Source organism: Labeo rohita, chromosome 7, assembly GCF_022985175.1.
Source record: "Labeo rohita strain BAU-BD-2019 chromosome 7, IGBB_LRoh.1.0, whole genome shotgun sequence".
In the NCBI taxonomy this organism is placed as follows: domain Eukaryota; kingdom Metazoa; phylum Chordata; class Actinopteri; order Cypriniformes; family Cyprinidae; genus Labeo; species Labeo rohita.
The window spans coordinates 28,018,049-28,072,842 of NC_066875.1; the positions used below are offsets into that span (position 1 = coordinate 28,018,049).

Sequence of the window (54,794 nt, forward strand, 5' to 3'; positions counted from 1 at the left end):
CACTCACCGTTTACTCAGAAAAAAAGGTGGATAGTTATCATTCTTGGTGCGAATGATCTCCAGCAGATTAAATTTTATCAGCTGTCATAATTTTAGAGCATTTTACAAGCTTTCAAAACCACAAATAATCCATACTAAGAACATGAACTAGACAGATTAGTATAACACATGTTGTTAACACTAACGTGCATATTAATATGTCATGAGAATTATAAGAGTGATTAATGGAAAGGTTCTCAAACAGACTCAAAGCTCTACAGCAGGCTGTGTCGTGATATTTTACCTACTGATGAGGCCCTGCATGTTGCCTGCTTGAGTCTTTCTATCTGTCTACCTGTCTAGTGAAGCCTTTAATGCATAATATTCAGCCTCTCACTGAGGTGTGCAGGCTTGTCTCTCTCTGTCACATGAAACGGGCACGCAGCTTAACCAGGTCAACTTAAACCAGCTTTACTCCTCCTTAGATTTCGTATGCAGCCACTCATCATGCCAGTGCTTTTAGTTTCCTCCTTGTCTTTCTTTCCTCTACCTCCACACTTTCATATGCTCTGTTTATGAGAAATAGGCATCAGAGGCCTCGCGTGAGCACGGCTGTTCCTTAAAGCTCCATCGCGACCTCCTTCTCGGCCGGATTTTAGAGCGAGACGGGATGTCTACCTCTGCATGAATCCTGTGTAGTACTCTTAATTCCCCGCAGAACACGGCAAGCAGGGGTGCTTCGTCAGGGGAACAGAAAGGCATTTGAGAGCAGATTAAGAATATGAACAGCAATATTCCCGTCGCGGCATCTGCATGCGCCCAGGATTACAGGGTTCTGAGGAGATTACTGGCAGGGGAAGAGAGGTTACAGGTTCTGAAAACTTTTCATTCTCACCTTCGGTATGGAGCACTCACACACACAGACATCCACAAGTTTCATTTTCATATTCATTCGGGTTTCATATCACTTCTTGAGTTTATGTACACACATTTGCCAGTATGATTTAGGCCACGTTCACAAGAATATGATGTTTCTCTGCATTGTGGCTTTTCATTCAGATATAAACAGTGTTTTAGGCCACAAACAAGCCAAGACTTTTCAAAACACTGTTTGCCATGATGCATATGGACAACTGAAACAGAAATTTTGGAATATATGAATATATATGAATACAATTTGCACATGGCAACAGCTGTTAATAAATAATGTTCTGGAATTTGACAGGCAGGAATACGAAAGCGACAGTAAACAATGATTTGTTGTGGTCACTGGTCGCAGGATCAATGATGTTTGCATGACAGTTCAATGAAAAATAAAATAAAATAAAATAAAATAAAATAAAATAAAATAAATGTATTTATTTAAAGTTTTCAAAAATATCTGTGAAAAGAATGGAGCGCTGCATATACACACACACACACGTTTGTTTTCGTGAATTGTGGGGACTTTCCATAGACTTGTATAGTTTTTATACTGTCAAAACGATATTGTCTATCCCCTAACCCAACCCTAACTCTAAACCTACCCCTTACAGAAAACATGTTTGCATCGTTACACTTTCAGATAAACACCATTTACTATTTTTAATCATTTTTTAACATTGTAGGGACCGCAGGCCGGTCCCCACAATGTCAAAAATTTCAGGTTTTACTATCCTTGTGGGGACATTTGGTCCCCAAAATGTAGCAAAAACAAGTACACACACACACACACACACACATATGTCCAGTCTTAAGTAGCACAGGTATATATTTCTAGTAATTGCCAAAAATATTTATTTTTTGCAAAATTAGCATTTTCAAATTTTAAAAATCAGTCAAATATTGTTCTAAAAAATTGAAGTTCCATGAACTTGTTTTTGGTCCAGGGTCACCATAAATCTTAATTCAAAACTTAATTTTTTTATTTTTAATATTCATAATGCTTTTTTGCTATTTTCGAAGTTTCTTGGTTTATTATTAATTTATTTATTTATTTATTTTTTGCACCCTCAGATTTTCAAATTTATATCTAATCAAATTTGTTCAAAAACATCTGTAAAAGTTATGATATGTTTAGATTGTCCAGGGTCACATATATATCTTAATTTGTAGCACAATTTTTTTCTTTTAATACTTCATAAAAGAACTCGAAGTTTCTTGGTTTAGATCAAATTTTCTCAGATGTGAGCCATCACATTTATATCTTATTTCAGCCATCCGATATCTTTAGATTGTCCCTTGACATACAGACAACAAAAAAGAGATCAAATTTCAGATGTGTACATCACGTCTTCTTACAGACAACAATAATTGCATACACATGTCCAGTATGAGCAGTTACCTGATCTGTCGGCCTCACTTTCTCTCTGAAAAGTCAGTGTTTTTTTGTTTTTCACCTTTTCTACATTTGGTCAAACTCATTTTATAGGTATGAAAATGTATGGGAAGATAGCAAGTGACAGTTTTTTTCTTTTTCTCGTATGTACGTGGAGATGGTGCCCATTTTTTCCTTGCCGTAACTGTCAGCTTTGATTTTATCTTCTGGCATGTGGTGTTTCCTTTACCACTGCCCCGTCACTTGGTCAACAGCATGCCACGCGTGCAAAGCAAGCACAGGAAATCTGTCCCCCCAGGAGACGGCTAACAATGCTACGACCAGGCAATTCCCCTCCGCACCTTTCGCGTGAGGGAACATACACATATCACATATTCAGCCGCCATGTGCAATCAATTACAAGCCTTAATGAATGCCAGCCGGGAGTCACGATCTGTGCAAAAGTGTGTGTGTGTGTATATGTTTGAACAAGCACTTCACCGTGAAGTCTGTATGAAAATGAAGGCCCCAAAGGCTCATAATTAAAAACTTATTACAAGGAACAAAAAGAAAACTAGATTACGGCCTTTACTTAGTCTGATTTCTAAATGATAGAGGCGAGAGAGAGAAACAAAGAGACATAAATAGGATTCATGCGTGAATCAAGACAGACAGACAGCAGACACTGCCACTCCCTAGACACAAGTGTTAACCTTGTTGCTCATAAGGAGACCATATGCATGCTGGGAGGAAGGAAGGAGGGTGGGTGTAACCCAGTCACTTTATGCAGGGTTGAAGTGTCCCTGCCAGTCTTTCAGCATTCAATGAGAGGCCCAAGAGACACACAACAGGGACTTTCCTGAGGAGTTTCCGCGCCCTCAGCTTCCGAAATGCACCCAGTAGTCATCAATTAACCTGACAGGCCAGATCTTGAGCGCACATAAACTAAGACAGTGTTCAACACAGACTATTCCTAATGGGGTTCGATAACCTTAACGGATACTGGTAAGATTCCAGCAAGCCTAAGAACATGTCTAATTTGGCATGAATGAAGAGCAAAGTTTGAAATAATTAAAGTGATAGTTCACCCAAAAATGAAAACTCTGTCATTAACTACTCACCCTAATGTCGTTCCGAATCTGTAAGACCTTTGTTTATCTTTGGAACACAAATTAAGATATTTTTGATGAAATCTGAGAGTTTTTTGACCCTGCATAGACAACAATGCAACTACCACATTCAAGGCCCAGAAAGGTGGTAAGGACATTGTTAAAATACAGGAGTAATTTCACAATATTACTTTTTTTTTTTTTTTTTTTTTACTGCAATAAATAAATGCAGCTTTGGTGAGCATAATATATATATATATATATATATAATATATATATTCCAGATAGATAGACACACCGGCACGAGAATTAGCGCAATTTCGGTAAAAAGTGATTACAGAGAACAGTTGAATAAACTAAAATTAAAATGCTTTTACATTTTTTTATGTCTAAAATGCTTGTTAAACGAGTTTAAATGTGTGTAATTTTGTAAACTATGCTGTATTCACCAAGTAAAGTCAATTTTGTCCATGTGTTCTTGCTTAATAATAAATGTTCATCTTTTGATTATTGCTGTTGCCTCTAGTAATTCTGTGTGTTCCAGTGCATTTTAAGCCAGCAATATAATAATTGTTAAACAATAGTTGCCTTAAAATTAAATAACCCAGCACATTTGGTAAAAACACTTAACCCAACCAGCTGGGTCAAAATAATCCAGCATGTGTTCTGTCCAATATTTACCCAGCACTGGGTTGCCAAATAACCCAAGTTGGGTTGTTTTTAACCAGCATTTTTTTGTGTAGATAGATAGATAGATAGATAGATAGATAGATAGATAGATAGACAGATAGATAGACAGACTGGCTGTATTTCTTACATACCATAAATTGCTCATAACAATCACAATTCAATTCTGTGGTGACAGCCCCCCTTAATTATACATAGGATTAGAGGGCAAAAGTGATCTGAAACCCTTCCTAAATAACATCCAAAGCTCCATCAGCTGATACATCTCTACTCATAAGGATACGAATTTATCATTATTGAGATAATACGGAGGATGAATTACCCAGCGTGCATGAGCCTTGTGGGGCCTGACCCGAGATCAGTCCCAGATGAAAGGAACCGGAGGGCTGAGGAATTCATTTTCATATTGCAAATGGCCATCCTAATCAGTATGCCAAAAGTGCCTCCGAAAAGACGTGTATATCTGCGAGAGCTGCGAACTGCGTTGAGAATATTAGTATACGCACATGACGGGTAACAAGAGACCAGACTTTAACAGATTTGACTGACACCAGACTTATGCTGTTGCTCGATCGCTTTGCGTTAAGAATGAGAAGCTGATTTGCTAATCACAAAGAACCTGGTAATGCAGCAAAGGACAGAGGTCACAATTGCATTGACCCTTGCTTTCTTTCTTTAAACACCTCCAGTTCCCCCATTTCTCACACATGCGTACGTACATGCATGCACACTTTCCTGTCAAGACGGATCGCCTTTCAAGGGGAAGGAGCTTTTAAATGATTTAGCACTATGATCCGGAGACATTCCAGGCAATTTCATACACCACTGATATTCACAATGCCGCTCTTAGGAAATGTCTGGGCATATGCTACCCCCGCCGTTCACGTACGCACGCACACACAATAGAAATTGTGACATTGGCGTGAGATATAAAAAATAATGCAGGGGATTATGTCCTGATACTAGGCCTTATTTACTCATAGATGTATTAGGAAAAACACCTGCCTCCTACTCCAATAGGATCAAGAGATTAATCTTACTGAGACTTAATACATACAGATGGTCAGACAGGAAAAATTAGAAAAATATGAAATATGAATACATTCGTCTTGTATAATATGAAATATGATTCATCTATTGTAGAGATTATAGCTTGATGCATTGGTGTACTTAACAAGGAGACAAAGTTAATTTCTTTATAGGCCAAATGTTGCTGGCAAGATCCTAGAATAATAATGATTCTTTGGGGAATATTATATAAATTAAACTTAAGCCGTCTTCTCTGTTTGCATATTAATGGCTGCTGGTGCAGGGCTGCTTTTGATTCATAGGCTGTCAGATCCTTGTGCAGCTGCCACACAAACATCTGACAGCTCGGAACACAACATTTATTTATTCAACACAGAAACACACACACCTTTAATGCTGGAGACACCCTACACCGCTCATAACAGCGGCCTTTTTCAATCTGGCTCTTTATTCTACTTCTAAAGGGAGATTACAGTTGAAGGACTGATCTCCTTTTACTTTACTGATCTAAATCTCAGATGCTGCAGTGACACTGATCTAGTGACAGTGTCTTATCAGTGGAGACTCATTGAGAACTGTGTTTTATTGAAGTACTCTTTCAATAGACGAAATGGAGTATTAGTAGAAAACACAAAATTGCTTAAGGCAAGCGTTTTCAAACTTTTGATGGCAAGGACCCCAAAATATGATAGCGAGGGAACCCTTTCCTAAAATATAAATGCAGCTACATATTGTTATGTACAACAACCCATTTATATTGTGTACAGAAAATTACATGAAGTATTATAAAGACTTAAATCATTTTTAACTCTTAAATTACTTAATTACCTTTATGTTGTCTCTGCACTAAAACAAATTATTATTAAATAGTATCTGGTGTGTTACTTTGTATTATTTCCTGAATCATAATACATTTTAAGATGTATGAAACTGAAAAGAAAACTAAAGATGAGAAAACTGAAAAGAATCAATTTTCAATTTGCTTCAAATGTAGGTATATAGCACTTTACATTATAAACATATTTTTATTTATTATTATTTTTTTTTTAAATTTATTTATTTATTTTACCTACAAAAAAAATGAGCATTCTGGATGTAACAGTGATACAGAGAAACTCTGCAAAAGTTACACAAATACAAACAATTTTTGCATGTATTGTACATAACGGAAAGAGAGTTTTTTTTCCCCACAAAATTATGCTGATTTATTTATTTTTATTTTTAAAAATTGAGGCTATCAGTAGAATAAAATAATTGCAATTAATCTCATGACTTCTGACTTCAGTCTTTAGAAAGCAAAATAAACCATGTGTTATTGCGATGAACATTAAATCAATATCTTCACTTAACATGCTAGACAGTCCAAAAAAAAAAAAAAAAAATATGGGAACACTTTATTTTACAGTGTCCTTCTTACATATTCCATGTACTGCATATACTGTAAATTATGCACTATTACAAGTAACTAAACCAACTATATAGTAAGTAGTAAGTACTTGTTGTTCATCAATAATACTCAGTACTTAATTGTATAATTGCACTGTAACAAAAACACATATGTTTATATATGTGTATATATAAAATATATGTGTATTTATATACACATAATAAATATATAAAGTACACACAAATATACCATGCACACAAAAACTTATTTTGGATGTGATTAATCACGTTGTTAGAGTGTAATTATACAGTTAAGTACTGATTACTGAGTTAAGTACTATATGAGTACTATTGATGAACAAGTACTTTTTAACTTTTTAATTTATACTAAAGGTTCTCAAGTTTCGTGTTCATATAAGCACCACCAAACTCTCACTAAAAGACCTCTCATTACACTCATCACAAAGCCAGTCCATCAGCACTCTTTCACTCAAAAGTCTTTGGTACCTGCGGTCTTAAAAGTTAAAAGTGCATCTGTTTTACCTACATTCTGAAATGTGATCCACTAGTGTTGCTTTGTGTCTTTCTACCTCCCCAACACCCCATGGGCCTCTATTTCCTGACAAAGGTCCTTCTCAATATCCTGAAGAGAGAAGGCGAGGGTAGAGAGGGCTATGAGTAAGTGAGAGAGACAGACAGAAATCAAGAGCGAGAGGGAGAGGAAAGGAGAGAGATGGCGTGCCAGGTAATGCTCACAAAAAAGAGGAGGCCATTTAGATCACAGGCAACAGGAATAAGGGGAGGCAAGACGTCTGAGCCCGTATAATCAACATCCGAACTCCCTAAACACATGCACACATCACAACAGAGGTGTTAGTTTTATGTAGACGCCACACTGATGTTTTCAGTCCACATGAAAACCACTAGCGTGACTGACTCAGTCCTGTTACATAAAAGCTCCCAAACTACAGCGTTTGGGCTGGATATAATGAACAACATTCAGTAAGAACTCAGCCCGTTCCCATTAAAAAATGTGCCTAATAAAGTGATGACCAAGAAATTTCCAAGAAACAGAAACAAAAATATGTAAATTTAGATTGCCGCTAGGGGGCAACACTCTCACTCAATTCAATGTCTTCTGATTTGCCAACGAGAAACCAACATTACAAATCAGATATGAAGAAAAACATACTATTAGAATTCAATTATGTAAAACAGAATATTGTAGAATTATTCACTACCAGTCAAAAGTTTTTGAACAGTAATTTTTAATGTTTTTTTGAAGTCTCTTTTGCTCACCAAGCCTGCATTCATTTAATCAAAAGCACAGCACAAAAAAAAAATATATATATATATATATATATATATTTTTTTCTTTTTTTTTTTTTTTTTTTTTACTATATAAAATAACTGCTTTCTATTTGAATATATTTTAAAATGTAATTTATTCCTGCGATTTCAAAGCTGAATTTTTAGCATCATTACTCCAGTTAAATGATCCTTTAGAAATTATTCTAATATTCTGATTTGCTGCACATTATTATTATTATTATTATTATTATGTTGAAACCAGCTGAGTAGAGTTTTTTCAGGTTTCTTCAATGAATACAAAGTTCAGAAGAACAGCATTTATCTGAAATAGAAATCTTTTGTAACATTATCATAAATCATCACTTTTGATCAATTTAAAGCATCCTTGCTATATAAAAATATAATTTTTTATAATGTTACTTTTTATTTCAGATAAGTGCTGATCTTTGGATCTTTATATTCATCAAGAATCCTGAAACAATGTACACAACTGTTTTAAATATTAATAATTATAATTAAAAATGTTTCTTGAACAGCAAATCAGCATATTAGAATGATTTCTGAAGGATCACGTGATACTGAAGACTGGAGCAATTATGCTGAAAATTTAAATAGTACAAATATTTCACAATATTACTGCTTTTGCTGTACTTTGGATCAAACAAATGCAGGACTGGTGACCAGAAGAGAATTCTTAAAAAAACACTAAAAATATTACTGTTCAAAAACTTTTGACTGGTAGTATATATAATAGAACTTTGTTAGGCCTTCTTAATTTCATTTCTTTCTTTTAAAAATCTTTAGTCAGTGTTCAAAGAAATCTTTAGTTTCAAAAACAATCTTTAGTTTTAGTCAGTGTAAAATTAAATATAGGCTGGATTTCTGCATAGATCTTATAAATCCAAATATTTCCAACCTTTGTTTGTCTTCAGTTATTCTATATATTTGTTACACCAAGGTGATCAACAGTTACTAAAGTATTTCTCCTTGTGTAATGAGCTCTAAGGCTCAGGTAAAACCAATCAATCAATCAATCAATTGTACTGCCATCTCTGCTATATCCCATTGTATGTGTGTGCTATGTCATATAATATTTCTTCATAGCCAAGTTACAGTAGGCAAGGTAATTCTAAAGATGTAAATGAACTTAAGTGACAGTGTGAACACAATCTGCATTTTATGTTTAACCCTATCATAATTTCTACAGTAAATAGTTACTGTTTTACAAATATAAGAAAATAAATGTACTTAAATGTCAAATCCATATTTGTACACATTTATGAAAATCTGCTCTTTGGTGTAAGGCCATCTGCATGACAGGTACAAATCATATCAAATAAAATCCAGCTCTTATTGCAAGCACACAGCCAAAGCTGATTAACTGTGCTTACCTGAACATATTACAACAGCCCTCAATCAAGGACAGCAGGACTAAGCAGAAATAAGACATTTTAATCTGTGTGGGAGACAAACGTGCTGCAAACTAATCTAATATCATACATAAACATACACAGTTCATGTGCGAATACTTTAACGGCAGGTAGGTATTAATGTCAGGTAGACATTAATGCAATCACAGCTAAGAACAAGCACAGAGTCCCTGCTGAGAGAATACACACCTCTTGCAGAAAGATTTCTGAGCACTGGAGCACACAGACATCCGTCGCACACAGAAGAGATGGGAAACAAAGAATCAGGATGGACTGACATGGTACTGCCTCTAGAGTTAGGCATTGCATCCTACTTAAAATGATCTTTCACTGATTCTTGAGTATTACTGCAAAAACATCCATCAGAAAAATGCATTGTTTATTAATTAGTTTATTCATTACAGGTGTTTTACCTGTATTTTGAATTTTGCACTTTTTAGGGTTAAGGGAAATCTCCATAAAATTACCGGATAATGTCTTGGCAGAAAATTACTAGTACATTTTCCAGTTGTTGTGCTTTGTGCTTCATTTATATTAGTATTAATATGTAACTAATATTAATATATAATTATATAAATATTAATAGTCGATAAGTCAACACTGTTAGATATTAAAAACAATGTCAAATATTTATTATCAATATTGTCAAATGTAGCCTTTGATCTAAGACCTTCGTTTGTCTTCTGAACACAAATTAAGATATGTTTTATGAAATCCAAAAGTTTTCTTACCCTACATAGACATCAGTGGTTCAATCTTTTAGGAAGCTTTGTGTGTGCAAAGAAAACAAAAAACAACAATTTTATTCAAAAAATGTTCTCTTCTGTGTCAGTCTTTGTCATGCATTCTCGAGAGTACTTTTCGCACAAAAAGTATTCTCGTAGCTTCATAAAATTAAGGTTGAACCACTGATGTCACATGGACTATTTTACTGATGTCTTTACTAACTTTCTGGGCCTTGAAGTGTCAGTTGAGTTCCTGTCCATGCAGGGTCAGAAAGCTCTCGGATTTTATAAAAAAAAAAAAAAAATCTAATATTTTTAAGAAAAACGACATAAGGGTGAGAAATTAATGACAGAATTTTCATTTTGGGTGAACTATCACTTTAACTTCATGGATGAATGAACTGAGACAATAGCCTACAGAATGTTTCAAAACAATTTCCAGCTTTATCTATTTAATTGTCACTACTGAACTATTTTTAATCTATAGATTAAAGGAGAAATTTAAAAGAAAACAATCAAAAGGAACTGTAGGTTAAACATTTAAATTTACATAACAGTTTTCATTTTTTTTTTTTTTTACACATCTTTACATGATGTGATAAATGAATATGAACAGAAGTCAATCTGTTCTGCCAGCATGGTGGGGAAAACAAAATAGTGTTAATATTTTAAAGTAACTAAAAGCAATTCAAAGTACACATGAATATTTCATCTGAATGCTCACACATATCTTGATCTCTTAGAGTAATTTGTATGAAGTTTGTGAAAACATCAATATTTCAGATTGGTAAAGGGTAAATAGGTTTTTAAAAAAAGGCCTATAGGGTGATTGGGGATGGTAAACCCATCCACACTACCATCTGCACCAACAGCACTTGCTCTAGTATGAATATGTCTGAGTTTGAAGTACCGCTGATGAAGTACCGTTGCCTACTAATCTAAATGTCAGTTCCGGTCTGATTGCTCAGTGATGGATAAGTGTATATGTGTGCACGTTGTGTGTTCCGAGCAAATGCACTGAGTGCAAACGCAAAGCAATCAGTCGAACTTGTTTCCACACGCGCCCGCCGAGCGCGCTCACGCCGGTGGAGAGTACGCACACGCGTGTCCTATAAAGACACAAATCATTTACATGCTCGTCTCATCAAAGGCAGCTCCGCTCATCTCCACCGAGATTTTCCGCCGATCAGAGTGCTCCGGTTGCATCTCCAAGCGCGACGAGCTAACCTTTGCGACTGCCAAGAAATCTGATTAATTTTTTAAATACAGCTGTTGACCTATTATTGAGACGGAGAGACGCCACAGGAGACACTCTGCGCGCCCACTTTGTCATTATGGAACGCGTTATTCCATCAGTGTTTACAAGTTCGCGCTCAAAAAGAAACACGCACACGGAAAAAAGCGGTAAATAAAAATAATTCCACAAATGCTGTTCTGAGTAATTTTCTTCAACAAAACGCCAATCAAACAAAAGCCCATGGAATCATCCTTTCAGAATTTGCTTTTGAGAGTAAGATAGTAACAACAATAGAGAAACAATAATTCCGAAGCGTTTGAGTAGCTTGTTAATGCGCTCATGCATAAATTATGCTAGAGATAATGGGTTTATGATCAATAATTCATCCAAGAATTTCTAGCGCCATAATATGTGCCATGTAAATGTAACGGCTTGTACTTCATGAAATTAGCTTGACAAAAGGTACTTAACAAAATACGCCAAATATTATATATTTTTAAGGGAAGATACTGTCTTAACGCAAGGCATCTTTCACATATGTATTTGTATTTGTATTTGTATTTGTATATATTATATTATATTATATTATATTATATGTGACCCTGGACCACAAAACCAGACATAAGGGTCAATTTTTAAAAATTGAGATTTATACGTCACCTGAAAGCTGAATAAATAAACTTTCCATTGATTGTAAAGTTTGTTAGAGATAGGACTATTTGAAAATCTGGAATCTGAGGGTGCAAAAAAATCTAAATATTGAGAAAATTGCCTGTAAATTTCTCCAAATTAAGTTCTTAGCAATGCATATTACTATTCAAATATTAAGTTTTGATATATTTACAGTAATTTACAAAATATCTTCATGGATCATGATCTTTACTTAATATCCTAATGATTTTTGACATAAAAGAAAAATTGATCATTTTGACCCACAGAATGTGTTGTTGGCTATTGCTATGAATATACCCACTACTTACAACTGGGTTCGTGGTCCAGGGTCACATATAAAGAAACAATTCCACATAAAAGCTGTACTGAAACCTTGAAAAAAAATGGCAAATAATACAGTTTTAAAATGCTATGGACGTGGAATTAATAAAAAAAAAAAACATATATCTTTCCTAGTTATTAAATATTTTATCATGCGTAGAAACTGAGTTATCAACTGAATTTTATAAGGTAGAAATTGAAAATAAATAAACTAGAAAAGTCATGGGGCCCTCAAATCTTATATCTTGGACAATGGGTGCTTCTGAAGTCAAAAAGGTTGAGAACCACTGATTTAGGCCATTTTGCTGTATATGCAGCATCAGATGCACATTGTTTATTAAAAATGGCATTATTCATCCAAAATGCTCAATGAAACAAGGAATGATGAGATGTTCTCTTTAAAAAAGTACTTCCTAGTGCACAAAAGCCTCTCCAAATCAACATGATTTGCAAGTGAACTGCCCTGAAATTCACTTTGTAGGTCAGACTTGTACACTTGCCCTTCATCGAAAAATTAATTCACTCTGTTGTGAGCACTTGTACACTTTTACGTCCAAATTGGAACAGGACCACAAATGTCCAATGTACCAGGGGCAGGTCACAGCTCAGTGGCACATATGAACACGGTCAGAACACGTCCCAAACGGACTGATGTGTTGACAGATCTTCTGACATGACCCAAATGAATCCCCAACACCCTGCAGTACCCCCTCAGAATCAGCTGGGCCTGTTGACTGGCCTGATTCAACCAGCTGGGACGTCTGGAGTCAAGAATCACACTGGTGGTTCAAGAGGAGAAGCAAGGGCCAGCTGGATGCGAGAGAAAGAGGGGACGAGGACAGTCACCAGCCTCATGTTGCATTCCCCTTACACTAGCGACAACACGGAAAATGTGAGAGGAAGAGAGAGCGAGATGGCCCTTGAACAGACACACAGACTGGCCCTGAGGAACTAACTAGAGAGAAATGCCAGACAGAGTGAAATATGATGTTTTCACTTTGTCAAAGGATTTTCCGACTCCTACAGAGTCATCTTATGAATGTAGCCTGTTTAGTTTTAAACTCTGCCAGGGATGTTGATTAAATGTTTTATCAACCAGCAGATGAATCAGTTGTGCATTTGCATTCTGGTGGAGGAAGCGTGTTCCGGGGGGGTTGGAGAGCACCGGCGAGAGAGAAACGGAAAAGGAGAGAGCAAGCTATAAGTAAAAGATCTCTGGCAGCCAACAAATGCAGAACAAAAGAAACAATTTGCATACAAATCAAAGTTTATCATCTCAGCCTCCCTATGCCTGTTGTGCATTCATAAGCGCAGATGCACTCAAAGCCCTGAGAGAAGAGGACACCTCTATTCGCTGATACAGGCCAAATGTTGATTTCGTCATATGAAAGGAGGAGGGGGAAAAAAAAGGTGAGAGAGGCACAGACAAGCAGACAGAGAGAAATGAAGAGAGAACAAGACAAGTGAAAAACGGTTTCCTTTTTGTTTACGGTCCTGAGCATGAAATGAGATGAACACTCGCACATCACAGTCAAATGAACATTACGCTCTCTCTTTCCATCAGCAAACACTCAGCAATAAAAATAAAAAAAATTAACTCCTCTCAGTGCAAGGAGAATTGACAGGTGAGATATGCAGGAGAAATCCTTTTTGAGAGCGTTCAGCCTGTTCGATTTCAATGCTAAGTCCTCTAGCTTTCTCCTATAAAGAGCCCACATCAATATACTGTCGACTTTAATCCCTCCACTGGAGGAAAAGAGAGACGTCAAGAGGAGTTAGAGGAAATCCAGGGGCGAACTGCAGGCCTGCTGAAACTCAATAAACCCCACTAAGGACACATCAAAGCATGTGAAGGCTTATGTCTACCACCAGAGGGCAGACTTAATAAGGTTTTGATTCATAGATATAAACAAATCCCCCCCACACCTCTATAGACACTCATTTGGTAATACTAGCACCAATGTTAATATCCTACTAATACAATTATTTACTAGTTAGTAACAGAAACTTCCAGGTGCAATTTATGGATGACCTCAAACTCTGAATGTGGTGCACTGCAGATGCAACAGACGGGATAAAAGATTTAACATCTATCTTAAGAATAAATATATTTTTAAAATATGAAAAAGAAAAAAATTGCAAAATGCGGGCTATTTTAGGGTGGTGTTGTCAAACTTTTAATTTCATCATGTATTTTCACGACTAGGCCACCAGAGGGAAGACCTTTCCTTTCCCTAAGTCATTGAACCCTGTCAAGCCCTGTAAAAATCATGAAAAACATTAGTACTGAAAAGTTCTTTGAATAAGCATGCTTTGAAAGTGCTATATATGACCTAAATAGAATTATAAATAACCTTATGATAATAGATTTTCATTAATATTAGTATATGCATCTATTTCTATTATTAACATTAATATTATTGATAGTATTTTTTATATATACACCTTTCTATTTTCCTGGTTTTATCTTGCTGCTTGTTGTGTCATTAAGTACTTTTATTTTTTATTGAAATATGAAATTGTAGCAAAAATGACAGTGCTCTAACAACAGTTATAAGTGGAACACTTTAATAAATGACAATTATATTGAACATGAATAAATACATAAAGTAAAACATAATAAAAGTAGAAAAAAAAGATGAAGACCATGTTCCAGTGAATTGCACAATCCCCTATGATGGCAGTTTCTCTCTGCAGATGATAAGGTTGTAGGATGTGATACGTAGCATCTGAAATGCACAACAGAGGTTAGAGTTACAGTGTGTCTCTTTTATTTATGTAAAAACAGTTGTTTATGAAGGTCAAAAACAATAAAAATGGACAGTATGTCAGCTCTTCACAATGTTAAAAGTTGAAAATACAAAAAAAAATAGATATATAAATAACAAAGCTAAACATTTATGTAATTCCCATATAGCAAACCCAAACAAATTAACTTTTATATTTACAAATATATAGAGAGAGGGTTTGCACATAACGTCCTGATTTGGTCAGTTACCATATTGGCGATATTTGGATGTAAACAACAGCATGGACTGCATACTACTGCACATGTTGTTCTGCTAATTTGTAACCCTGGATCACAAAACCAGTCATAAGGGTCAATTTTTTCAAAATTGAGATTCATACATCATCTGAATAAACAAGCTTTCCATTGATGTATGGTTAGGACAATATTTGGTCGAGATACAACAATATGAAAACCTGGAATCTGAGGGTGCAAAAAAAAAATCAAATTACTGAGAAAATCACCTTTAAAGTTGTCCAAATGAAGTTCTTAACAATGTATATTACTAATCAAAAATTAAGTTTTCATATATTTACAGTAGGAATTTTACAAAATATCTTCAGGGAACACAACCTTTACTTAATTTCCTAATGATTTTTGCCATAAAAGAAAAATCAATAATTTTGACCCGTACAATGTATTTTTGGCTGTTGCTACAAATATACCCCAGCGACTTAAGACTAGTTTTGTGGTCCAGGGTCACATTTATGCTGTCTAAACCACAGGAAAAAACATGTGGAAGCTGCTAAATCATATAGAGAAGGACTTAGTAAGCAGGAAAGGGTGCAATATTTTGACAAACTAAAGTTAATAGGTGGTAAAAATACATATGAGTTAAGATATTAGCCTAATATTTCACTTACCTGACCGGAAATGGTAAGAACAAACACGAATGTTGTCAAGATTCTTGCTCTGGAAATCCTGGTTCAGTCTGGCCAATCACAACGCCTTTTGTTCCTCAGACAGTTTTTTGCACTCTTCTCCTTGATTTGTTATAACTTTTGGGAGTCTATAGTACTCCAAATGTTTTTTCCTGGTCCGACCAATAAGTACAGCCCGAAACATGACAATAATTAATCATTTTCAGAAACAATAATAAGCAAAAAGAGTTTCATTCGGTTCAGTGGCATTGTTTACATTCCGTGCCACCCACATGGCCGACTGATAACAAGTTGTGAAAACACTTTATTATATCAACTTTGGTAACCTGATAAAAATAAAAATATGGTTGATAAGGTATGTGGAAAATTTACTTGGCATGCAAAAAACTCTCTTGATTAAAATATTCACTTTCAATCACAGGGTCCTTTGTGAAGCCACATGGTGTCTTTAGAAAGTATGCTAAATTTGCTAGATTAAGGTGGCAGCCACACACATTCAAGATTTAATCTGGTTCAGGTTGCATTTTTTTTTTAAAAGCAATCTTTCCACCCAATCTGTTTTAGGCCACACCACGATTTCTCAAGCAAACTCGAAGCTACAAGGTTACAGCCCAGCTGTTGAGCAACAGACAACCAAACAAACTACACTATTCTTACCTCACTAAATGTGGTTTCTCTGTACAATCAGATGAACTTTCAGGCCCTGTTTAGCTTTAGAATAAGAAGAAGTGACGACAACTATTACACTGTAAAAAACAATTTGTTGAGTCAACTTAAAATAATTTGTAACCTGGCTGTCTTGAAATTTTAAGTTCAGTCAACTCAAAAAAAGTTTATTCAACTTGAAATGTTAAATTATACTAAGTGACAACTTAAATATTTGAGTTGAATCAACTTAAAATGTTAAGGCAGCTGGGTTACTTACCCATCTGTTAAGTTTAGCAAACACAAATATCTAAGTTGTTACTTAGTACAACTTAACATTTCAAGTTGACTAAACTTATTTTAGTTGACTTAACTTAAAATTAAGGCAGCAGGGTAACAAATTACTTTAAGCTGACTCAACAAATTGTGTTTTTTATTTTTTACAGTGTAGGGGTATGGAAGCAGATTAGACTGATTAATAATTAACGCAAAAGAAACGATGCACACACGCGTGTCCCAATTCACATGCATGAAACCCAATTCATGTGCACAAAATAAGAACATAATTTCATAAAATACGTTTCACAATTGCAAAACACAATTCAAAGATGTACAACTGTGTACAACTGGTGTAGGGATGAGGTGGGGGATTACCCTAACGATGCAGCGTGGAGAGCCGCTTCAACAAACCGCAGCGCTGCGGGTATAAACACAAGAGCAGTAAGGCGCCGCAGACGTGTGCAGTACAGGGGTTTGAAACACATGCCGAAGACGAGGTTTACTCCGGTGGCCGCGTCTGAGCCATAACGCGCCGCAGACGTGTGCAGTGGAAGAGATTCATTCATCATACAGTGTAGATAACGTTAGCTTCACTTACAACACGAGTGTCTTTTTTAATGCATAAATTTACACTAGAATAGGCTAGGGTAATCAGTGATGATGTTTTTAATAATGTTAGGTTGCTTTTAGCCTTATGCTGGTTCTGGTTTCGGGCAATGACACAAAGTATGTAAATAATTAATTACATTAGCACGATAATATCATATATTGGTGATCTCGCAGGCTGATGATAGGACCCAACACTACTGTAGTGTATTATTTACTCACCCTCCATGCATCCTAAGTGTATACAACTTCCTTCTTTCAGACGAATGCAATCGGAGTTATACTAAAATTGGCCTCACACGGCTCTGGGGGGGTGAATAAAGGCCTCCTGCATCGAATCGATGCGTTTTTGTAAGAAAAATATCCATATTTAAAACGTAAGAATCACTTTAATCTAGCTTGCGCTAACAGTTGTACACAGAACTTGCTTCTTTGACAAGGGGCGTGGCAGTACTGAAACACTGTCTAAGCTGTTTGCCAATCGCAACCCAGTGGGACAGCTAACCAATCACAACAAATTTAATTTTTCGGAAGGCGGAACCCGGAACAAATCGAGTAATTTGTGCCAGGCTGAGAGAAATGTATTGTAATAATGTAAATTACGTTAAAAAATAATGCGTTTTTTGAACCACCAAGCATGAAAGCATGTTTTAGTACACCCCCAAAACAAAATCAAGACTCTGTCAAAGAGCATAATAGGACCCCTTTAACAAATACAAAGTCAACGGGTACCATTCTAAAAGAAATGTAGTAATAATGCATGACTTAAAAAAATCAGTTGAAACTGTCAAAATGGGTGTGTTGCAACATGACTGTTTTGAAAGAGTTACAGTTCCAAATGAAACTTCTAGATTCACATCACCTCATAATTTGTGGTAAGAGTTGAATTAGGAGCAGCAGGGTCATGGGTGTCTCAGCAGCAACTTGTACATCATCAGCCTCACAATTCTAAAATAAATAGTATCTGCAGGCTGCAGCATAAACAAATTTAAATGAAATGTACAAGGTTTACAATGTGTGCATGTTATTACATCATCATCAGGGGAATGCGTGCCATCGTAGGACTTGAGACACAAGACAAGCTCTGCTCTGACAGCTCTTTCTTGCTGAATCGTAACTGGAACTATGGACTCGAGCTGGTGACGTAACGTAAGGTAGGCACGCCCACAGCAGGTTATGATTGGTCGATCGACAGGCTCAAATCTGATTGGCTAAAGAGTACGAGTGACCCACGTGGGAGGAGTTCACTGCCAAGAAAGTCTCAAAAACACACAGGCAAGTCTAAAAAAGTACACACTGGAAATTATTTACACATTCACAGTCAGTGATACACTCGTGAATTTTAAACATTCAAAATTTTTGTATACAGTTGTACATCTGTAAATTGTGTTTTGCAATTGTGAAACGTATTTTATAAATTTATATTCTTATTTTGTGCATGTGAATTGGTTTTTGTGAATATATATATATATATTTTTCGTGCACGTGAATTGGGTTTCACGCATGTGTGCATCTTGTCTTTTGCGTGAATTATTAATGAGTCTAATCTGCTTCCATAATTAGGCTATTGTTTGCTTTGCTGTAAGCATTTACAGGAATTAACTCGCTGGAGGACGTGTTGATGTTTGCTCTAAATTGCTGTCGAACTTCTGTTTATGAGATTTAAAACAGCTAGAGATAAAAAATTGTGCCACATTTGCACAGATATAGTAAACAATTATTAAAACAGGTCGCGAGCCTGTTGCCACTATTTGTCCAATCAATGTCAAAAAATAACGGTAAGCCTGGGCTTGCAAATATACAGTGTAAACCCTTGAGAATAACCAAGGGTTAATTATTAACCCAAGGTAAATTATGAACAGTGTAAAACGTGGAAAAAGAAAACCTATTTTAAAGTGCCCCTATTATGGATTAAAAAAGGTTCATATTTTGGTTTTGGGAGTCCCCAACAAGTTGACATGCATGCAAGACACACATAAAACACTTTTATTGTCTTATAATATGCATTTATTTTTACCTTATTTGGTCAAAGACTCCCAAAAGGTTCCTTAAAACGAATCATTTGTCCAAACCACTCCTTTGCTGACACTAATCTGCGGTGATTGGTCCGATGACCCAGTCTTTTGTGATTGGTTTAACGTTACTGCGTGCAGCGAATGTCAAACAGGGAACGCCCCACCGTTACTCTAACCCACAACTCGGTGGTAGTGATGGGAAGTTCGGATCATTTTACGACTCGGACCTTTGAGTCTCGTTCAGCAAAATGAACGAATCTTTTTTTCGAGTCATTTCGTTCATTTTAGCAAAATATAATTAAAATGTTACCTGTTACCTCCCAAACACATCTACTGCTTACACAAACGTTGATCACACTTCAAATAAAACAAAACTATAATGCTATAAGAAACAGAAAATATTAATTCATTGTTTACCTGGGTCTTTAGTCTATGATTCGCTCACCTCGCCTCTTATCTGACAAGTTTTCGGGTTTGAGTCGTTAGTTAATCACCTGACAGCCGAATTAGCTAACCAACACAGTCTGAGTCGGAAAAAGAATTGATTAGTTCACCTCTCCAGTCTTCGGGTTCGACTCGTTCGTTCATCACGTGACAGCCCCATAAGGTGAACGAACGACTCTAAAATCCCGAAGACTCGAAACAGGTGAACTAATTCCAGTACAGAACCTAATAGGATGTTGCGCATGCGCGACTGAACGAATCACTCCCGAGACGACTCGTTCGTCCTGAGTCACATGAAAGATTCGTTCAAAATGAACGAATCGTTCAAGAACGACCCATCACTACTCGGTGGTAAACAACACCACCCAAAAAGCCATAGTACATGCGTCAACCCAACGCAGAAACGTATTGATAAAGCACTGCAGCTTGTACACCAACGTATTGTTCTATTCTTTGTCAGAACTTCAAGTAATAACAACGACATACATTCACTATTCATCGACACATTTCTAGACAATAGCGAGTGAACAGATAAAGCTGTCAGCCGTTAGCCAGAGACCTACGAGCTGTGCAGAGCAAACACAACACACACAACCAAATACGTATTTTGCATGATACAGAGTAACGTTACATGAGAGCAACAAGTTTAAAAGCATTACTCCACTTTCAGAATAAAATATGTGCTGATAATTTACTCACCCCCATGTCATACACGACATAATGTTACACCACATAATACACAACTGTTACGTATTTTGAAGGATCGCTAGAAAATACTACCATCAATTATTAATCACACTTACAGGTAGAGGTTCTGAGGATCAAGCTGGTCCAAATAAACTGGTCACTGATCCATCTTTTAAGAGCAAGTCTTTGGTGAATCCCGCACTGTACTTAGGATACAGCGTCTTCACGAAATGACTTAAACCACATGGAAACTTTTCTGTGTTTGTGGGCGGGGAAGTTGTTCGCGACGTAGAACGTGGGCGGACATTATGCAAATGTGTTACTTCGTGACGTACAGCCGTAACAGAAAAAAGATTCGAATTCCTGACGACTCGTTCAGGCTATTGTGAACCGACTCCTTTTTTGGTAGACAATAAGTTTATGTATCGTGCACTGTCGGCTTCACAACTTTGCAGATAGTTTATGTTCACATACAGCTACATGACACACTGCATGAAAGGTCATATTTGAAAAGGCATAATAGGAGCACTTTAAAGTGTTTAAAACCGACTGGCCTAGCTTAAACTTAAAACTTCAAGCCTCTCTTGTGAGTGTCTCCATGGTGCGCGCACACACATCTCAAGTGCTCGCTCGCTCCCGCTGGCGTCTCCTATTTCACTGCTCTCCCAAATTCTTGGATCCGGAGGCTGCGCAGTCCCAGCTCAAACCCCAGCATCAGAAAAGTGCGTGTGCAAGCAGAACCTATTCCACAGACCACGAAAGCAGGATGTGTCGCTGAGGAAAAGAAAGAACATTTGCAGTGCAGTCGGAGAAACTTGAAGCTCGGAGAACACGTCGTAAAGGCCTGTTCGTCACCTTATTTTTAACACACAGACATCTCGGAACCGGACCAAAATGATGTGCTTTAAGTTTTTCAGCTGTAGGCATGTTGTCCTCAAAGTTTTCCTCGTGCAGTTTCTTGCTTCCCTGCAAACTTATGCTGCGCCTTCACCCATCATAAAGTTTCCAGGCGATGAGACGTCTTTCACAGACAAAGAAGTGGCTCTGGTCAGTGTGTTTTCATTTCTTTCAGAGTTAGTTAGCAAGTTTATTATTTATTATTTATAATAATTATTATTTTTAACAAAAAATAAAAATAATAATATAATGTATATGAAGTTTGTCATTTTATATTTTAATTTTGGGTCCCTCAGAACCTTGCTAATATTAACAAAATTATATTATTTCAAGTATTTGTGCAGTATTTAACTTTGAGCCTTTATTCACTGTTACACTATGGAAAGTGTAAAGCACAAGTACACCATATGTTTACATGGTGGTTAGGAACATGTGGAATGTGTTAAACAGTTTCAGTTAAGTTGACACAACTCTCTCTCTCTCTCTCTCTCTCTCTCTCTCTCTATCTATCTCTCTTTCTCCCTCCCTCGCTTGCTCTCATTGTATCCTTATTTATCTTTTTCACAGCACTACTTAAATAAGTTCTATGGCTGCCCAAAAGACAGGTGTAATCTGATGGTGTTAAAGGACACACTGAAAAAGATGCAGAAGTTTTTTGCTTTACCTGAGACAGGGGAGATTGACCAGAAGACAGTAGAGATCATGAAGAAACCACGATGTGGAGTTCCTGATGTGGCCAATTACAATTTCTTTCACAGGAAGCCCAAGTGGGGACAGAAAAACGTTACCTACAGGTGTGTGTTTACCTCAGACAGTGCTGAGTGCTGAGCTTACAGTTTGTCAGTCACTTTAACCCTTTAAAAATATATTTACAATCCTGTCAACACCAGTTATCTTGTATTATAAAAATGTGATCTTTAAGTAGTTTGAGAATGAGAGTTTTGTCCTTAACAAAAGTTCTAAAAAAGGAACAGGGACCATATTTGTGTGAGTCAGTAAGCCAGTCAAAGACACGGAGAGCACAATCAACATATCTTTCAAGAATGTTCCCAGCCATGGCTATGTTGGAGGTGGAGCTTAAAAAAGGAACAACAGATCTAAATTTATTAGGTTATAAAGTTCTGACTACAGGGAATGCAAGAAAAGTTTGGCCATGAATGAATATTTACTGTCATTGAAGGAACTGGCCAGTAGTCAAACACAAAATAAGTGATCAATAGTCTTTTGTAACAAAAAGGACAGAGTTGGGATCTTGGGGATATTTACTGGCCTGCATGTCCTGACAGCGTTTAATGAGTCATGACCACAACTATGTTGCTTTGCCAGTAAAACGTTTTCAGGCCCCATATACAGATCTGTGGAAGAAATGCCTCAGCCTTAGATTTTCTGCCAGCATCAGCTTTGCTAATTTAACAGATATTTAGATTTATTATTTTGAGCCTCGGGATGCTCCCGTCAGTATGTGAATATTCAAGATGTTGTGCTGTATTGAGGTCACGTCTAGATTTCATAACTCATGTTTTCCAGAGTTCTTTGTCCACTGGAATGTTTTTAGAATAACATATTTTCAGTGTTTCATCAGCTGAACAAATTGTACTTCTATTTCTCAGAACCTTTAAATTCATGTGAAATTGAAGGTTTGGTTCACCCAAAAATTAAAATGACCATAATTTACTCAACATTACGTCATTTCAAACTTGTTTGACTTTCTTTCTATTGTGGAACATACAATGTCCATATAATGAAAGTCAATGGTCACAAAACTGATTGCTCACCAGCATTCTTCAGACTATCTTCTTCTGTGTTCCGTAGAATAGAAAGAATTGCATACATGTTTGGGGTTACGTGAGAGTTAATAAATGATGAATGTATTTTCAGTTTTGGGTGAACTGTCTCTTTACATAAGTCCTGATCAGACTAAGGTCCATAGGCGCACTATTTTGCAGGTTGCCTCGTAGAATGCCATTGTCCTTGTAGATTGTGCCATGGTTTGGCATTAGAAAATAGCATAACTTTAGTATGTGTGTAAGATACATACTCTGGTAACCACCACAAGTACAGTTAGCATTTACTACTTGCTTTGATGTAAGTGTGCACCTGCACATTAAGTATTTTGTGAAGTTCTTTCAACCTAAGCCAAACTATTGCAAGAGCTCTGATGAGCATTCAGCCCCACTGATTTTGGTGTGATGAAGGCTGCATGGAAAGTTCCTTTCGTATATTGAAAATGTCTGCTGCTTTTGTCAGAGGCTAGCATTATCACCTGTGTTTTCCAGGGTGGTCACCATAACATCTTTTCACCCCATGCTGTTCTGGGACTATTAAAGAGCTTCTTGCTGTTCTGGAACTATTATAGTGCTTCTTGCTTGACTATTAAAGAGCTTACTGCTTATTCATAGAAAAACTTTTTTTAGTTTTTCGCACCTGCCGAAATTGTTTGATGTTGCTCCATTTTTCTGTAGGGACCATTTCAGACTGCCTTGTAATGCCAGAGCAGGTTTGGATTTGGCAGTCCTGGTTTTGGTTTGAAGTGGAGCTCCCTCCTTAGGAGAAAGAAACCTGACCATGCTGCACACCAGCAGGTGATCAGTGTAACCCACTGTCCTCTGATCGCTGTGTGTGTGTGATCCGTAATAGCTTGATAATGATTGGATTTAGCTGGGAACCTGGTGGCCAACCATTGGCAATGAAAAAAAAGAAGCACAGAAAGCATCCAAAGGTTTACTGCATGTGATACTTGAGTTTGACAATGTCATCGTGAAACGTGATGATTGGCGACTTTTTGTCTGGGCTTATACTCCTAACTTTATGCATTCTTGAGCCACTCAAAGTCATAAGGAAAAAAAGCAAATGCAGTACCTGCTTATCTACGATAACAATATGACAAATAATTCTGTAAATGAGAAACACAGAGATTTAAAAAAAAAACATTACAGAAATTGGAAACAAACTTAGGGAATGACAAATACTTCTGTATTTTATTTTCTAAAAAATACTGGAAATTATAGTTAAAAGAAGGCAATATTGTTTTCTTCTTCCGCAGGATCTTAGGGCACACCCCAGATCTGGATGAAGAAACGATTGATGATGCTTTCTTTCGTGCATTTAAAGTCTGGAGTGATGTCACACCTCTGAAATTCAGCAGGATCATGGATGGAGAGGCTGACATCATGATTAACTTTGGCCGAAATGGTATTCAAGAAAATCATTTATCTGTGTCTTTCTATACCATATGTTTCTGTACAAGATTCTGAACTACTGTGGCGTAAATGTACAAATCAGATTCATTTTTTCCCTAATCACAGCTCTAACATTTAACTATCAGGTCACATACTAACCACAGTCACTCTGGAAAATCTTTAAAGCTTCTTGCACTAGAGACTGATTTACATTGCGGTCTTTGGAAATACCATTATGGCTGCACAAGGCAATTACAAAAAAAAAAAAAAAAACAATGTTGAATCTTTCCTGAGCAAACTGTAAATGAAAAATTGTGGACAAAATCTAACAAAAACACTACCCAAAACACTATTGTGGTGTGTTGGATTACAACAAGTAAGTTAAATGTGTTCTGTTCCTTGTAGAACATGGTGATGGTTACCCATTTGATGGGAAGGATGGTCTTTTGGCTCATGCCTTTGCTCCTGGACCTGGAATTGGAGGAGACTCTCACTTTGATGATGATGAGTTGTGGACATTAGGAGAGGGACAAGGTATGTCACTTGTCTTGCTTCTGGCAACTTGTTACCTCTTTTAAATTCAAGCAGTTGGTTTTTATTGTTTTTTGTATTTCTCTCTCTCTCTCTCCCTGTTGATTCAGTGGTAAAGGTGAAGTATGGTAATGCAGAGGGGGAGTTCTGTAAGTTTCCATTCTTGTTCATGGGTAAAGAGTACACCAGCTGCACCTCTCAGGGTCGAGATGATGGGTTCCTTTGGTGCTCTACCACATACAACTTTGATGAAGATGGAAAATATGGCTTCTGCCCTCATGAGCGTGAGTAGCCTGTGTTTTAGATTATAGTATGATTTGACATTGTTCCCATCCAAAGCAAAATTTAGGCTGTTACATCACAGACTTAATTTTGGGAAGAAGTGTGACACATTGTGAATGTAATACTGTACGTCATAATCACTGACTCACTGAGTTTTGTTCCTTCCTGTGTTGCAGTCCTGTTCACATTGGGTGGGAATGCAGATGGAGCTCCTTGTAAGTTCCCCTTCACATTTCAAGGGGAAAAATATGATAGTTGCACCACCTCAGGACGGGATGATGGGTACCGTTGGTGTGCCACTACCGAAGATTATGACCGTGACAAGACTTATGGATTCTGTCCTGAAACAGGTCAGTCTATAATAGGGCTTCAACAATTCCCCAATTCTATTCAAGTATTCGATCTTAAAAAATCCTCAATTACATTTTGCCCATGACGAGTAATCGGCAAAATACCAGAAGTGGTGCATTCCACATATTAAACCCATTTAAAAATCAGAATAAAGCATAATGCTATTAAGAATTCACGGACACTACGATTCCTTTAAAAAAAAAAAAAAAAAAAAAAAAAAAAATATATATATATATATATATATATACACACATATATATGCGATGCAGGTTTAATATAGATACTTTAATTGATTATTTAAATGCGTGTAGGTCAGAGTGGCTCTGTTCACAGTAAATGCTACTACACACACTGTTGTCATATTTACGTGTATGGAGCATCTAAAACTCCCTCTCTGCATGTTATTGTAACGTTGTTACAATAATATTGTAATATTGTAATATTATTATAACGTTTATTTGGGAATGCAACGTGCTATTTCATCAGATTTGTAAGGCAAATTATTTATAAACTTACGCAAACACAACAGAATATATCATCTTTCTCAATATGCTAACTGTTCGTCGCGATTTCAAAATAAAAGTTTAAACCCTCACTCTGAGTTTACACGGTTTGATGTCCACATATTCTAGAAATTGCTGTGGCTGTAGCTTTTCTATCATAAAGAAATGGCCAAATATTAAATATTAAGTGGACCTTTAAATTAAATGTTGTTGAGTCAATATTAAACACAGATTAGATTGCACAGTAAAGTGTAAAAACAGTCATCAGGCTGCACTGCAGTCATTTGTTATAATGTGTAATGTACATTAGCTCTATTGTATATAAAACATTAAGTATTTTAACAAATGTTCAATTCAAAAATTTGATTACTTGCTTTTGATTCTTTATTTGAACTAATTAATTGTTGTTATTATATATGTGTTTTGAGTAATTTTAAATAGTTCACTTAGGTCTATTTTTATTACTACAAAAAATTCATTAAGGTTACTCGAATACTCGTTTAATCGTTGGAATAATCGACCGATTACTTGATTACCAAAATAATTGTTAGTGACAGCCCTAGTCTATAGAGGGTATGCATGCGACGTCACCGTCAGCTGGAGTGGCTACGGCTCCGCCCACTGAGTGGCAAAAAGACTGAGTGGCAGCATTGGTTTCAATGTGAATGCTGCGACAGAACACACAAAACACCTCTAAAACCAGAACAAGCTTTGCGATTGACTGTATAAAGAGATTTGACAGGAAACCTGAGGTAGATTTTTACAGACTGCTGAAAGCTACTGAAAAGAGAAGCAAATTAATCGCTGCAATTCAAAGAAACAAATGGTTTCCTGGCAGCAAAACATGGATTTGCAGTTATTATTTCATGTTATTATGTTGAATTGTGCAATAAAATCATATCATATATATTGTATTATTGTAGTATATCGTATTGACAACAAATCAACAAATCAATATTTACCATCTTAAATTCTGCATAACTGGATGTTTTTAAATAAACACTGACAAAAACTATATACGTTTTTCAGCTGGACGATATGACGACATATATAATATTGATATAAGTGATCACTGGGGTTTAGACCAACCTATTTTGTATTTACAAAATGAGTTCACAGGCAAATTTGCTTTATTTATTTTCACCGGCGTCAAAATCAAACACATATAAGTGTTAGAAAACACGATTCCTGGATGCATCAATATCCATTGACCACTGGATATTTGTTAAGTTGTTAGGAACATTATATCAAGTTCAGCAACCTTTAGTTTAAACCGATTATCGTTTGTTTTACTCGCTTTTTCGCATCTTCCCTATTAAATCAATTCACACTAAAGGCTCTTTTGCCACTCGGTCCGGCTGAGGGGCGTGTCCCGGCAGGAAAGTGACGTCAGTGCATACCCTATTTATTTTGATTTCTTTGAAAACCAAAAGTAAGTATAACCTACATTGCCGTTTAATAGTTTGAGATCTGTAAAGGAATTAATACTTTTATTCAGCATTAAATTGATCAAAAGCAGTTTGTTACAAAAAAAATAATAATAATAAATCCAAAGTTCTATCATGAAACTCTAGATGGCGCAGACCAATAGGTCTAACTCAGTCTGACATAATGACATCATCACATGTCATGGCTGATTAGTTCTTTTTGTATCAGCAGCCAATGAGCTTGCTGCTCAACATTCTAACACTGGGCTAGTGCTAGCTGTAGCAGTTGCAGCGCGTTTTCGAAACCCTCCACCTTCCCCAGCTCCACCTGTATAGATCTGCTACGGGGTGATTAATGCATGGTATATATGAGGGTTATTTCATATGTTAAATGTGCAGCAGCAGTATTTCTTACATGCTCACAGCAGCATGTTGCGGATTTATTGGCAGTAGCAAGTCTCTTGCTTTCCCGCAGCAGCAGCAGCTTCACCGATCTATTCCACCAAGACCAAACACATTAACACTGACATGTAGATTACCATGCTAAACCCGCAGAGAGCTGTCATGATAGAAATGCTATTATTTTGAACTTTATATTGATATTTTTGATTACAAAATCCTGAAAAATCACTGTTTCATGTTTTCAACATGTTTTTAATGAGATATGTATATATGTATATGTATCTGTTCAGTTATTACATTTTTAAAGTACTTGTTACAGCATGTTACAGAATGGTGCTTTAACACTGTAAGCAAGCCAAAGGGGACAGTGACAAGAAAAACACATGTAAAACAACAGATGTTTAGATGTTGCTCAAGACATTTTACCATTGATCCAAGTGAACACACAGTTACGCAATCACAAAATTAATTGTTGGGAGTCATTACAGTGCCTTTAAATTAGTAATGTGTCTTCTGCGCATTTAATTTTGAAGGTCAGTCAGTCTTTAAAGCAGTTCTCTATTCACTTTGCTCTCCATTCACTCTTCAGTTTTCATCAGACTGTAAAAGTTTCTTATTGCAAGATATTTTCCATTGTATTACTGATCTGGCGTAAGCAAGTCAGGAGCACAGAACTCATCTGGTTGTAATTCCCTGGGAATGCAGCTCTCTCTTCCTATTTGTGTATGTGTGTGTGTGCTGAATAAAAGAGTCACAAAAACAAGTCCAGAATGGTGCAAGCCATCACTTTAAATTGGAGCTTTGGGCCACAGTCCCATACTTTAGCTGAACTTTAACAAAACACAGCTCTGTTTATGCTATGAAACTGGTGTGACCTTCATTTTGAGTCTGTCGAGTCAGTGTGATTCAGAGTGTTGAGTCTGTGTAATTGAGGAGGACTCCTCCCTGATGCTTCGCTTAGCTCATGTAGTTTTTCTTTACGTTCAAATGCTATGATCTAATATGTGGGTTTACCGCTAATTACAGCCTGCGTTATAGCTTGTGACATCATATTTGAAAAACAGATACACACTCTTAATCGTAACAGTTTCCATACCACTGCTTTTTTTGCCTCTCTTAGTATTTTAGTTGGTGTTATGTATTTTATTTATTTATTCATTTAGTTCTAATCAAGAGCTGTCACAAACTCTGGCCCTTAAATGAAATGTCAATTATACTTTTTAAACCCTCTATATGTTTATAACACCATTTTTGTTATTTTTCATTTTAATGACAGCCATGTCAACGGTCGGAGGAAATTCAGAGGGTGCACCCTGCGTCTTCCCCTTTAAATTTCTGGGCAACAATTATGACTCCTGCACCACTTCAGGACGCAGTGATGGGAAAATGTGGTGTGCCGTCACCAAAAGCTTTGATGACGACCGCAAGTGGGGCTTCTGTCCTGACCAAGGTGGCATAGAGATATTTTTGGTCATTATTTGTATAATTTGTGCATGCTAAAAATATTCTGTTGTTGTGATGTCACAAAAAAATATTTTCTCTCTTGTTGTGATGCTATACTTGTTATGTAAATTTAGTCAGAACTGGCCTCTTTCTTTTTCTCAGGCTACAGTCTATTCCTGGTGGCGGCCCATGAGTTTGGCCATGCCCTGGGTTTGGAGCACTCTGAGGACCCTGGAGCTCTCATGGCTCCCATCTACACATTCACCAAAACCTTGAGGTTGTCTAATGATGACGTTAAAGGCATCCAGGAGCTCTATGGTGAGTGTGAAGTGTGGAAGACAATATTGAAATGATCAGCTTCAACTTAGGGACTTTATTACTTGCATTAAGTTCATATTTGAAGTATTTATAAATATTTTTTTTTTCCTCTCAATGCTTTTGTTTTTACAGGTGTACCAACAGACAAACCATTGCCAACTGAGCTCCCGCCGGTCACGCCGATGGATGTATGTAATGAAAACATCATATTTGATGCTGTAGCCCAGATCAGAGGAGAGATCTTCTTCTTTAAGGACAGGTAATTAAAGACACCTAGTTCACAGAAAGGCCTGCATGATGTTGTTAATGTGAACCTTATTCCTAAGGTGAATAGAAAATAGCAGGGTAAATTCAGGCAAGATCACAGTACTGCTTACTTTTGGTTTTTTGTCCGCAAAACATCTATGCAGTGATTTGACCGGTTGAATAGAACACCATGATTTGCAGCAGCAAATACCAGGCGCACAACTGTGGGTAGCAGTTATTTCATTTTAGCGTTTGCTGGCAGGGAACGCTCAATTCATCTGTTTTCAGTGGTTTCAAAATCTTTCTGCTTGCATGCACAGGAAATGGCCCCATGGCCATCTGGGGAAACTTCATGACCCAGTTTATCTGCCTTTTAAAAAGCTTCAGCATATCTTTTTGAAATCATTATGGATGGGAGTAATGGCTTTATAGAGGTTGGAATAACAGGATGACGATTTAAACAGGAGAAGAATCATGCCAATGCCTTAGCCACATTGTTAGTCCAGAATTCAAAGGAACTCAAACAAAGTAAGTGGTGGCAAGAGTGGGTAGACAAGGGAAAGTCCACAAAGCTGATCCCACATCCCAAAATCAGAATACCTAAGCACAGACATTACCATATCAAGGGGGCTTTTTTATTCCTTTGAGCACATTGTTTTTGTCTGGCTGAATTTTGCTGGAATGATTTAGTGGGAGACAAAATTTGCTGACTGCTTTAATGTAGTACATGATCATGACCAAGTAAACACTTTCCACATCGCTGACTACAGACATTTGTACAGACTAATAGAGATATAAACTCACAATTCTGAGAAAAGTCACAGTTGTTGAGATATAAACTTATAAGTCACAATTGTTAAGATATAAACTCACAATTCTAAGAAAAAAGTCACTATTGTGAGGCAAACTCACAATACTGAGAAAAAGTCGCAATTGTAAAATATAAACTTGTAATTCTGAGAAAAAGTCGCAATTGTAAAATATAAACTTGCAATTCTGAGAAAACAGTCGCAATTGTGGAATATAAACTCACAATTCTGAGAAAAAAAGTCGCAACTGTGAGAAATAAACTTGCAATTCTGAGAAAAAAAGTCACAATTGTTGAGATATAAACTCGAATTTCTGAGAAAAAAAAGTCATAATTGCGAGATATAAACTTGCAATTCTGAGAAAAGTCACTATTGTGACAGTCGCAATTCTGGGAAAAAAGTCACAATTGTGAGATATACAGTAAACTTGAAATTCTGAGAAAAAAGTCACTATTGCTAGATATGAACTTGCAATTCTGGTAAAAAAAAATTCTCAATTACGAGATAAACTCGCAATTCTGAGAAAAAAGTTACTAATTTGAATATAAACTTGCAATTCTGAGAAAAAAGTCACAGTTGTGAGATATAAACTCGCAATTCTGAGAAAAGTCAATATTGTGAGATATACTCGCAATTCGTTACTATTTTGAAATATAAACTTGCAAGAATTCATCAAGAATCTCTGTTACCGGGCCATTCAGGGTACCTCTACTACAGTATTGAAGTTGCTTTGGGTTATTCCGTTTATGTTGGTGCCTGAGAAGCAACCTTAATAAATCTACACGCATATATTACGCCCATTTAAATATCATTTACTGTTTGAATTTTTTCATTTGTATTTGAAATGCTGTTCATGCTCTACACTTACTACTTGCATAATCAGAGGTAAACGTCATAAATGTTAACATTATGGAGGGGTGTCCAAAGCAAATATAAGAAAAGTATAAGGAGTGCTGTCATTGGTTTTCACCTGCATGCTCATGGACCAGGAGCTCTGGAACGAAGTAGAGCCACTCACTATTCTACACACACCTCCAGTTTTAAAGCTGACTGCTGTGCGGTTACAGAGATCATCACAGGACCACACACACACACTGAAAAGGGTGTATGCTGGATATGAGCATATATCTGTGTAGGACTCAATGGGCTCTTATACCCTCTTAGCAAGATTGTGAAATACTGATCTGAAGTATCCAGATCATGCTGATTCCATAAATCAAAATAAAGCCTGTCTTTTCCAGTATCTTTACAGTCCTGTTTCTTTCTGAGAGAGAAAATTTGGGAAAAATTGAGGGAAATGTTTCCTTTGTCTCACAATGTTTGCATTTTATTCATTTTACCAGTGTTTTTATCAAAAACTATTTATTTATTTATTTATTTTTTATTTAAAAGAATTATGTAACTATTATAATTGATTGTAATATAAACATAAAAATGCTTTAAATTCAAATTATAATTTATAACAAAAAATGTTTCTGAATCTGTAAGTCTCAAACACATTACAATATGCAGTCCAGTTTTTAATATAATGTTGCATCATGAGATCTCTGGTGATTTCCTGCCTCTGGTAGTTCAGCTTAAAATCAATCTTCTCCAAGTGTCTGAACCTCTCTTCGTATTTTCGCTGATGAATATTATTTGTCTGTGCAGGCAAGGAGTCAAACATTTCAGCAGTGGAAATGTCATTATCATTGAGTTGTGATCAAATTACGGCGTAATTCTGTGAATCTGAGGATCCCTGGAGCTGCAAGTCTCACTTTACTGTGTGGGCAAAATGACTTGAGATCTCAGATATTCACCCAGCTGGATAAATGGGACAGCTGTTTAAGCCATTTCACAGAGAAAAAGGGAGATGAAGAGAGTAAGGCCAGAGAGCACACCCCCAGAAGGTTCACTAATGTTTTGTTTATTCAGCTGCACCAGAAAGTCTTTATTTTATCTAATCTTTGGCTCATATTTATAAGCCACATCTGAGGCATTTGATAATATGAATTCTTCTTCTGTCTCATATAGTTTCATTTCTAAGACGGCTGCAAATAAGAGCTGAACTCAACTGGTGTTTTAGTACAAGAGTGATCAGTTCTTACATGTTTAATTGCATAGACAGAAAAGTGTTTACAGCTGAAGAAGTGGAGCTTTGGGCCAAAATGTTTGATTTTATTTCAACTGTAACTTAGTGCTGAGATCTGAAGTTTACCGTAAAATGAAATAACTGCTGACAGAGGCTGTGTGCTGCTCACAGAAACTTTTCTTCACTCTAGTGAGCTATAGTCACTTGAAAGTCCTAAGATCTCTGTCTTTCCTGAGACTGTTTTGGCCTTTTGAAAAATAGGTCAGTGGAAAGAGGTCTGGGGTAGTTGGTATTGTTTTTGTGGTTCATTCTGGGGCAGCAGGCAAGTTTGGACATGTCCAAATGCCTCCTAACTCATTCTTCAGCCATAATAAGAAACATCTGCTCAGTGAATCACCTCACTGTAGCAAGAGTTCGGCACACGCTGTCTCTTTCAATCTCACTTGCTTATTTTATCTCCCTTCTTTCCCTCGTTTACTCGTTCTTTCTTTCTTCTTTTTTTTTTAACGTGTACAAGCATTTTGTTGCTCTGTCTTACTGTAACCCCTCCTGTTACAGATTCCTCTTCAGGACTGCTGATGTCAGGAGGAAGCCAACAGGGCCCATGCTGGTTGCTACATTCTGGAGTGAACTTCCAGAAAAGATTGATGCAGCTTATGAGAATCCTCTAGAGGAGAAGACGGTCTTCTTTGCAGGTAAAGGACAGAACCGAGTGTGACACTTAAGGCCAATGGCAGTGAATACAAAAATACATGAAAAGAAATGTCAAAAAAAAAACAATGTTGATCATAGAATTTGATCAAGAATCTACCAAATTTAACATTCACACATTTACATATTTTATCCACAGTCTATCTCTATATTGTGGATAAAATTACACATGCACTGATCACTTCCTGGCACTATAAACAGAGATGGGTTATGGGCGGCTTATATACAGTGCACAGCATAAATGAGTATGTATGTATTAAACATATACTTAATAAAAGCAACAAAATATATGCCAATATTTTCTGTAAAATAAGTAAATTAGCCAATTTTGTTCAAATAAAGATTGCAGAAATGAGTACACCCTAGATGTAATTCAGCAAATCTATAATATTTTAGTACGTAGTATGTCCTCCAGAACTTTAAGTATACTGCTCTGACCCTTCATGACAAATTTTCACATCTGTCCTGTTTAACTCCTGGAGGACGACCTCCTTAAATTCCCTGGTCTTTAATGGGCAGCTTTGCTTAGTTTGTCTCTACAGAATCCCCCACACCCACTCAAGAGCGTTAAGACTGAGTGAAATACATGTTCACTGAAGCATTTTCATTTTGGGAGAACGAATATCTTCATTGTCACGTGGAAAAAATGCCCAATAATGCAGGGAATGAGGGGAGGGTAGCATCGGCAGTTTTAGTTTTTTGTATTATATCACACAGTGGTGACAGCATTGATAAAGCACAGCTCCCTCACACCTTCAGCACTCAAGCATCCCTATAGAAGAACTTTATTACCACTGAACGTCACTGTGGGTACCAGGCACTTCTCACTGTACTCCTCCTCTAGCAACACTAGAACATTTTGGATGCTTTTTGATCCGAAATGATTGACTTGGTCTCTTGAGACCATTCTGTGAGATAAAGTGTCACTCTTTTCATAGCTTTTGCCAGCTCTGAGACTCTTGCATGGTATTTCTCCGTCTCTATTTGTAGCAAAAAATCACTCAAAAAAATCACTCATCACTAATCATTAAATGAAAACTTAAAGTGAAGACCTGATTATTTCAGGAGCCTTGTCACAAGTCCATTGTTTTTGAATGCCGGTGCTACCTCTGCTATATTTTCACACTTAACAATAATTTGGTATTCCTCTTGTGCCATTGTCCTCTCTTATGCTAAGAAATAAGTCACCTGGCAGTTCTCTCCCAAGTGGTTTCATTGTTGACAGCATTAAGTCTGTGTATGATTTGCAAAAGGCTATAAAACGCCATTAACTGTCAGGAAATTACTTGTCTTTAAAAGTTTTGGTTCAGTGTACTTACCTGTTGATCAAAAATAGCCTTAAACCTACACTTTTTTTTAGTAACTTTCAGGAGGGTGCACTCATTTTTGCAACACAACATTTATCACTTTGATAAGAAAATTTTATTTCAGGGTTTCCAACTCTCACGCGTTTGCTGTGAGACACGCTTTCAGGCTCTGTCTCGCTCTCACTTTGCCCATGTAAATCTCATGCCAAATTGGCAACCCTGCTTGCGATTTTTAACAAAGTTTAGCTTTCAAGTGTTGTAAGTTTTAATGCTAAATTCAAACAATAAATACCGTTTTGGCGCACTTAATGTGGCGTAAATTGTAAAATGTAGCGCTTCTGTAAACTCCAGAGCCATTGAAAAACAGAGCTGCGACAAGCTTTGATCTCGCCGCCGTCGCCGCCACACGGTCACGTGATTCACGGAGCTCTCAAAACAAACCAACGTTGACAGTTTATTTGATTGTGTTTAAGCAGGGTAGAGACTTCACTATACAGGCATTTGCAGCAATTTTTGGTAAACATTACAGCATATTATGCACTGTTTTTTTCCGCCGATGACATGTATAGTATAATTTGATTCTGGATGTGATCAAATGATGGAGAAGCAACCCTTACGAAAATTAAACACGGTTTTTACTACAAATAAAACCAAAAAATAATGGTTACTACAGTTAAACCATGGTAACCACAAATTAACCATGGTCTTGCTATACTAACTATAGTTAAACAATGGTATTTGTAGTAAAACTATGGTTATGCAAATGGTAATCAATGCCCCAAAAAAACATGGTCCATTAATGACTTAATATTAAAAAAATATATACATATATATATATATATATATATATTATTTTAGATGTTTGTTACTTATATTACAAGTTGTGTAATATTTAAGGTTAAACAGAGAAAAGGGTTTTAAATTCCAATGCAAAGAGGTTTTAAATAATTTTCATTTGTAAATGCCATGGTTTACCCACTAGGTACCTGTATGTCTCTTTACTAAATATACATGTATCTAGAATATTGCAGGTCATACCTGCTTACTTATTTTTAAGTTTTTCATTTGAATAAATATTTAGAAATAATTTAAATACTATATTTTTTAATGTGAAATTTAAAAAGTTAATAACTTACATCATTTTTTAAATGATACTCGTATAAGTACACACACTGAATGCAAGCAAATACTGAATTTAAACCAAGTTTAAAATTATGCTAAAAAATCATTCAGCTGCACATCAAGTTTATGTTTCTGTATCTTGTGTTTTTGAGAAACACGCACCACCATTCAAAAGTTTGGGGTCAGTATGCATATTTGTTTATTTAATTATTTATTCACTTGTTTGTATGGAAAGAAATTAATACATTTATTCAGCATTAAATTGTTCAAAAGTGACATATACTTTTATAATGTTACCAAAAATGTGTTAATAAATGCTGTTCTTTTGAACTTTCTATCTTGAAAAATGCAGAACGGTTGACATAAAGATATTAAGCGGCACAGCTGTTTTCAAAACTAATAATAATATGAATTGTTTCTTGAGCAAGTGGGGAAGCATATTAGAATAATTTCTGAAGGATTATGTGACACTGAAGACTGGAGTGATAGCTGCTGAAAATTCAACTTTGCATCACAGGAATAAATTACATTTTAAAATATATCAAAATTAAAAGCAAGTATTTTATGTTAATATTATTTTACAATATTAGAGTTGCACTGTATTTTTAATTTCTTTCAGCACTTGAGCACTTTTTTAAAAAAAACAAAAACACTAAAAAGTTTTACCAACCCCAAACTTTTGAACCAAAGTGTATGTCAGAAAGCAAGGTTTTGTAAATTGCTGAAAAATACTGTATATATTATACGTTATAAATATTCTGTGTCTGTGTGTTCTGTGCCTACATAATGAGGACCAAATGTCCCCACAAGTATAGTAATACCACTAAATTTTGATATTGTGGGGACATTTTTGCTCCCCATGTGGGAAACAATCTAAAACAATCTAAAATAGCAGAAAGTAAGGGAATATATAATACAGTTTGAACAGTATAAAAACCATTACGCCTATGGAATGTCCCTACAAAAAAAGGAAACCGGCGTGTGTGTTGGTATCCTCCAAACACAATTTGTGTTTAAAATATTTTAACTGTTTCTGTAGGTGATGAGATGTGGGTATATTCTGCCAGTACTCTGGAGAGAGAATATCCCAAGAAGATCTCCAGCATGGGTCTTCCTTCAGATTTGCATGGAATTGATGCTGCCTACTCTTTCCACAAGAGCAAGAAGACTTACTTATTTGCTGGGGACAAGTTCTGGAGGTAATCTGTTTTAAATATCTCACCATCTTTGGATCTAATAAAGTATGTGTTCTCAGTGATTAATGAGCAAAATACAGTTATTCCTTAAAAAAAAACTAAATTGGAAGTAGGCTGTAGGGAATTATGAAATTATGAAGTTCCACAGATTATTTTAATAAATTATAGCAAATTTACAATAATATTCCTACAGTTGCACTGAATATTCGTTGAGAAGACTTTTTCCACTAAAGTGTTTTTCCACTTAAACCAAATATAATAAGGACGAGGCTATATATAAATGAACTCAGACTGTTATATCCTCGAGATTTACTGGAATTTACACATGCTTTTAAAAATGGAATAATGTCAGGGAATTTCAAAGTTAAGGAAAAGTAGTAATATGTTGATTATAATGTTAATGACTTCTCAGATACAATGAAGCCAAGAAAAAGATGGATCCAGGCTTCCCAAAACTTATTGCAGATTCTTGGAGTGCTATCCCCGATGACCTAGATGCTGCTCTCAGTCTTAATAGTGACGGTAAGAGACTAATGGCTAAGTGCCTGGCTTCAGATCCAGCTTTGTCTGTGGTATTCCTCTGCTCTGAATTAACCTTTTATCTCGTTCCTTTCCCCTCTCTCACCTACATTCTGTTAGATATTGCATATATTACTGATTTCTTTCGATAACCGTGTGCATTTTGGTTCTCAATCTGTGTGTGTGAGCTGGACCAAAGTTGAGCCTGGTAGAGCATTCTTGGCAGTTACCTCCAACCCAATTACTGCTGGCTTGAGGCCTTCAGCAACAAAAAAAACCAACTATATGTTTCCCCCTGCTCAAGATGAGGCATTTTTTCCAGTAACAGCCTCTGTCTAAAGTGCACATAAAAACTCAAAACGAGAGAAAAGCTTAAAAGAGAGAGAGGTTAAGGATTTATAACAGTTTTACGCAAGGTGCTCTGGTTTTGTTTAGATTTACTGGAATGTTCTTAACAAACATGCTTTTACAACCACCCAACTCTTTCCTCTGCTGTCACTAACACACATTTACACTCATACAGGTATACACACATGTACACACCTCATAGAGCAGATCTGTGTGGCGTGTGAAAGGTTCCTCTGTTTGCAGTTAGGCTGTTTGGAGCTGAGCAAGTAAAATCAGCTTCTCTAGGTTGTAGTGTTGCACGATATACCGGTACTTAAAAAGTATCACGATACCCTGCTTTTAAAAACAGTACGATTCCACATTTTACTAGTACCGGTACTTTAAGAATGCATTTTAATAAGAGCCGTATTTCTGCTTGTCTGTATTAGTGAATGGCGCAGACGCGCAGTTTCGTTTACAAACTTTACACACATTCGTGTTTTTATCAGAAAACTGTAAATACACAACACAGTATTTCTGAAATAAATAGCCTATAATAAATTAATTCTTTATCAAATCTAATTATCCTTTATAAATTCATTAGACATGCTTTTGATTATTACAATGTAATGAAATGATTAAAATAGAATCCAGAAAATTAATGGAAAACAGAGATTCACAAACAGAAACTAATTTTGAGAAAAATAATAAAACGTATTTCATAGGGCCTTAAAAACATGTCATTTTTGTTCAACGTTTAATAAATTGCTGTTATATTCTGCAAGATTCATGATTTCAATTAATTAGACATGCTTTTTGATAAATATGTTTTTTTTAATGTAATCATTAAAGTAGAGTCTAGAAAAATTTAAATGGAATTTAGGAAAAAATAAAACAGATTTCATATTTACATTTATTGTAATTGTCCTTTAGTTTGTTACTTGCATCTAGGTTCTTATTATTATTAACACAGATAAAATAACAAAAAAATGACTATGTCATGATAGAAATTGTTGCTGTGAAATAAAATTACTATATCATGAAATAAGATTTGGCTTTATCCTTTAGCTAACTTACCAATATGGCAAAGATCTCTACACACCTGTAGGCTCAGTAGTTGTTCACCATAATCCTGTGTAGTGGCACTTGCATGTGATTATTATTATTATTATTTATTAGAAAGAAATGTTTTCTTTTAATAGATAAAATAACTATGATCTCCGTTTGGATCATCTATTATTCAGTTACTTTTCCTGTTGTTCTGTTTTTTTCATAATGTCAGTTCAGTAGTAGTATCGTGATATTTTAGTCAGGTATTGTATCGAAGTCAAAATATTGGTATCGTGACAACACTACTAGGTTATGAATTAGACCCCACTCTCACTGACTGATGGATATAGAGCCATTAATGAACTAAACTGTATTAAATAGACAATTTAATTTCAGTTCTTTTTTTTTTTTTTTTTTTTTTTTGGAGTGAAATGAGTAAATTTGCATTAAACTATAACCTGTACTTTATTTTCGCTTGGTATTAACACATTAAATATTTTCAGGTCACAGCTACTTCTTCAAAGACTCCCACTATTTCAAAATGGATGACAGCACTCTGAAAATTGTCAAAGTTGGAGAGATCAAAAAGGACTGGCTACGTTGCTGAACATCAGCAGAACATTCAGCCCTGGCACTCTGTGATGACCTTCATCACTATATAAACAAGGCCAGTGTTACCTTGCCAAATGACAGCACTCAAATTTACCATTCTGCCCCTCCTGGTTAGTCAGAGCCTATTAGATTATAACCCTCCTTAGCTAACCAGAGAGGCCTGGTAGCCTTCACTGCCTGGACCATCTCTGCATGCCAAACATAGGCAGAAAAGACTGTAATTTTTGTTGTTTTGTCATAGCGTGATAATATTTGTTCATTTTAAGTATGAAAGGGTTTAGCTCCTACCCCTTAATATAGCCTACATGTATATCATCAGATTTAAAAGGACTTATGACATTTCCCAGTTACATGTAAATGTGGCAGTGGTGTCAGTGAGATGTATTTCGTTTTTGGTTTTTGGTTTTTTTGCACACAAAAAAATGCAACCAGGCAGTATGTAAAAGCACAAATTTTCTTAGTACTGATATGCAAAGATTAAAGACTTAATTCATGTTTTATTTTGTATTGTAGTAAATACTATCCAATAAAAAATCTGCATTTAATAAGAGGACACATTTTATACATGATAATTGTGTAAAAACAGAGACCAAACGACTGTCAAAGCACATCATTTTTGTTAGTCTTGTTTTTTATCTCATGGTACAGAGAGATTCACGGCACGGGTTGCCTGAAGACTGTATAGGGTTTGTTGCATGATGGACTCATGTCAAGCAAGTATCATGAGATTACTGATTAATCATTTGTACTCTTTATTTTTATTTTTATTTTTAGTTTTTTTGTTTTGTTTTGTTTTGTTTTGTAGTTTTTTAATTGACATATGCAATCTGTTTATATTTGTAATGTTTTATTTTTATTATTTTCTATTTTGCTTTGTGCACTTTGTCACTATGTCTCAAAATAAATATTAACTATCCTTTACATGGAATTTTGGCATTTATCTTTTCATTTTTAACAGTTTTTGAGTATTGTACTGAACCCCAGAGATGAGTTTTTGATTTTCACATGAAGAAAACGGTACTTTTTCCAATATTCAACTTCTGCAAAATACTCGTGTCACATTTAGACAAACAGCGCCATCTAGTGGTTATTGTATAAAAAAACGAGCTCTCAGTATGTATCATGTAGGCTGATTTAATACCCCTCACAATTATTTATGTTAAAAAAATATATTGCACTTTTTGTGGTTTGAAAATGAAACCGCACTACAGAAATGAAAACATGCTGTTTTAATTTGCATTTTACTTCCTTTATGTTCTTAAACATCACGTTACTTGGGGCTGAGTGCCTGTCCGAACCCGTTTGTTCAGAATAGACTCAAATGAGTGATTCATTCTCGGGGCAAGCAAATGTTTCCCAGCCTTCATTACACAATAACGCATAAGTAAGATTTCATAATGGCCTGCGACGCCACTCGCATAAGCTGTAAACCTGTAGAGAATAAGACCGAGGACACCTTTAGCTCGGAGTGGCAACTAAGGGCTAATAGGATTACGTCCGCAAGAGGTGGAGTGTAAACACATAGGCTTTGTCTCAAAACCAACTGAGCTGCCTAGCTACATAACGTTATAGAACATAATAAGCGCATTTCGAGTCAGCCAGTGCACGCACACAAACTCGTCTTTGCCTCCTGACATCCTCCTGGGATGCCCAAAGTTGCAGCACACGCCTATGATCTAGTTAGGTAGCTCACTTGATTGTGAAACACATCCGCAGACCGCTAGAACTAGAGTCATGTGTGAGGTGGTGCTTGTGGTATGTAAAGAGGAAGCGCTTCGTTGACAGGGGTTTGGACACACGAAGACGCTGCCTGTGATGAGTGAAGATGCCTCTGCAGAGAGTATTCGCGCTGCCCAGACAGCATTCCCTCCTGCTGCCCGCCGTCATCAACCCATTTGTGCACGACCTTACGTTAACCAAAGCCGATAAAATCAAAGTGAGTCCTGCTCTCAATTTATGACATGCCTGTCAATACTATTCTTCACTTAAGTCATTCAGTTCTTTATCGTATACGTTTATCCACATTAAATTTGATTTGCCTAACGATTCCCTCTAATCTGCTTATTGCCTGATCTATTTTACTTCCTCCGTTAGTCTTGAACATTTTTACAATAACTTGGGGAGCATGGTTGAATAGGAAACAAAACTAGCAAATCCTGTCAACAAAATGTAGAAATTGATTGCAGAATGATGTTGTTACTTTGATGTTACAGTTTTACCATTTTGTAATAAGAGAAAAACAGAGAACGCAGTTCACGACATGTGGTAGAGAGAATGTTATACATATTCTGGTTAGAAATATTTGTTTTAAAATTGGTTAATAAGATGTTTTTTTACTACAGTATCCAATAGGGCATTATTGTATGGTTTTAATTGTGAAAACACGGTCAAGATCTCTGACACTATGTATTTAAAACTAGATAGTTTACAGGTCAGTGTTTCTCATGTGATTCATGTTCCTCAGTAAAAGCATAGAAATGTATTTATTAATTAATTTATTTTCTTTTTATTTATTTTTAGGATTTTTAAAAGTGTATGTTCTTCAATAAAAGCATACAGTTGTATTTATTTATTTATATTTAGGATTTTATTTTAGATTAGTGTTTTTGTTTTTTTTTTGTTTTTTGTTTTTTTATTTATACTACATGGCAGTTGAATACTTGAATTTGATTGGCTGACAATTTTTTAAGATTATTTTCAGGGAAAGGCATGGCTCAAATAGTTCCAAGCAGGTCTCGACTGCATTAGGTATCCCCATAATACTTGTAAGTCATCCTGCAGCCATGGATGGAAGTTGTGCTGGGTTATTTGCATGTTAGACAGGTCTCTGTTGTTTTATGCTGCTACATTTTTTTGTAGTTATTCTTATGTTACACTTGAAGGTAGTTATAATTTGTTTTATACGTAATTATTTTTTCTCTTCAAACCAGTTATATAACAGTCTGTCTCTTAAAAGGTATATTTGACATATATGTGTGTCGTTTTTTTTTCTTATGTGTCTGTGTCTAGTGTTTTCTTCAAGGAATCATCCTTGTGCCACTCCGTGGCGTTTTCTTGCTTCTCGTTCTCATGGTCATGTGGCCGGTTTCGGTCATGATAACATTCAGACAGCCTCTGAAAGGAGCAGTGGAGCCCATGACTGGCTGGAGAAGGTAAATGGAAAATAGAACCCAGTTCACTCATGTCACACACAGATACGCGCCACCTCTTACATTTCATTACAAGACTAAAATACACCTTTTTAGGTGCACTTTATTTTAAGCTACTATCTCTCGTGGCCTACTAACTAACTTGACAGCTAGCACATTAAACCTTACAGACAGTGTTGCCTCTTCTGATTTTGTCTTAGTTCCTCATTTGTACCTTTTGCTCCATGCTAAAAAAGATTTGTTAAACATAAGCTGATAGTCATTTGTCACTTTTATACGTGTTTGTTTTCTCTGTGTTAATAATAGATGTGAGAGTTGGCGATGTAAAATTTGTGGTTTGCGTATCAGCCATTACTCATATTTGCTGCATTACAGAGCAGTTCCGTTCAGTTTAATTCATGCTTTCTGTCAAACAGGCCACATGGTTTCTCGCAAAACAGCTCATTTTGCTGTATCTCGTTTCTTCTCAGACTGACCACACTGATCAGATTAATTAAGTCCTAGCGTAGGAAATAGCACAGATGTTGGAGGGATGTGGTTATTCTCTTAACTGATGCAACAACATGCTGATCTGATACCCTATGAGAAGCCATTACAGCGAGCCTTTTGAGTATATGTGTGCATCTTTCATTATGTTGGACTAACTGATGTCATTGCCCAGTATGATTCGTCATGTTTTGTGTGTTTGTGGGCAGCTTCATGCACAAAAGAGTCATGACCTTTCTAGGCCGGTTGTATTTCTTCGGCATGGGCTTCAGGGTGGTGGTGAAGGGGAAGCAGGCCAGCAGTCTAGAGGCCCCCATTCTAGCTGTGGCCCCCCCACTCTTCCTTCTTTGACGCCATTGCCTGTATTGAAGCTGGTCTTCCCTCAACTGTATCCCGTTCGGAGTCCCTGGAAGCACCAATCTTTGGCAGTATGGATATTTGCATCAATATCAGTCTACACAAAAACAAAGTCTACTACCAAGTGATTTCATAATGTGTTCCAGTAGTTTTTGAATATGTATGCTTTGTTTATCAGTTTGATTTCAACAAACTGATAACAACAAACAAAGCAGAATGAAACCAGGGCAGACAAAAAAAAAAGAAAGAAAAAAAAAGTGAAATATCCATTTTTGATGTTGTGTTATTATGACTATTATCATTACTTAGCATTCACTTATTCTTAAATGGGTAAAATGATATTATGTTCCCCAGGGTTTTTGCGCTGTGTGCAGCCCGTGCTTGTTTCGCGGAAAGATCCAGACTCCCGTAGAAACACCATCCTTGAGATTGAGCGGAGAGCAAAGTCAGGCGGACACTGGCCACAGGTAAGTGTCTCCACTTGTAGCATCCTAAAGGTCTCAACAGCACACATTTGCTTGATTACATTATGCATGTAAGGTTATGCTGTCTCATTCCAAATTTTAATTTATTTATTTTTTTAATTTATTTATTTTTTATTTTATTTCTTATGTGACTTTAAAATGGTCAAAAATAAAACCATGTTTTTTTAAAAAAAAATTAAATAAATATACCTCCACTATATACACCACAAATTTGCTTGATTACATTATGCATGAAAGGTTGTCCATATATTTTGCCATATATATAGGTTGTCTCCAATATTTTATTTTATTTTATTTTTATTAAAAAAAAATTATATGTGACTTTAAAATGGTCAAAAATGAAACCATGTTTAAAAAAGGTTAAATAAATATACCTTTTCACAATTTCACAACGTAAAACAAACAAGCTAAGTGCATTCCAACTCCCAACTTTTGAAAGCAGGAAATTACTCTTAGACCTGTACTTCCCCAGCTAGAATAAAGGATGTCCGGTTCCTAAACAATGCTTTGTGTCAACATTCTGGATGTTTAATTAGTTTTACTGTTTTATTATGAAGTGTGATTTGTGAGTGAACTTAAATCACCATTAAAGCTATGATACCACTGAAAATATCACTGTTGTTATTTATTTATTTATTTTAGGTGCTGATTTTTCCTGAAGGAACATGTACGAACAGATCATGTCTCATTACTTTTAAACAAGGTTAGCAGATTTTATTTTTGTTTGTTTGTTATATAGAAAGGTTAATTATAATATGGACACTATAATAATGCTGTTAAGATCTGGTTGAGATGTTACAGATGCAGTGAAGTTACATATTTAGTGTGTTGCAGCAAAAGCCTGTAATTCAGTAGATAATGAAGGGTGTGTATGAACGGCGCCATATGAAAATTTTGTTATCTGTTATCAGATAACACATTTTCGTATGCAAATATATACAAGATAAACTATCGTGGTATTAGGGGTTTACAAAGCCTACAGTTTGTTTTGACATACTAAAGAAAGTAAAATGAGGACTGCTGAAACCAGCAAAACCTGCAGCACATGAAAGAGAGAGAGTGTTGTGTGTATGAATAGGTATTATCCACACCAATCAGACTTTATCCTTATGAGTCTGTGACATTTATTTAAATATATTTCACAAAAGTCTGTTTGCAGTAGGCTTCAATAATTTACTAGGTCAGAGTGATATTTATTGTTGTATTATATAAGACCTATAGATTATTTTCTACATTCAGGTCATATCATTAGGACAGTGTTTGCTTCATGGCTAATCATCGATTGTCCACTTGAGAACCAGTCAAATATGTAGGGCATGGTGTGATCAATGAGGTGTCAGACAGGGATTTAACTGCATTCTGTAGCATATGACTTCATAAAGAAAACAGATGGGTCTGTGAGCAGTAGCTACAAAGTCAAAAAGAACAAAGAAAATGAATGAAAGATGCTTATGTGCTATTTTCTTTACCTCCATAGGTGCCTTTGTCCCAGGAGTCCCAGTACAGCCTGTTCTGGTCAAATATCCAAATAAGTTGGTCAGTATGAATTTAACAGAACCCCTATACTTTTGCTATGATGCCTTTTTGCTGGCAAACGCAAACAAAGTGGAGTAACACAATTGTAAACATATGTATAAATAGCCAAGTAGAGAGTGCTATTGTAGACCATAAAATTAGCAAACTAAAGCACAGGTCAAAGCAAACTAAAGACTTTGCAAGTCAGTCAGTTGAACTCTTATATAATCTGCAGCTCTTGCAAGAATAGCTAATTTCTTTCATTCTTACAAATGTTTGTCTTTTTAATACTTACAGGACACAGTCACATGGACGTGGCAGGGCCCAGAATCGTAAGTAATAATAAACATAATCAAAGCCTAAAGTATATACACAACTGATGAAATGCTTTCACAGTTAGGGCTTTTCCAATCAGTGTCACAGCAAAAAGCCACACTCCAGGATTGAATATGATGTTGCAACGAACACTCTTTGATGAGCCCACATAGATGTTTCATTGGTTTAGTGGCATTTAAGATAAAACATGTAGAGCTAAATTTTATATTCAGATAAAAAAGGACAACAGCATGCTGTCTGACTAAATTCTCATCTTCCTCCTTTCACACTGAGACATCTCTGTATGTGTAGTGTTGCAGATCGCTTTGTAAGATAAGCTTGGTCTTGAGACCCTTTTGTAGTATGTTACACAAGAAATGCAGTTGCACAGTCATGCATATAAAGAGAGCAATGCTTCCTGAAATGCTGTTGGTTTGGAACCTCACCACCAGTTCCTGTTTTAGGGCCAGACTACTGCTGCTCACACTCTGTCAGCTCTATACTACAGTGGAGGTTGAGGTATGTAAGAAACATTGTGTACTATTTCATGATAATATGCTCTGATTTCTGTACCTTTGATAAAGATACATGTCAGAAAAAAAGCTGAAAAGAATGACAAACTTAATCTCACATGATGTATGCTGTAGCTTATCTCCAATAAGTTGAAACATATATTAACCTGTATATGTATTGTGTTTTAGTTTCTGCCCCCTCATGTTCCTACTGAGATGGAGAAAAAGTGTCCTATCAAGTTTGCTCAGTCAGTGAGAGCTGTGATGGCTGAGTAAGCAGGACTTGTTGCTATTTATTCTGCCATGTCATTATGATATGTGACCCTGGACCACAAAACCAGTCTTAGGTCGCTGGGGTATATTTGTAGCAATAGCCAAAAATACATTGTATGGGTCAAAATGATTGATTTTTCTTTTATGGCAAAAATCACTGGGAAATTAAGTAAAGATCATGTTCCATGAAGATATTTTGTAAAACTCCTACTGTAAATATATGAAAACATAATTTTTGATTAGTAATATACATTGTTAAGAACTTTATTTGGACAACTTTAAGGGCAATTTTTAAATATTTCGATTTTTTTTGCACCCTCAGATTCCAGATTTTCAAATAGTACCAAGTATTGTCCTATCCAAACAAACCATATATCAATGGACAGCTTATTTATTCAGCTTTCAGGTTTCATGTATAAACCCTTATGACTGGTTTTGTGATCCAGGGTCACATATTATATTTAATGGATATTTATAATGTGCGCACAATAGACTATTTCAGTGTCAATAATTGTATCACAACTTCTCTCTCTGTAACTAGGTCTTTGGGCCTGCCGGTTACAGACCACACTTACGAGGATTGTCGTCTGATGATTGCAGCTGGAGAACTGACCCTGCCTATGGAGGCAGGTCTTGTGGAGTTTACCAAGATCAGCAGGAAACTGGAGTATGACTGTTTAAATGATAAAAATACATATCCTTGGTATTAGTAAAAGATTTTGAGACTGGTAGCCCACATAACACATTATTTAAAGGGATAGCTCAGCAAAAAAATGAAAATTCTGTCATTAATTACTCACCCTAATGTCATTCCAAGTCTTGGTTCATTTTTGAAACACAAGTTATTATTCTCATAGCTTCATAAAATTAAGATTGAACCACTGATGTCACATGCACTATTTTATCAATGCCCTTACTACCTTTCTGGGCCTTGAACGTGGTAGTTGCATTGCTGTCTATGCAGGGTCAGAAAGCTCTCAGATTTCATCAAAAATATCTTAATTTGTATTCTGAAGATGAATGAAGGTCTCACGGGTTTGGAATGATATGAGGCTGAGTAATTAATGACAGAATTTAAATTTTGGGGTAAATTTGTCCCTATAAGCTTATTGTAGTTTAAGCTTAAAATCTCTGTTTCTGTTGTAAATTCAGATTGAAATGGGACAATGTGAAGAAGGAATTGGAGAGTTTTGCCAACATAGCCTGTTCTTGCAAAGGAGGCAGGATCACGATTGACGAGTTTGCCAGCTTTCTCAAAATACCTGTCAGCCCAGCTCTACAGGAGCTCTTCACTCTGTTTGACAGGGTGAGTGTGTCCATAACTAACCACATTGGAAAAGAGCACTACTTTGATCCAGAAAATAAGATTAATGTATAAGATACTCTCAGATATCCGTTTTAAAATCTGCTTTATTTTCAGTCTTTGTACTTTAAAAACAGTGGTACTGAATGTATCAAACGGCATTATATTTTATTCAAACTGTGACCTGTTTGAAGCATATGTTTTCTCTTTATAGGATGGCGATGGCACCATCGATTTCAGAGAGTATGTCATTGGTGTCACAGTTCTGTGCCACCCAGCTAATAATGAGGAAGTCATTCAGACTGCTTTTAAGGTGATGATATCGCAGATATCAATCTTTGTTATTGTGAAAAAATTGAGTTCTCAGAATGTGATTGTGCAAAAATTAAAAGAAGATTTAATCCAATAAAGATTTAAAGAAGATATTGCGTGGTGTGGTTGCGAAGGTAAACCATGTAGGCACTGAAGCGTCAGTGGTTGTTAACACCTCAAGGCGGTTTACAAAAACTAATTTCGAACTTGACAAAAAGAAACAAGTCAATAGTAGAACATTACTATGTGGGGCTACAACTGTGTAATTAATTGTCAGACAAAATTTAATGTGTATATATATAAAATATGAGATGAATGTTTAACTGTGTCTGTGAATTCTTTCCACAGCTGTTCGACATTGATGAGGACAACTGTATCACACAAGAGGAGTTTAGCGGTTTGCTACGTTCTGCTCTTGGAGTATGTGATCTTGATGTCAACAGCCTCTTCAAAGAAATCGATGCAGATGGATCAGGACACATAACTTATGGTATGTATGCCAGCTGTTCATTCAGAGAATACTTGCAATCATTTTGAAAATACTTTTTTCAACCATGAAAGTTAGCAAACAAATACCATACTATTATAACTGCTACTATAATAACCAAGTGTGCTGTGGCCTGGTATGATAATGACCTTTTTTTGATATTTGGTTTGTTTTTTAATATTTGTACATAGACACAAAATTCACAGGAACTGTAGCAGTGGTTGTCAAGTTTGGCTTTTTTTTTCTTTTTTTTTTTGAAAGTTGTGAAACCACATTTTTGCTTGTGAGGCTGCACCGAACTGCACATGTTTTTTTTTGAAGGATTAGTTCACTTCCAGAACAAAAATATACGGATAATTTACTCACATCCAAGATGTTCATGTCTTTTTTTCTTCAGTCGTAATGAAATTATGGTGCCCACGAGTTTGAACTTCCAAAATGCAGCTTGAAAGGACTCTAAACGATCCCAGATGATGAAGATGGGTCTTATCTAGCGAAGCAATCGTTTATATACTTTTTAACCGCAAATGCTCATCTGCTCTAGCTCTGTGATGCGGATGCATACTCTGTGCACTCCAATTCAAGACAGTTAGGTTATGTCGAAAAACTCCCATCTCATTTTCTCCTCCAACTTCAAAATCATCCTACATTACTGCATAAGTACCAACAAAGTGTTTACAAAGTGAACGTGCAAAAAAAGTCAAACTTCCTTTACAAAAAAAAAGGTAAAACAGTGTTGTAGGAAATGATATGGGAGTTTTTTGACATGCCCTAACTGTCATGAACCAGAGTGCACAGAGTATGCATGTGCATTGCAGAGCTAGACAAGATGAGCATTTGTGGTTAAAAAGTATATAAATTGTAATTAAACCAATTGTTTCACTAGATAAGACCCTTCTTCCTTGGCTGGGATTGTTTAGAGCCCTTTGAAGCTGCATTTAAACTGCATTTTGGAAGTTCAAACTCGTCGGCACCATAGAAGTCCATAGAAGTGGAGAAAATTCCTGAAATGTTTTTCTCAAAAAAAAAAAAAAAAAATTCTTTACGACTGAAGAAAGAAAGACATAGACATCTTGGATGACAAGGGGGTGAGTACATTATCTGTAATATTTTGTTCTAGAAGTGAACTAATCCTTTAAGTTAATTACTCATAGCTGAATTGCATTAAATTAACATCATAATTTTTACTAAACTTGATCTTATTGATTTGAAAATATATTTAGGCATAATTTTTAATACAACTGCTCAGTGAGGACTTTACAAAGTGTAGGACGTTACAGATATTACAGTAATATTTTCCTGTGAAGCTGCATTTAAAACATGGATTTAACTTGACAATATAGGGAGTATCACAGCCCAAATTCCTTAATACAGGTCATTTTGTGTCATGATTTAACTTGTTTGATTTGAACCTTGACTTTGGGTTATCTGTTGCATCCAATCAACAGGCAAGAACTAACAGATTTCTTACTCTTGTTTTTTTAAAAAATGTTTACAAGTCCAACAAAAGTTTCCACAATAATTTAAGGTATTAAAAGAGCATCACCCAGAGGCCTGAGGCTTTTTCTGTCCATAAAAGCATAATGGTTAGCACAACGTGATTTCTATACTGTGTATGTAAACGCCTTGGAAAATATTCGTTTGTAGAATCATGAACATTTACGAGTGAAGGCTTGTGGTTGTTTGTCTAATCTATGAGTTGTCATGAATCATGATGCTGACTGGTCTTTTATATTACTTGCAGGAAGTTTTCATGAAGTGTGAGTTTATTTTAGGCAATCTACTGTATATATTGGATATAGTGTTCCAAATTAAAGTGATAGTACACCCAAAAATGAAAATTCTGTAATTAATTACTCGCCTCAAGACCTTTGTTCATCTTTTTCAAACACAAATTAAGATATTTCTGATGAAATCAGAACTTTCTGCTTAGACAGCAATGCAACTGACACATCGGCCTTGAATGTGGTAGTTGCATTGCTGTCTGTGCAGGGTCAGAAAGCTTTCTGATTTCATCAGAAATATCTTAATTTGTGTTCAGAAGATGAACGAAGGTCTTACGGGTTTGGAACAACATGAGGATTACTAATTAATGACAGAATTTAGATTTTTGGGTGAACTATCCCTTTAAATCAGGTATGTTTTCACACAATGTCTAATATAAATATGCTATTTAGCACAGCATAAGTGCTTTTCTTGATTAGTTTGCTCTCTTTTGAGTAACTTAATCTGTAGTAACCTTCCTGTTTCCATTTGTCTCTCAGATGAGTTTCGTTCCTTCGCTCTCACCCACCCGGAGTACGCCAAACTCTTCACCACCTACATTGAGCTACAGCGTTACCAGGGTCTCCAGGGGGAGGATTTAGATTTTGAAGCCAGTTTGTCTAACTGTTGTATTGCTTCTCATAATAACCACCATGAGGACAGTACCTCTGATAAGAAAGATGACTGACAGCATGCAGCCATAAGGTTCATATCCTGCCATGACATTTGAACACATGCCTTTAGCTTGGGCGGAAGTTTTTTTGTGCGCAACCATGTGCTCTGTCAGCAGTTTTCTGTGTACACCACCAAGTATTTCAATGGTTTATTTAAAGGCTTTCAGGTCAGTGTTTACTGAGTGTTAACATATATAGACATTCTAAAACACTTATTATTCTGACGCAGCTAAAAAGTGTATTACTCTACACCCTTCAGCTTTTAGACATGAAGCTTGTAGTCCCAACTTAATTTTATGTAATAAAACATATTATATGGTTATATCTAATTTGAAAATATATTTTCTGATTACATTGGAAATCATGTGCTTTCTTTTTTTTTTTGTTTGTTTGTTTGTTTAATTAGTATTTTACAAATAAGATTCTTATACAAGTACAAAGTTTTCTTTTTCTTATTTATTTTCTTTTATATTTCCTTTTTTCTTTTCTGCTCAGGGATGTTGGTACAGAAAGTGAATTGTAATCAAAGGTTTTGCTTTGCATCTTGTTTTTATTTGCATTCCCATTGAGGGGAGATGTTGCTGAGTTAGCGTTCTGTCCCTGCTGCTTGTTCAGACTAATACTCTGTTGCATCCACTGAAAATAGGCCAATTTGTGAGCAAACAGGCAACACAACACGCCCACAGTAGCATGCACCAGAGGGCTTGGCTCCAAATTATCCCACTGCAGTGGTATTTATTTAGCAATGCAAGTTGCAATTATGATTTTGTTAACACAGCAAAGTTAGCTTTTTTTGCAATTAAAACAATCCTTTGAATTTTAACTAGTATTTGTTGTCCCTTTTATGTTTGAGTGCATGAACACTTGTTAGAAGAGTTTGTACACTCTCGTGAATTATCAGGAGACACAGAAGAAAAACTGCTGATTAGCAGTCTGCTAATAAATACTTTCATACTAAAAACCTCCACTAGGTGACAGCAACTCCTAGTATATACAGTAAGCTGATCGTCTACATAAACCGCTCCTTATTTTTAAAGAAATCATTCCAAATGTCACTGAGAGAGTGGATATGTTTCAGAATGCGTGTGTACAAAATTAAAAATAATAAAATTAGAAATCTACTTTGTCACTTTACTGTGGTCACTTGGTTTCACTTCCTGTGCTGTTCCTCAGCCCTGTTCCAGGGCAGCATGAGCCTTTGCAGTCTGAGTTCACATTTTGATGACGTAATGTCACATAGACTGTCAGATAGAAGTATGCGGTATAGTCAGCATCAGTGCAGGCTCAGAAAACTATGCATAGAGTCCATTTACCATTGTGAGAAACCCTGTCCCTGTGTTCAAAAGCTTAGGCAGTTGACTTGTTGCCTCACTGGCCTATCGGGCAATGACTTCGCAGGCAGCATTTGTGCATGTGGGCACCAAAATTGAACAGGCTTCTGAGACAGCATCATTTTTTATGATAACTATTTTTCTCTTGATAACAAAACAGAAAGAGCTAATTATGTATTTATTTACTGAGTACAAAGATTTACAAATTTCTTGCCATAAATAAAATCAGTAGTTCAAAATGTTTAAAAACATATGCTAAGTTCTGTCATGAAACTTTAGATGGTGCAGGCTGATGGGTCCTTAAAGAAGTTCACTTCCAGAACAAAATGTTACAGATAATTTACTCACCCCCTTGTCATCCAAGATGTTCATGTCTTTCTTTCTTCAGTCGTAAAAAGAAATGTTTTTGAAGAAAACATTTCAGGATTTCTTTCCATATAATGGACTGATATGGTGATATCTGTACATTTTTGTCCTGGAATTGAACTTCTCCTTTAATACAAAGTCATATTTGCAGCATTAAACTACTTGACACAAGGTGATTGGTTTGTTTCATACGCAGCCAGTGAGCTTGCTGCTTTACATTTAAATGCCTGGTTAGCATTCACTAGAGCATTTCGCAGCATGCTTTCGGAGTTCCTCTGAAACCCTCCACCTCCCCAGCTCTACCTGTATTGATCCACCACGGGTCATTTTGTCTGCTATTTGTGCAGCAGCAGTATGTCTTAAAAGAGTCAATAATTGTTTTTGTTTTTTGTTTTTTTTGCACTGTCCTCTGTGGTCCACTTATAATGTTATCATGATTTTTACATCAAAAACATCAACATTTAGAATTAATAGACTATCCTGTTTTGACCCACTTCATCAGAACGCTGTTTGAATAGGCATGGCGGATTGTAGACTCGAAAGTAAACGCCCACTGCTATGACTGGCTAAAAGTTGTGTATGTTTGACAGCCTACACCCTTCACAGATGTATGCTGCTGTGATTTAGGTTAAAAATGCATAAATACTCAGTACATATCAAAGCAATACTAACCATGTAACAAAAACAGTTACTCAAACTTGTGTAGTGCAACATTACTGTTGGATCCAATATGGTCAGCAATGCATCGTACTTTAGTTTCAATCTTTCTGAAAATCCTCTGTCGAACTGTGCCTTATTTGTAAATGACTCTGCAGAAACATGAAGTGAACAAAGGACCAAGTTCTTACTGATGTGGTCTGGATTGTCATTAAAAATAAAGTTAAACCACTCTTTCCTAATGTTGGGATCAGAATGAAGGCAATACAAAGTCTGTGTTTTTCCACAACTTGGCAGTTCACAGTGTCGTCTTGTCCTTGGAGCCGTTTTTATAGTTTGATTTCTAGACCTGCATTTCCCTTTCTCGTTATTTACACTATGTGTGCGAATCGGTGGGCGTGGCTAAACAGGCAGTGATCTTTTTCTGTGGAGGCGGTGTTTAGCCACGCTATTACATCATAAAATGCCACATTCCACAACCTGTCGTTTTGGTTAGCTTCAGTATAAGCTGTTTTTAGACTAACAAGAAAGTTTTGAGTTCTGAAACATACAGGATATTGTATAATGACCTCTTATATGTCAAACAATCAAGGTAATTTTGATTTCTCAGTTCATTACCCCTTTAAATGGCAGTAGCAAGTTCCTGTACTTGTTCTGCAGCATAATCTCCAACAACAGCGGCAATTCAGCAGCATAGCAGATCTATTCCACCAAGACCAAATACTTTAACATTGTCATATCCATTACCATGCTAAAATCTTCAGAGAGTTGTCACAACAGAAATACATTTACACACAAACAGACCACCAACTACAACTTTTAGACACCATTTTATTTTTTAGCTCCACTGTCACAGAATCAAGCGCATAGGATTGTGGATATCATGGGCAGTGAAGGATGAATCTGTGCTGACAGTGTAGGATAAAATATCTGACCTTGTTAATATTACAAAGGAGGATCAGAAACAATTTCATCGTT

At 36.1% G+C, this 54,794-nt stretch overlaps 2 protein-coding genes across 2 annotated transcripts; both read left to right on the plus strand.

Annotated features, from left to right (window-relative positions):
• Window positions 1-21,212: 21,212 nt before the first annotated feature.
• Window positions 21,213-40,751, plus strand: mmp2 (matrix metallopeptidase 2). Its single transcript, XM_051115013.1, has 13 exons — window positions 21,213-21,574; window positions 21,992-22,218; window positions 24,468-24,616; window positions 25,009-25,137; window positions 25,245-25,418; window positions 25,593-25,766; window positions 29,376-29,549; window positions 29,705-29,860; window positions 29,993-30,119; window positions 33,545-33,681; window positions 37,166-37,325; window positions 37,735-37,844; window positions 39,722-40,751. Exons 1-13 carry the CDS (start codon window positions 21,422-21,424, stop codon window positions 39,823-39,825), a joined length of 1,974 nt encoding a protein of 657 aa, XP_050970970.1. The 5' UTR covers window positions 21,213-21,421; the 3' UTR covers window positions 39,826-40,751.
• Window positions 40,752-41,418: 667 nt separating this feature from the next.
• lpcat2 (lysophosphatidylcholine acyltransferase 2) lies at window positions 41,419-52,583 on the plus strand. Its single transcript, XM_051116134.1, is given in 15 exon segments — window positions 41,419-41,766; window positions 42,840-42,982; window positions 43,675-43,795; window positions 43,797-43,893; window positions 44,177-44,289; window positions 44,950-45,010; window positions 45,785-45,843; window positions 46,120-46,154; window positions 46,602-46,656; window positions 46,839-46,921; window positions 47,464-47,589; window positions 48,075-48,228; window positions 48,440-48,538; window positions 48,886-49,027; window positions 51,289-52,583. Coding segments are annotated over 15 exon segments (1,587 nt in total). The 5' UTR covers window positions 41,419-41,655; the 3' UTR covers window positions 51,477-52,583.
• Window positions 52,584-54,794: the final 2,211 nt, after the last annotated feature.

Bases quoted from the DNA above. Each gene is read 5' to 3' on its own strand.
- mmp2 (XM_051115013.1), top strand. From the start codon at position 21,422: ATGATGTGCTTTAAGTTTTTCAGCTGTAGGCATGTTGTCCTCAAAGTT. The intron at 25,419-25,592 runs GTGAGTAGCCTG...CCTGTGTTGCAG, and splicing joins TGGCTTCTGCCCTCATGAGC to TCCTGTTCACATTGGGTGGG. The intron at 25,767-29,375 runs GTCAGTCTATAA...TTTTAATGACAG, and splicing joins TGGATTCTGTCCTGAAACAG to CCATGTCAACGGTCGGAGGA.